This window comes from Typha angustifolia, chromosome 13, assembly GCF_048772165.1.
Source record: "Typha angustifolia cultivar Huaian chromosome 13, ASM4877216v1, whole genome shotgun sequence".
NCBI lineage: Eukaryota > Viridiplantae > Streptophyta > Magnoliopsida > Poales > Typhaceae > Typha > Typha angustifolia.
In genome coordinates this window covers 11,594,847-11,664,227 of record NC_133251.1, presented here as the reverse complement: position 1 = coordinate 11,664,227, position 69,381 = coordinate 11,594,847, and the positions used below count along the sequence as shown (strand labels likewise).

General features: G+C 35.1%; 4 protein-coding genes across 4 annotated transcripts; 2 read left to right on the top strand and 2 right to left on the bottom strand.

Annotated features, from left to right (window-relative positions):
• Positions 1–12,294: 12,294 nt before the first annotated feature.
• On the bottom strand, positions 12,295–14,704 carry LOC140775039 (uncharacterized). Its single transcript, XM_073118267.1, has 3 exons — positions 14,377–14,704; positions 13,128–13,304; positions 12,295–13,033 (listed from the first exon to the last, which is right to left on the bottom strand). Exons 2-3 carry the CDS (start codon positions 13,206–13,208, stop codon positions 12,536–12,538), a joined length of 579 nt encoding a protein of 192 aa, XP_072974368.1. The 5' UTR covers positions 13,209–13,304; positions 14,377–14,704; the 3' UTR covers positions 12,295–12,535.
• Positions 14,705–33,250: 18,546 nt separating this feature from the next.
• On the top strand, positions 33,251–36,400 carry LOC140773792 (small ribosomal subunit protein uS14z/uS14y/uS14x-like). The gene is made up of 3 exons (XM_073116536.1): positions 33,251–33,411; positions 33,863–33,962; positions 36,104–36,400. The coding sequence occupies exons 1-3, from the start codon at positions 33,350–33,352 to the stop codon at positions 36,110–36,112; spliced, it is 171 nt and encodes a 56-aa protein (XP_072972637.1). The 5' UTR covers positions 33,251–33,349; the 3' UTR covers positions 36,113–36,400.
• A 5,154-nt stretch (positions 36,401–41,554) lies between these two features.
• Positions 41,555–43,330, bottom strand: LOC140774556 (scarecrow-like protein 32). Its single transcript, XM_073117594.1, has one exon. It carries the CDS (start codon positions 42,917–42,919, stop codon positions 41,555–41,557), a length of 1,365 nt encoding a protein of 454 aa, XP_072973695.1. The 5' UTR covers positions 42,920–43,330.
• An 11,015-nt stretch (positions 43,331–54,345) lies between these two features.
• Positions 54,346–65,106, top strand: LOC140774657 (uncharacterized). Its single transcript, XM_073117733.1, has 3 exons — positions 54,346–54,623; positions 64,314–64,396; positions 64,749–65,106. Exons 1-3 carry the CDS (start codon positions 54,533–54,535, stop codon positions 64,941–64,943), a joined length of 369 nt encoding a protein of 122 aa, XP_072973834.1. The 5' UTR covers positions 54,346–54,532; the 3' UTR covers positions 64,944–65,106.
• The last annotated feature ends 4,275 nt before the right edge of the window (positions 65,107–69,381 follow it).

The window sequence follows — 69,381 nt, the reverse complement described above, 5'->3', positions numbered from 1 at the left end:
ATCTCGCTAACCAAGGGTAATATCATCCCAACAAGAAAACTATCGCTATGTTTAATTGGGAAGTTGATAACAGATTGGATCGTTAACGCCTCCGACTTGAAGGTGGCTCTTGCGAAGTCCTAGAACCCGAAATGTCAGCTCTCATTCATTGAAGCAGGAAAAAACACCACTAGAAGGCATGGTATGGCTCTTCATGGTCTTTCAACAAAGATTTATTCTCTCTGGCCTACTTTGTCCCCAAATAAGCCAGCGGAGGTCTGGAACTTCTCAAGTGCTGAATTCTGGCTCCAATTCCACGGCCTCCCTTTGGAATACTTTTCCATGAGCATAGCCGTCACCCTAGCAGTGAGGGTGTGCGAGCTAGTCTCGACGAATAGCCTTGATCCATCTAAGCAGTCACCTTACCCAATGGGAGCTATCATAAAGCTCTTGTGAAGTATGAGAGAATGCCAAGATATTGTATCTACTATGCAATGAAATGCAAGAGTGCATGCACCGAGGAACCCTTGAAATGCAAAATCAAAACAGACTACCCTCCTCCCCTCCATGCCAAGCTGCTTGCCCTCATGAAGCCTAGATTCATAAATCTCGAAGCTACGCATAGCTAGCCTGAACCCCAATTTCGCCGGTGGGGGGATGGTCGGCCGCAACCTCAACACCTAGTGATCGAAGCTAAGGGAAGTCGGCAAGAGCCATGCATCCTTGCAACTAAGAGAGACTAACCATAAATGCTATTTCTTACCTCAGGCTACTGAAGCTACTAGTAACCCTTTCTATGCCATGGTATATCTAAAACTAACAATTCAGCCAAAAAGCGACAAGGCCTAAAATGTCGCAAGATAAGAAATGAAAATCTTGTCCTGGAATTGTCAAGGTTGTCGAGGAGCTTCGACAGTTAGGGACTTAAAAACATCCTCCTTAGCTTTGGTGTCAACCTGGTTTTTTTGGCAAAAATAAAGTGTAGAGAGGTTAAAGCGAAAACCATCCTCCCTACTCTTCCCCTCCGCAATCACTTTATTAACCCTTCTATTCATTTTGCTGGCAAACTTTGGCTTATTTGGGATAACAGTATCAACCTGGAAATCCTTGAGGCTGACAAAAGCTTCATCTATACAAAGGTCCAAGATTCATCCTCTCTCTCCCCCGATTGGATATTTTGCGGAGTTTATGGTGATCCATACCATGTAGATACTATCGTCTGGACTTGAATCAGCGACCTGGCTTCCTTTTTCAACCTTGCATATTACTGTTTTGGAGAATTCAATCAAATCTCCTCGCCCTCAAAGAAAATAGGTGGTCTTTTCTCCCTCTCCCAACTAAATGGCCAATTTTGCTAGTTGGATTAATAGGTCCAGTCTATACAACCTAGGCTTCGCCAAGTCGGCATACACCTGGTCAGACAATTGTCGGGCCTGTGCCCTAATCTAAGAGCTCCTGGATAGAGGTCTAGCCTCCTCCCTATGGTGCAATATGTTCCCCCATGTAAAAAAATTTCATCTTTCAGCCATTTCTAGCAATCACAACCTTCTGCTCCTATGCACAGATCTTTTGAAGAGGTTTAAAGGGAAAATGTTTAGAACTAAAAAATGGTGGCTATCTATTGAGGATTTTATCCCTCACTACAAGTTGGCTTGGAGCTAGATCCTTAACAACCATGTTCCCATCTCCACTAAACTCAAACTTCTCAGTCAAAGCATCCAATGATGGTCCAGGAGCCACGAGAGCAACCTTCACACTCAAATCAAATGCTTAGAGGCTGACCTCAACCATCTCCAATCAAAGGACGTCATGATTAATGAAGACTATCTTAGAGACAGTGCTCTTAGAAGCCAGTATGATCATCTTCTTCTCATAGAAGAGTAATATTGGCACCAGCGGGCTAGATCGCGCTGGCTCTTGTGAGGAGATCGCAATAACAAATTCTTCCACTCCTCTACCACCACCAAGCACAAACGCAAGCTTATCACTAGCATTCATTTCGGAGAACAATGGTGGACTCAAGACCAAACAGAGATTTGTAGGACTTTCGTCAACTATTTTAAAGATATATTTAGGTCTTCTAATCCACCATCCATATTCAATGGTCACGAAAGTCGCCTGGCCGACGTCTCAACCATTTCGGAGGACATGAAAGGGGCTTTAAAGACTTGCCCTATCTCGGATGAGATTGAGCTGGTTTTTAAGAGCTTTAGCCCAGACTGTGCTCTTGGTCCTGATGGCTTTAATGCTAGGTTTGTCCAAAGCATCTGGCCTATCTGGAAGGATGACATTTGTTATGGATCATGCATCCATTTCCATCCAAGCTCGGATGTAGGGAAGTAGTCTACGTAGTCAGAGAAGAATAATCTCAAAATATTCTCGCGTAGTTAAAAAATTATGAAACTAGTGGTGATTGTTATAGTATATTTACGATCTATATTTTTTATATTCATGTCCATCACATATTCTAACTGTATATGGGGCAAAAATACGCAATTTCATGGTGAAGGTGGAGATAATGGGTGATAGTAATGATGATGATGATGATAAAGGTGGTGATAATGATGATGGATTTGATGGCACATGGTATTGAAGGGATAAAGATAAGGGGGAAAAGTTGGTCGAGATACTAAGAAGGAGGGAGGACTCAAGATTCAAGGGGAATTAGAGGTAACCGGCAACAAGATGACACACGGGTAGGGCTTGAACAAGGAGAGAGAAGAGTTAGAGTAGAGAAGGAAGCGAATAAAATTTAATATTTATTCATAATCCTCCTTTAGGTTGCTATCCACATCTTAAGAGGCTAACCTGATAAGCCAAACTAACAAGTAATAACCCTAAAAATATTGTATTCTCGTCGACCACATTCAAACGGGGTCAAGCGCGTTCAAACGCACGATTCGTGTTCACTATCAATGTGAATGTATGCATGCGTTCGAACGGGGTCAAGCGTGTTTGAACGCATGATTTGCGCTCTATCGATGCGAATGTATACAGGCGTTTGTAAGGTGTGTTCAAACTCGACCTCCCCGCATTCAAACGCGACATCCAAAATCCTTATTTTTTTGAAGAAAATAACTAAAATAAAACATAAAATAGATTCCATAGGTTGTATCCATACACGAGATGACTCATGTGGTCTGAATCACATCAACATTTTGGCTACTATCAATTCCTTCTTTTAGACTAGTGTCATGGACCTGATGATAAATCGCTCTAACATTGTGCTTATCTCGAAAACGGCCTGTCCCTCCTTAGTTGCAGATTATTGACCCATCAACCTATGCAACATTAATCTACAAAGCTATCACCAAACTGCTCGCAAACAAACTCAAACACTGCCTCTCCAGCATCATCTCGCACAACCAAAGCGTGTTCATTCCTTGCAAACATATTCAAGATAAAAAGATCCTAGCTCAAGAGGCAATAAGGTTCCTTAAGCTCTCATAGAACAAGGTGGGTAATTTCCTTCTCAAAGCTGACCTTTCAAAAGCGTTTGATCTCACGGAGTGAGGGTTTTTGTGTGATTACCTCAACATTCATAGATTTCCAGAAAAGGCCATTCGTTAGATTCGCAGTTGTATTTCCACCTCTAGTCTTTCAGTAGAGATAAATGCAGAGGTTGATGGTTTATTCAAGCCATCGAGAGGGCTTCGGTGAGACTGCTCACTATCCCCATATCTCTTCATTATGAGTCTAATATTTTGTCTCACCTTCTCAAACAAAACGTTGACTCTAAAAGTATTTCAGACCTCAAGATTGCTCGCTCAGCTCCTGCTCTCACACATTTGCTATTTGTAGATGATCTGTTGCTATTTGGCAAAGCCTCAATTTGGGAAGTCGTCTCTCTGCGTCAAACTTTGGATTTCTATTATTCCCTATCTGGCCAATAGTTGAACTATGAGAAGTCTGTTATCATATTCAGCAAAAGGGTGGACTATGAGGCTAGATCCAACCTCATTTCCATCCTCAAGGTTAAAGTCTTAGATAATTGGGCTCCTTACCTGGGTAGTCCTAATCATGGAGCGCTCTAAGATTCAAAACTCTATGTTCATAATTCAAAAGGTTCAGAAGCAGCTCACAAGATAGAAAGCTAAACTACTATCTCATGTAGGTTTCCTAGTCTTGATTAAATCAATACTCAGCTCCATTATCATCTTTTTTATGTCCACCTCCTTGCTCCCTAAAGACACCCATAAAACTTTGGACAATCTACTACGGGACTTCTGGTGGGGTTTTCCAAGTGATGCTAGGCACCTCTATCTGAAAAGTTTGCAATCTATTTGCTGACTGTTAGAGGGCGGAGGCTTGGGGGATCGTAGCTCAGAACTGACCAACAATTCCTTAATACTAAAACTAGGCTGGAGACTTCTCTCAGACCTGAGTAGCTTGTGGGCTTCTACTATAAAGGCTAAGTACTTTCCTTGAGCTATGTTCTAGGAAGCCAATAGTAGCAGTAGCTCATCTTGGACTTGGCTTTTGGTACTAAATATCGGGGAGGTGCTAAGAAGGTGTGTTCATTGGGAAGTTAGTAATGTTCTTCCATTTCTATAACCAAGGAGCCTTGGCTGCCTTCTCTCAACCTATCCAATCTGAGCTTGCCGAGAAACCTAGCCTTGGTAAAAGATTTGCTCGCTGCGGATGTTGGAACAGAAATTTGATAGAGTCAACTTTTCCTCCTAAAGTAGCTAGTGCTATCTATAAGGTTTTCATTAGTCCTAAATCCCTTAACAGACAAGATAAACTCATCTGGACAGCCTCCAAGCTGGCATTTTCTTGGCCTCATCAGCCTCAAGAGCTCTTGCTAAGCTGGGAGTTAGAGGGCTTCAACCTCAAACGCGAAAGTCTCTATGGCCTGGAAGACTATCTAGTGTTACAAGCTTGTTCTTCCTCCGATCAAGACCTTTCTTTGGTGCTGCATGGTGCGTGCTTTGCTTGTTAGAGTTGCCCTCCATAGTAGATTCCCTCTCTTGGACCCCTTATGCCCAGTTTGCAATGAGCACCAAGAGATAGTGGAGCATATTCTATTCTACTGTCACGTGGCTAGGGCTATTTGGTTTGCGAGTTCGCTGAGACTTAGGGTGGCCCACTCTTGCCTCCCCCTAGAAATGTGGCTTCTCAAATGGAGCAAGAAGCTAATCTCAGATCAGCTCGCTTATGCATTCTCTACCGCTGGGACTATCTAGAAAGCCAGGTGTGAGCTCATCTTCAAAAATTCCCGCCCCAATCCTATTGCAATCGTCAAGCATGCAGAAGGCCTTTTGCATGGTTCTCCTTCTTCTCAACGCCCTGATGGCACTCTTAGCAACCCGGAGGAGTGCTCTCCTGCCTGCTTGGCTAGCACTTCAGATGGGTTTATTTGCTGGGTGGATGCCTCATGGAAGGGAGGCCTCCTAGGCGGCGCAGGCATTGTTATTAGACAAGCTGCCAACGATCTTCATGTTAAGAAGATAATATTTCTCAACAGTTGTGAGTCTGTTCTGAAAGCAGAAGCTCTCGCCGTGCTCGAGGGGCTCAAGGAACTCTTGTAGTGGGGTGGTAAAGAGAGATGCTTCCTCTTTAGTGACTGCCAAATTGTGGTAAAGACCATCAATAACCCTAGTAGCAATATCGAATGGGTTATTGCTCCAATTATCAAAGAATGCACTAGGTGGATGAGAATGTTCTACTCAGTCCAAATCTTGTTTACGAGCAAAACCAACAATGGTGAAGCTCATGATGTAGCTAGTCTAGCTCTCAAAAACATCTCTTAAGCTCAAACTGATCCAGCAATGTAAGTCAGTATTTTAAAAAGCAATGGATGGGTCTACAAACTTTTATCCAAAAAAAACAACAACATGACATAGATCCCATTGGGTCGCACTAAAGGAAATTGATTAAAAAAATACTTTTTCAAATATATCATATATTGATACGAGCAGGATAATTAAATTAATTATAGTACTTGTAATTTATTTAATCTATCATATGATGCTAAAGTAAATGTCAAGATAACAACCTTGATACTAAATAAATTTATTTAATATGTATGTCATATCATATAAATTTGCATTTTAAAGAAAGCATGAGACATATAATTATATATTATAATTATATAGCTATTGTGATGACATTAAAAAATACTTAAATTAATTAATTAGAGCATAAATTAAAGCCTCATGGCAAAATGTTAACTAGGAGAAGCTCGTGTTGATTTTGACCTCAATAAAAAGAATCTAACTTCAATTTTCGGCCTCAAAAGAATATTCCAATTGTTAGGGAATATCCAATAAGATCAAGAAAAAATAAATAACTAATTAGGTCTTTGTAATTCATTCAAGTAATTAATTACATGAGGACAAACTAGATATTTTAAACAATCAACTCAACCCTAATCCCTGCTTTATACAAAGGTGAATTTCGGAAACTCTTCTTCTCTTTTAGCCAAAATTTAATCTAGTATGGCTGCCACCAATTTGGGTGGTTTTGAGCCAAAATAGCATAAAACTATTTTTTCTATGTTGAGATCAAAATTCTACAAAAAAATTGAAATTGTTCAAGTGTGTGGAAGCCTAGGACTCAAGATTAATTAATCAAGTATTCTCTAATAAGAAGAGAGATTAATTTTTAATTAATTTATAGGTGGAAAAGTGTGTATCTAATTTGGTGCAAGGGATAGTGTTTGGCCGATCATCATCACCACCATTAGCGAAGGAGGTGAAGGAACTTCAACCCTATGTCTCAAAAACCTTCTTTTTTGTTTAGAGACAAGAACGTAGGTATAAAATCTTATTTATTTATTTTTGGTTTGTAATTAATTGTATGTGTTAATCATTTGGTTCTTTTGTATAAAAGATTAAAAAGATTTTTACAAATCACACCCTACATTTTACCTATTTTATGATTCGCACCCCGTCTTTGGGGATTTTATAACGCGATCCCTCATTTTTCCTATAATATTCATTTAACACCCTAACGTTACTTTAGCTAACTGACATTAACCATGTTATATGGTTTATGTGACTCTAGTTTAAAAATTACTAAAATACCCTTAAGGAATCATCTTTAAACCCTAAAATCTCAAAATGGGGTTGAGTTGTCTTTAAACCCTAAAACCCCAAACTGGCATTCAACCAAAAATGATTACAGAAACTAACCCCAAAATCCCAACTTAGGAGGAGTGATGTAGGCTTGGAGAAGCTCTTGTCGTTTGGGCAACTTCGGAAGGCAACCTCCTTCAAGCTTCGACTGCTTGATGTTTTGGTGATGTAGGCTTTGGGAAGCTCTAATTCCAAGCTGCAACCTTCCGACTACAAGCTCCTTCAACTCCAATGGCTTGGTGTTTGGAGAGCTACTGCTTGGGGTTTGGAAGCTTTGAGGTCAGCTTAGCATTTAGGGATGTTCTTCATAGTTTGGGGAGCTATGAGATAATAAATTATAAAGGTTTAAGTTATGAATAAAATTAGAGATGAGTACAAGGGTAATTTAGGAATATTATAAATTATATAATAGATTATAACAGAATATTCTCTTTCTGATATCGTTCTGTTTGATTATAGTTAGGTTAAGTTAACTCAGGGTGTTAAATGAACATTACTATAAAAATGAAGAGTCGCGTTATAAAATCCCCAAAGACGGGGTGCGAATCACAAAATAGGTAAAATGTAGGGTGTGATTTATAAAAATCCCAAGATTAAATTTTGCCTAATTAAGAAACCATAAAAAAATCTTCAAAAAATGATATGCTCAAGATCCATCAATGGGAAACCACTTGAGAAAATATAAATGAAAAAGTTATGATTTTAGAATTAACGGGCCAAGCTTCTCTCTAATTATCATTATATCAGCATCATCATGCACTACATACATAAACATTTTACATGCAATAATCCTAAATACTCATCAAAGGATTCATCTTAAGTTTTATCCTATTAATATGAGCTGTGATAGATTAAAAGTTTTAATTTCTTTTAAGAAATATTCATTTCCAACTCCAAATCTACTTTTTTACACAGAAGAGCAGACAAACTTTATAACCAAATTAAAAATCAAAACACCAAAACTTCCTCCTTTAGTAAATAAGAAAACTTGATTTTTGAACAAATGAAGATTATCCTGATGAAAACGAAGAAAAAAGATGGAGATCACTAGACACCAAAATCTTACCCTAGTAATTGTTGTGACTATAAGGGGCAAAATTGAGCTTGGAGGCTTAATTTGGGAAAACCATAATGTATCCTTTGATTTAGGGCTCTTCAACTTCAAGAAGAAAAGGGAGTGATGAGATGTTTGAGTTTAGGCTTTTATTTAGGTTTATAGTGATTGGATTGGGTTGGGCTTGCAGCCGAAGTAAAATTGGGCTTCGGCTTGCAAAAGGTCTAGCCAACTCCACTATCAAGCTATACTTGACTATGCCCGAGTTCGAGCCGAATTCAAACTTTGTGATCTAGTCGAGTCCATGCTCATATGTTGGGTAGACTAAGCACGAACGAATGGACGGCCAAGTCCAATGAAAAAATACTTTTATATAAGGTACTATTTTGTTTTAAATATGTCGTAAAAATCCTCCTTTATTTATCCTATTTGTTGTGAATTAACAAAAGATGTTCTTTCTACATATGCACATGAAAAGGGGGAGCCACTTTGTACATAGGCTTAAAACGATATATGGAGTTGGTAAATCACCACAGAAAATAAAGTCGACTTAAATAAACTATTATTAAATTGCTGAGAAATATAACAGTAAAAAAATTAGACAGTCTTCAGTTATATTATAACCGATTATATCTTAACCAATTGGAGAGTGTATATCACAATACAGTAGGGATATTACAACCAGGTTAGCACTTATCACATATCTATCATTTATAAAATTTTATCCTAATACACAAAACAAAATAAAACAAAATCCTCTAAAAATAATCTAATAATTAATTCTTTGTCTATTTCAAATATAGATATTTGCGGAACTAGCTATTGAGTTTCATTCCTTTTAGTGGCACTAATCTTGTAAACATATAGAGGACTTTGACAATAGAAGAATATAAGCAATTTCTACACTCATCAATATCTCTACACGTGTTAATTAGTAACTAATAAATTATAATAGACATAGTAAAATATCACAAGCCATAGTAGAAAGAATTGGAAATTTGTAGCATTATACTATCATTCTAAAGATTTAGATTTTCTTCGTATTCATCAAAATTGTTGTAATATACTTGCAACTTAAATATTGGAGAAGTAGAATATGATGATGGTTACGAAGAGCTTTTGCGCGTAAGTTTTCATATAAATAACTTAGTATCAATATTTGAGGAGAAAACTAGCATCCTTTAATTTGAGAACTTCATTTTATCATAGTGTAGAAACTCAATTTTCTACAACCTCAAAATCTCACAATATAACTAGAATTAAGAATATAGAAGACAACCTCATAATAAATAACCCAAATAATCTTAATATATATAATTATAATCTTCACCACAAAAATAACAACTAAGGTGTGAATCCAAAATACCAAGTCCTTATAAATGAATATACCAAACTTACTGAACAAACTCAAAAGAGAAAAAAGGAATAGAATAAAAAATTACCCATCTTCTATCTAACGAAACTCTAAATTGAATCATCTTTTTTTATCTTACGCTCTAAGAATATAATAAAAAATATATATAACATAGAGGTCTCACATACTTGAGCCCTCTTGACATACAATAACTTGTTTACTTATATATAATTAAATAAGACTCATAAAGAATATAATAAAAGCTATTTTTAAAATGCCCCATAGTTAAGTATGAGAACTATAAAAAAACTAATTAGCAAGATAAAATAGCATAACAAAATGATAAACAAATTTAGCAATAATTTTTAATAATACTTTCATTATTATTATTAGTAACAGTTAAAGAATTTTGAGTAGAAAAGGAGCTTAATGCATATGAATATTCCTTAAAAAGCTTTTTCAAAACTATGTTTAGTATTTGTATAATTTTGCAAAATAAGATCGGCATCTTCTTTATATATAGGATTAAAAAATTCCATAACACTATTTTCTTTAAAATGAGGATATAGTATAGTTCTAAAAGAAATAATTAGTGAAATTGGTTAAAAATATTTTAAAATTTTTGCTTCCATCTTATTAAAATCTTACAAAAACATAGTTCATCTTGAAAAATCATAACAAGTTGGATAATATTTAAAATATGAGTAGGAGCTAGTGTCAAATTAGTAGAGTAAATAGTGGAAAAACTAATCATTATATCAACAAAAGTATTTAGAAAATATTTTATTTATTTTAGCATTTTCCTATTTTATAGGAGATCGACGTTGTAATTGTTTAACAAAATTAAAATAGTCAATACCTGTAAATAACATCTTACGACATATTTGATCGTTAGAAAGTGAAAAAAATGTAGTAGTCTTAAGAAATAGAGATTGCTAGGAAACTTAATTTTCAATAAAAAATTTAATATTTTCTATTATTTGATAAGAACAAAATATATTTAATTGGAACTAAAAGTCCCTTACTTTTACTTATTACTTATTGGATTTAGGAAAGTGAAAAACTAGAAAGTAAGACTCAATTTTTGGTGTTTACTTTGAAAACTAGAAATATTAAAAGTAGAGATCTTAATATTAATGAGAAAGTAATTTAAAACTAAAATAGAGGGTTTGTGTAATACCAAAAAAAAAGTGTGTTTCTCAACCAAGTTAAAATAAATGATATGCAAAAATAATAATAATTATTATTCTATAAGTTAATATAACATTTTACCTGTTAAACATAAATGATAATTAAATCAACGATTAAGCAATCATTGCTCATATGTGAGTCACATAGGGGTGAAAACGGGTTGGATTAACTCCGACCCGACCCGCTATCCGACCCGACTCGGATCGGATTCGGATAAAAAATTTCTATCCGATTCAGATACGAATAGAATTTTTAAAAAAAATTCGGATACGGATTCAGATACGGGTCAAATATATTTTTCGAATTCGGATACGGATATCGGATATCCGTTTACCCGCATATTTTTTTAAATGATTTACAGTTTTTAGTTTGCTTATTTAAATAGTAAATATTAATATTGTTACTAATAATACTTTATATATTATTTATAGAGATTAATTTCTCTAATTTTATATATTTGACATACAAAAAAATTATTTGTTTTAAAACTCTTAATAATTTTGTGTTAATTATATCTAAACAATATATTATAATTATTTTAAATTTAATTAATATCCGTTTAAGATTCGATCCTTTATCCGAAAATTATCCTTATCCATTTAGTTAGGATATGGTTTTAAATTTTACTATCCATCCAATATCCGTATCCGAATCCGTATCCGGACTAAAAATACGAATGGGTTGAACACTATCCGATCCGTATCCGATCCGTTTTCACCCATGGAGTCACAACAACTTATGAATGAAACACATAATGAGAAACTAATAAAATGATGATCTAAAAGGTTTTTCTTAATAAGGCAATAGTTTATTGGCCTAAGTAAACTTATTCCAGAAATAAATAAGATGGTATATATAAAAATTGGTAAAAATTCCGCCGAAAATTTAGGTATAATTACTCCTAACAAATAATTCATTTATTACATAGGAATTTTTTTACTTGCTAAAACACATGCAACCTAATTTACACCACCTGAGCTCTCACAAATTTTTTTTTTCATTAGCTTATGATTTAAAACTTCTCCAATCCGTTTTCTGTTTATTCTCTATTATGTTTTTCATTCATAAATTGTCAATTGACTCGCAGATGAGTAAATTTGTAACCTTTATATCTTTATGTTTAGAGGGAAAAAAGAAAGAGATATTTTTGAGACGTTATTTATGTCTTTTTCACTTTTTATGTTAATAAAGTTAAGTGAGAATTTTAATAGTTTATAAGGTTTATATAGACCCAACAAAAGTTTTAAAGAGTATGTAAACATGAATGACAGTGCAACTGGTCTAAATAAAATTACTCTTTTTAACTAATAAAATTAGGCACTTTTTAACTTAATACAGTTAGACACTATTAGATGCTCATCAGCGCATTGATTGCAAACAGTTAATTTAATCTAAAAAATTACCACCCATGTAATCGAGCCAATAGAATTATGTAAGTGGCAATGGGCCAGCCCGGCCGTTCTTTATTGGGTCCCAGTCAGGCATCAAGTAGAGTTGACCCAGGCCCAGAACCATTGTCGATCCATCTATTTCAAAGTCAATGAGTCGTCGCCCCAATTTTGGGGGTAAGAAAACAAAAAACACCATCGAGTTTGAAATAATCTGTACTACAAATTTGCCAATGGCATTTTGATGGATTATGTCTAATTTTGGCTTCATTGAATTTATTGATCTCTCAACTAAGCTCAAGAACAAAAATGATATTTATGATGAATAAACGTATGCAATGCATAATATTTATATTTCAAGAGGCCTATTTTTCAATTGAAGTTTCTTCTCTAGTTGAGATTAAAGATTAGTTAGTGAGATACATAGTAAGACTTGATGATATGTTGTTTCAAGCTACAGATTACAAATAACTCCTACCTGGGAAATTTATCATGTTAAATTCAGACTGAGACATTGGTAGAGCCAACCATTCCTGCTCTCACTCTGACATCTCGAGGCCACATCTGATGCTTGAGAGAGTCGCCATCCATTGCTGTTTAGTTTTGGATCAGAAGACTCAATTGATGATGATGAAAAGCTTGTTCCAGAATCTGAAGTAATCGATGTCTCCTGCTTTCTCCTTTGGCTCTGACTGCTTCCAATTGCCAGTGTTAGCTCTAAGTCACTCTCTTCGTCGACGACTAGCATGACATCTCCATTGTTTTCTTCAGTATGCTCTTCAGCAGGCAATTCCAGATCAAGCATTCGACTAGGCTTTCGCTGGTCGAAGTAACTATAGCTTGATTTATCTGAACCTGCCTCATTTTCTGCACTCTTCTCAGGATTGTTTTGGGTGTTCGCAGATGCGCTTTGCCTCTTCGTTTCGGCATTCTTCATGTCTCTCATTAGTAGCTTCTGAATTTGGTAGAGCCTATGGAGTTCATGAACCTGAATTAAGGATGTAATAGAAGTAAGAATAGGTATAAAGTTGTAGGTGGACATTAGATGGAGAAAGAAAAGAAGACACTATGTTACTGCATGCCTGTTGTCTGAAGGTCTCCTCATGCTGCAACATGGCCATCTTCATGTATTTTTTGTCGTAGTGTTGTCGATATGTCTCCATGCCTTCTGATGCTCTATTGATTACTCCAATGGAGAAAAGATTCACAATATTTCTTGTTCTACCTCTGCTTGTTTGAGTTAAATGTCCTCTTTTTGCCTGCACATATTAGAATTGGATCAGTGACACAGTGCATGAAATTTGATTTTGTAGTGAAATGACAGTGATGAAAATATGCATCGCTCTGCTTCATTGGAGCACCCTTGCAGTATGGATAACATGATGAACAACAACATTACAATCATTCATCGTACTTAACTGGAAGTTTTTCATCTAGATATGCAAACATCTCTTAAGGGAATACATATGCTTTGCAAAATTACATGCATCAAAGGGCTCACATCGATATTTAGCTAATTGTTGAAATTGATTTGTCTGTTTGTGTAAATAGAAGCCTCAAAGGCACTGTTGTCTTTGCTTTCATTGATTGCAATTGCCACATCCTGTAGCTTTTCCACATTTAGGATGCAAGGAGGAAGCAAGAACTTACTATGGTGAGTCAAGAGACGACCACAACAACAACAAAGAAGAACTTCTGCCAATCTTTTGTTGAGAATTCGTTTACCGCAACCAATGAATGGCACAAGCAAAAACTAGAAAAAGAAATTGATGCAAGGGGATTTGGTTAGATCTAGAAGGAGGTTTGTCTTCCAGTCAGCTAGCCTTCTGGGTCTACCAATAATTTTTCTCTTAGTATATTCTACTAAATGGTGAGATTCTCCTACTCTCACAGATGACATCTGACTCTGTAAATTTCATATCACAAAAGATAGAGAAAAAGAAAAGACTTCCCTCACATACAAATTATGTAGATTGTTCATGAGTGTCAACATATCTTCAAAAGAATTTTCAAGGTACTAACTCTATTGTCCACAGAAAGGAACTAGTTTTGGTTAAACATGCCACTAAACAAGCTACATGGCACAATTTGACAATGGAAAGACAGCAAAGTTCCCCACTATAATGTAATTTTGCTGTCAAGAAAGAATCACAAGGAAGCTGAAACCTATTTCAAGCAAACTAAACTCTGTCTACCATGAAAAGTTCTTGATGCACTAACTTCATCTTCTCATCAGCTCAGTGTTGAAAAGCACAGTAGATCTTCCAGAGTAGAAGGACATGAGAGGGAACAAAAAGAAAACAAAACAAAATATCATAAGCAAATCGTCACCTGAGAGATTTTATCAGCTGATCACTTGCTATGGGAGAAAAGAAGAAGAAGATGAAGAAGAAGTTGCAACAGTTGCTTAGGCTTTATGATTCTTTGGGCAACGCAGCATCAACATCCATATACCCAATCTTCTAAAGAAGGAGATGTATTTGAGGTTCTCTTTCACAGACTCTCACAGGTATAGTTTAATGGGCTTCTCAGAGGCATGCCCAAATAGATCCCAGTTCCTCTGGCCAATGCAGTTCCAAGTATATGAGGAGGAAAGATGCCTCAGACTGTGCCAAGAAAGGACAGTGATAAAAATAAGATGACCCACTTCTCATATAAACTGTTTGACAAATTATGGAGCACTAACTAAGCCAAAAGAATTAACTAAAACTGACAGCTAAACCCTGCAATGGTAGATCACATGTGCTCTCTGTTTTATTAATCATTCCCAGATGTTTCCATAGGCTACATTATCTCTATGTCTTCGAATCATGAATTAAAAAAAAGAATCCAAAGTGGAAATAAAAAAGAGATTCATGTCTTAAGTTTTGGGTTGAGTTTAATTCTAATCTGTGTGCATTAAGCCTAGTTTCACATGCTCAAGTTGATTCTTAATTTAAGTTTTTTTTTTTTTTTAATGCCAATTGGTAATCTAATATGATTGAAATGTTGTGTTTGTACAAGAGGATGATTTGACAAAAATGGGGACAAAAACAACGAGCGAGAATCAGAAGAAGCTCCAAGGCTGAGAGCCAACTAATTCCTTGTAGATAGCTCTGTGCAGTCTCTTATTAAACTTTGGACTATTCCGTAGATTTTCGACAACTCATGCAATAAAATCCAATGTTAGGAGACATGGTATGATTTATTCCATTGCAGAAAGTGTGACATGCAAGTTATCGTGTCTATCACTCATTAGCTGGAATTGTCGACTTTGTTTGCTGGAATAGTAGGTGGGTGTGCGTATGATCGATAAAAAGGATGATAGAGGCAAAGATTTGGCTAATTTATAATCATAGATGCATCCAAATGGCCCAATAAGAATAATTTGCACTCCCATGATAACCTCCAAAAATGCGAATAACTCCACTTATTTGGGAAACCAAAGGGGGGTAGTAGTCATCGTAGAATTTATCTCGTGCTAATTGTGGTGGCAACTATCATGCCAACGTTATACACGGTGACGTGTTATAGTGGTCCCAAACCTAGAGGAAAGTTGTTGGATAGTCGATATCATGGTGTACAATCATCTATCATGCGGAAATAAAAGAGCTTTTTTTTTTTTATAAATCAAACTAACTCTCTTTTATTTATTATTATTATTTTGCTAAAATAAGCCGGTCTATATTATTGTAGTAATCGTCATCTTTTTATGTATGACATGCTCATCTAATCAATATTTTATATGTGACAACAAAAATAATTAAAGTACTAACATTTTATTTAAAAGAATATAAACAACCACATTGAAAGTTATCTCTGATATTAAGTTTAGAGCGTGATTTATTTCAGTAAAAGAAATTGAGATAAATCTAGTTTTGCTAAATAATAATAATAATAATAATAATAATAAACTCAAAACAACAAGGTCTTCATATTACACCGTACTGGGTGTATTTTTAATATATATTTCCATTCTCCACTAAAAACGAAAATACTATTAAAAGAGACAATGTTTGGGTTAAGCATCTTATTAAATTTGGAACTACCTGATATGATCAAACACGGTGGGACCGACCACCCAAAAGATAACGTGTAGAAGTTTTTCATTGCAACCACTTGAGTGGCATGATTGTGATTTATTGGGGATCCACCGGGTGCCGGATTGATGTACTTAGTCAAATTTTGAATGTAGCCAAGGTTAGGTGCATTCTCCCATAGCCCATAGGGCTACGTACCTCTATAGATGTGCATTTTGATCCTTCAATCACGCCTTGAGGGGGGTAGGGGGGAGGTACAAACTTAACTACCTAGTAAGCATCCAATAAATTAGATCTGCCTGAGTGAGACATGCCTTTTTTTTAATTATTATTTAAAAAAAAGGACTTTTATAAATTTCATCATATATTTTATATATTTTTTGATTCACCCTCCGTGGATTTTATAATCGGACTCATCTTTTTTTCTTATAATTCTCATTTAACACCCTAACGTTATTTTGACTAACTAACGTCGACCAAATTACTAAAATACTCTCACCATTATCTTTTATTTTTAATATCTTTCCACCATCTTTTCTACCTACCTCCTCCACCGTCGACTTCGTTGTCACCGTTGTCTTTCCTCGTCTTCCCCTCTCTCTCTATTCTCCTCCTTTTCTTCTTCTTCTTTTGAAAGAAAAAAAGGAGAATGAAAAGACATGGATAATTTAGGTATTAATAAATCATTTTATATATTATAATAGAATATTTATTTTCTAATACCGTCTAAATTAACTTAGAATATTAAATAAGAATTATAGGGAAAAAGGAGGTGTTGGATTACAAAATTCTCAAGACAGAGTGTGAATCATAAAATACATAAAATATAGGGTGTGATTTATAAAAAGCCAAAAAAAAGAAAAATGTTATATATTAATCAACTACTAGTATGCCACGAATATAAAAGGAACCAGCCAAAATTTGTACAAGAATATCACAAAATGTTGGCAAGCCAATCCACAGGCCCATTAGCTTCAAGTAGGGCTGCATAAAAGTGATCACAGGACCCGATCCGCCCATGCCCAGTCCGACTCGAGCTCGAATTGCTAATGGGTAGCACAGACCAGCCCTTTGCTTACTCAGCCTGGCTCGAAAGCCCCACCTTAAGCCCAACCTAAAAGCTTGCCCATTGCCCCGACCATCTTTTCATTTACATCATCACAAGGGTCAATACAAAATAAAATGAAAAAAATATAGAAGAGAAGAAAGAGAGTTTCCACTGTTCGCTTCCTCTTCTTCTTCATTCCTAAGAGCAACCTCGGCTCCTCTGCTACTCATCTCCAATTTCCAGAGATCTCTCACCTCTAATCTTCATTCCATATTTCCATTGCTCACCCTCGACTCGCCTTCGCCGCTCACCTCCACCGTTCACCTCCAATCTCCAGAGATTGCTCACATTTGGTTTGTTGCGCATCGTTGCCGGCATTGAGGGAAGAAGGGACCAAATTGTTTTGCTATAGGAGGTGAAGAGGAGATTGGAGGTGTAGGGCGATGGGGTTATTAGCGGTGGCAAAGAGGAGACCGGAGGTAGAGGTAAGGACTGAGTGCGGATTTGGCAGACCATGTGGTAGCGTTGGCTGTGAAGGAGATATCATCAATGACCTCTATAACCACCTCAAGTTGGAGCTGATGATATCGTCGAAGTCGAAGTTAGCATGAGGAAAGAAGGGAGCGGTAGGGGTTGGGATTTGGTAGAAGAGGTGGGTGGGCCACTATATTTAAGCTCGATAACCACTCTATGTTTAAGCTCGCTTTTTTATGGGCTGATGGGCGGTAACAAGCTAGATTATTCTAGCCTAGTGGTATGCAACTATAAAGCATTTATGTTATGTAGTCCATGCTAGCTGTAAGATCAATTCACATAGCAATTGTAATTTACTAGGCTCGGGCTTGGGCAAAACTTAACATAATATAATCTCAGACTAATTTTTGAGAGAAGTTTAGGATTCTTGACTTGGTAAAATCAGTTGTTTGTGGCATGCTAGCGGGTTGGATTGCCCCTTTTGTAGAAATCCCTTATGGTGACGCAACCAAACCTCAGAGAGAGCAACTATCATCGAGACACGGCTCAAAAGGTCAAATAGTTTGTGGAAAAGTATGGAAAGGAAAAAAGGAATAATATCTATAGACTAGGGAAGTGGAAGGAGGAGAGAGTTGAGAGGAGGAACAAGATAAGAGTGATAATTTTTGATTCAACACGAACCAAAAAGCTTTAAATAAGTTTAGGTTTAGTATAATTAAATTCGAGGCATAAATGGGTTGACCAATCTAGCTTGATTATTATGTTCATATTTATTATCTCAACTCATTTAACTCATCATTTATAAAACTATAACCTATTTTTAACCCAAATAATCCACCTAAACTCAAATAATTCATGTAACCAATTTAAATCTAACATATTTGATCTTTTTATTAAATTGGTGCCATAAGTGACCCATGTAGTCCGTTTAATAAACGAGTCATATTGACTTAAACTTGACCCGATCTGATTCAATATATATGCACCCAATACATTTCGACTGCCACCTCTAGGAGGAGAGGAGGAAGGAGTATACAAGTCTAGCTAGCTATATAGACTCAGGTCTAGACCCTCTAGCTATACAGACTTAGCTACACACACACACACACACACACACACACACACACACACACACATATATATATATATATATATATATATTCTAATTTCTAACCCTAACACCCTAAACTCAACTACTCAGGTGAGAAAAGAGGCGCCATTGCCCCTTCCCTTATTCCTTTTCCTTACCTATGCTCGCAGCCCAATCACACTTTACTGTCACCCTTCCCTCCTCACTCCTCACACCGACTAACATTGTCAGATTCTCCTCACTCCTCACTCCTCACGCCATCGAAGTTTCTCACGTCGTCGGAGCTTGTCATGTCACCCGAGCTTGTCATGTCTCCCGAGCTTGTCACGCCATCGATAGCTTGTTGGATCTCCCCCCTCACTCACGCCTCCAGGTCTCCTCACACTGCCAATAGCCCGTCGGATCTCTCCCCTCACTCACGATGTCGGGTCCTCACGTCGCTCGAGCTTGTCACACCGCCGATCACCCGTCGGATCTCCCCCCTCACTCATGCTGTCGGGTCTCCTCACGCCACCAGATCTCCTCATGTCAATCGCCCATTGGATCTCCCCCTCATTCAAGCCGTCGGGTCTCCTCATGCCGCCAGGCACCTGTGCTCCTCACGCCGTCAGATCTTGTTAAGTATGAATGAGATCATAAATTTAATTTGTGTAGCTGAGCATCGGTTTTACTTTGAGTAAAATGAGATCATAAATTTTCAAATCTTATCAATTAGGTTGATCTTTTTAATTGATGATAATGTATAGATACCAAAGAGTATTTGAGTAAAATTGGCTTCATTAGACCCTCCAAAATTTAATATCTAAATCACAAAATAGTCCTTAAACGGGTTAGACAGGTGTTGACGTGTTGGATTACATGACCCGTTTAAGTATATGGGTTAGATATATTGTGTTAGTGTGTCGTGTTAAGCCGACTTGTTTATTAAACGAGTTATACGGGTCGGGACGTGGTACCCATTTATTAATTGGGTCGTGTTCGTATTTATCAAATTCAATCCGTTTATTAATCGGATCATGGTATTCATATTAAGATAATATTAACCCAACTTAAATCTAATTCAACCTGAACTCGCTCAACTCAACCCGATTCCACCCCAATCTTCAAAGCTCAATGATTATCCCATGAATAATGTGAACAATAACAAAAGTCATATTTTGTATTAAGAAGGCATAAGGCAACAATTGCATAGGCCATCTGGATAAACTTTCTTATTCCCTTCTCCTATTTGTACTCTCTCTCTCTAGATAAACTCTGTTATTTCCCTTCTCCTCCGAGGACAGATAGGATAGGAAGGACCGACAAAGTGGAGCACGCTTTGCCGGGCAAGGGAGACACAGCCGTATGGGGTTGTGGGCCCCACACTTTTAGGCCTGCTAGAAAGGCAACTGACCTATTGGCTAATGGACCTTTACAAATGGGGCCCACTAAGAGAGAGATAGAAAAGAATAGGGTTGCATGCATGGCTTGATGAGCTCACACATGTCACTTATTTGCATTACTTCTTTTTTTTTCCCCTTAATCTCATGAAAAGTGTAATTAATAATATGAATAATTCAAATTTTCTCATAATCTATCACCGTTTTTTATAGTGATACCTCGCCTCATCATTAAGTTTTTGTTAACTATTTTTATCCATAAATTATCGTGTAATAGTTATGTGATAAAAATATGATATATTTACTTCTCATATGTATGTGCAAATCACGTGTAACTCAAAGTGAGAATTTTATGTTGGCTAAAATGAAAAAGCAATTATGTCATTTTCCTAATTCTATTTACGATGTTAAAAGACTGAAGTATTTTTGATAATTTAGGAGATCATTGTGTACTAAAAAATAGTTTAGAAGTTATTATAAAAAATAGTAATAGTTTATGAGGTGAAAAGAGAATTATCCTTCTACAAAAAAAAAATGATATTATCCTCATTTCTAAGGAATGGCCCTTCGAATTATGTTGACAATGGGACACTGATTGGGCTCTTATGGCTAAGTATTGTTTTATTTACTTTTAATTATAGCATGTCACATAATGATATCTCTTAACTGGTCCTCTTTAGTTTTTTCTTTGTGATACCGATCGAAGAAAATATCTCGCTAGGTGTGTTAGTTTTTTTGTGATTCAAACCCTAATTTGTAGCCTCTTTCAAAAAAAATTATATTTTACAAAATGTATCAATTTAATATTTAATAGAAAATATTATTCATAGTTATATTTCTAAAATTTTGCTCACATGTAATGATTTTACTCTTATTATATTTCTAAATTTTTCTTACAAACCATAAAAATACAATAATTAAAAAAGTAGATTTCTAAATTATTCTAAAATTTAAAGGAGAGAGAGGGGGGGGGGGGGGAAGAAAGTAAGATTTGGGTGTCACTATCATCTTTACTTCTTCTTTTCTTGTTCCCCTCTCCTTTACTTCCTCTCCTTTACTTCCTCGTTGATGTTGATTTACTCAACTTCCGTCCAGAATTACCCAAACTTGTCGATTTCACGAGAACTAAATCCTTTTCTCATATCGACGTCCAACCAAACGATGCATTAAATTTCATCTCCTTCCTGTTTCTTAGGTCAACAAATAATTTTGCCCTAGAAAGCTACAAAGATATAATCGCCACTTGACTCGGGAGGGGCCCCACCCACAATCGACCTGATCCACGTAATGCAGCACTTGTACTTGTTCCCCTCTAACCGAGCTGGACAAAGGGAGTGGATGGATTTGAGGGATGATGTTCATGGAGATATTTCCACTTTCTTTCTTTTTTAATGCTAATTATCATTGTTAAGGGATAATTACTTGTGTTGGGTGGATCTTTAATCAGAAAATTAGTGTTGATTAGAATATAAAGTGGGCTAGAATATGAAATACAACAAAAATTAATGTTAAACTTCTTTATTAGACTGGTTGGTGAGTTATTAATTAACACCCTGGACTATACTGCTACCACTACTATAACAGTTATTATAGGGGCCATAGATACCTATGGATAACATTTTTGATGTGTGACTTTTAAACAATAAATTGTTACTCAATAATGGACATAACCTGTCATGAGTCAATTGTGGGGCCATATATATATATATGTTTATAAATTTACTTATCTTTTATTATTTAGTTGTAAGACATAAATAAATATTTTCAATAATTTATATAAGAATTTATATTTGATTACTAAAATATGAATAAGTATGGTAATTGTAATAGAAATTTTACATAGAAACTGTGTATAATTTTATTACACCCCTATATTTATAATAAAATTTTGTGCATAACTTATTACATGACATACCTTATCTAAATGAATCAGATCTAGATTGATCCGAACATAAGAAAATTATGAAAATTTAAGTGGTGGTAGTCTTATTATGAGTTAAAATTCTAATAGTTCTAGTTTTACCTAAATTGAAGGTCTGGATGAAAAGGTATAAATAAAATAGTAGACCAATGTCAGAATGAGGCAGAATGATAAATAAACGATATTGTAGTAATCGTCAGAGAGTGGCGGACGGCCAAGGGTGGTGATAAACTGCCGTATGATAAGGAAGCTGCTGAAGGTGATGGTGGCTATAGATTGCAGGTAGAATTAATATTTTTAAATTAGATTTACTCCTAAGAAAATAAACAGCTATGATTAATTTACTTCTGCTTTTAGATTATCTTATTCTTACTCCTAAGATAAACTCAAAACTAAAATAATTTCTCAATACTTAGATGCTTGAATTCATTAAACTAAGAAGGTCAATCTCTCTATATATATCGAGTATAATGAGTCATACTCGGACTTAGCTCTAAAAGCTTATAAGACTCAAACTATGACTTGCCTTAGAGGTTTACATAACTTAATTAAACTTGTCTTAGTGACTTACACGACTTAATTAAACTTGTCTTAGTGGCTTATATGACTTAACTAGACTTAGCCCTAAAAGCTTATACGACTCAAACTAGAACTTGTCTTAAAGACAACTTAATTAAACTTACCTTAGTAACTTATATAACTTAATTAAACTTGTCTCAGTGGCTTACATAACTTAACTAAACTTATCTTAAAGGCTTATATAAATATAAATTAGTTAAAAGATAAATAGACTCGATCCATTAAGCCTAATGTCCTCATGATGTGATTCGATCTCTGACCTGGTTCACATCAATCCACCACGCTTCTAGCACCTTTTCTATAAGATAACTAATCCCTGACAATCTTGTACTTGTACAGCTTATCATGCCAATTAGTGGATTGAGGTTCATCCTTTTTGAGTCCGTTTAGAAATATAACATGGGCTACCTAACGCTTGCATTTATGGCCGGGGATAAATCGATCATCATAGTAAAACATGAACATTTCCTTTTGCGCTCCTATAAGTCATTGGCTACAAAGTAGCGCAAGATCATCTAGCGATTGGATTGAGTTGTCTGCGTAGGCTGAGTTGAGGTAGATGTAGTCTCTAGTGGGTCATGGGCTTGTACCGTCTTTTTTCTCTCCTCTTTGCGGATCTGATTCACCTGATCCAACTTGGACTCTATCAGAATAGCTAAGGAGAAAGCCTCGTTAGAAGTAGTGGGTCTCAAACCATTGACCTTAGCCTGAATGTCAAGACTGAGCCCACTAACGTAGGTACTCTTCAAGGTCAAGTTAGATCAGTTAGTGACCCAGTCGTAGATCTACTCAAACACCTCCCGGTAAGCTTGAACTATTGTTGACTAAATTAGCTTAGTCAACATGGCCTGAAAGTCCTCATATTGGGTCAGGCCAAATGACCACAAATCGCATCCCTGAAGTCCTACCAAAACTCGAGTCCACTTAGCCTCGGTGGCGGTTGGGCAAGGTAGGTGGTTAGTGGCGGTCGCCATTTAGTAGGTCTACGCAGTGGCAGAACGGCAGCGAATGCTGGTGGAAAGCCAAACTCGAGCTCAAGTTGGTGCAACGGTGGCCATGACGCATTGCCGGTGGGTCCCTCGGCTCTCGGTAGCTACGGAAGGGACCAATTGCCCCACTGCAAGAGAGCAGCTACAGCAAGAAGCCACGACAGAGCCACCTTGACGTACGGGTAGCTTCTCGTGGTGGTGGTTGTCAAGTTTGGCCACCTAACAATCGCTAGGGGTTGCAATAGCCATTACAGGCTAGCAGTCGGCCCAAGGAAGCCAGTCGTGGAAGCATTGAACCTATAGCCACCAGGCACGCGTTTGCTGCAACATAAACCTTTGTGCATATGGAACTAGAGAGAGGTGAGAATAAGATATAGTCTTAGAGAGGCGACAACAACGAGGAAGTATGGAGAGATTGTTTCATTGAGACACATAATAGGACAAGGAAAAAATAAAAATTGAGAAGGGGAAGATGAAGTGGATCTCTAGCTTACAAAAAAAAAAGGAGGTAATTTTATAATCTATGAGCATTCTTATCATAATGTAGTGTTGAAAAGTGGCGATGAATTAGACTTGTCTCAATTGCGCACTCAAATAGAACATAATAATCATGTGTTTCATATGAATTTACTGTTCCAATGACATTTTTACTGAGCAGTCGTTCATTAGTTATTCAAACTGATTTGGAACATAATGTCTAAAGAACAACCATTCTACATGTGTTTGAACGAAAATAGAACGTTTTATAGAAATTTGAATGGGACTACGATAGCACATTCAAATGGTTCGGTAAAATTTGATAGGTTATTTCTTGAAAAAGAATATCTATATTTGACTTGTATCTATATTGTAAAACATCTTGAGAGCTCTGTAGGGAGAATAAAAACAAGAGAATCTTTAGTCTTCCATTGGGAGGGCTTTCTCTCTATGTAATCTCTTCTAGTTTCTACATGGTGGAACCAGTAGTAGCTAACTGGACGTAACTATGATTTGGATGTACCACCTAAAATCTAGGTCTCTTTTAATTTGTGATTATTTTTGCTTATCAACTAACCGGACATGATATTTTTCAGTCAATAAGAAGGAAACATCATAAAAACGGATGAAGTTATCATCATCATCATCATCATTATTATTTTCTTTAGAGAGTGTGAATAATATTAGGCATAGCTATGGACTGTTAGTGTAATTAAATCATAGGATTACTGAATGCTTGTAGTGTGTTGATCTTATAGTAAAGTAAATTAGGACATTAAAAGAGGAGACATTCCATCATTTGTTAAAAATCTACCACTCGTTAATGGCCTTTATTTTAGAAGATCTAATTTGAAGTAATTTTAGTCCACCAAACTTGGAATATTTAAAGAAGTTGCCAATTAAAGTGGGGCACCAATAATTGATGGCAAACACTAGATCATCACATATTAAATAGCTGTCGAGATAAACCACTATAATAAATAAGTGGACAAAAGTCAAGATGTGTTGATTTTTATAAGAAGTAATGATTAAGTATAACTTTAATCCTTGGATACATACCTAAAGTCTATACCAAATTCGTTGACAACCAATGTTTTTTTCAAACATTTGATCAAATATAATGATTAAAAAAAAAGATATTAAAATTTATTTTCCTAAGCAGGCTTCAATTTCTCCATACACTTATCCTATTAGTTCGAATTTTATTTTATTTTTATTATTATTGAAAGACCGAGAGAAATAAAATAATATACTTCTAATTAGAAGTTATAGTTTTGAGATTAGTATCGAATCATCTTCCTAAAAGTATAGATATATTTAGAAGTTTAGATGAGTTGTCCATCTCGAATCATCGGACAACTTAGATCCAGTTGAGATATCGTCATTTTATTCCCACACGAAGAGGATAACTCCCAATTAATTTAGATATACAAACTATTCCACAGATAAAGTTATCCACCGCCATATAAGTACAATCAATGCAAGAGAGGGGTCGCATCACATGCATGCCAACAATAAAAACTCATAGCAAGATTCTTATTCCACATATTAATTAATCTAATCTAGCCGCCATGGAGTAAATGCACCACTTATTCGATATATTATTCTCAAGAGCATCTGCCATAAATACATCATATTATTCGACATATTATATCAAATCAAGTGAATTCGATATATATAATGTAGTATACGGAGCTGAGCTTAGTTTAAAATTAATTTCGAACCTAAAATTTGTATCAAACTTAGACTCGATTAATTAAATTTGCAACTACTTGTATAATTTATTAGCTATATTAGTTGGGTGGCCTTTATTTTCTCACGTGATTTGTGGTTTTATTAAGTTGGAATTAATGTGATTAATAATTCAATGAGATGCATGTTTCACATACATGAATTTGGGTAAAGAATATAAATTTCGTACATCTCGTGTCATGTTCTAATTCGCATCAAGGTGCTAGATCCCAATAAAAATATTCTATAAGATAATTAAAGATTCATTTAGCAAAGCTGGATAGATGCTTGATTAAGTCTTGTTTTCTTTTCTTTTTAGTTGGATGCCAACTTAGATATTCATGCAAATCTTCGGATTGATTCTAGTTGGCAATCCGAGCGTAACTTGCCAAGCTATCAATAAAATAAGTGGGAATTTTGATTGAGGATAAGGAATCTAATTAGGAATAGCATTAATGCAGATGATTTGAGACTTTAATCTAAATGTTAGGTCATTATCACCAAGTACTTGGCCCCACTATGATTCCTTGCTTATAACTATGGCACTTTAGATGGATAAGCGAGCAATTTAGTAGATCTAAAACATGCATTTAAGTAAGTGAATAAACATGTGTCAGTTTATATGTCCTTATGGAATTGGCACAATTTTATTCATAAAACGTGTTAAGATTCCATATATATATATATATATATATAAATTTTAATTTAAGTTATAAAGTATTTAATAAAAATTTAATTTTGAAGTCAAAGAATTTTCTTTCTTTTTTATCAATCTGGGAATCCGAAGGTGAATCGGTCCATTTTATACAAATTTTATTAAGAACAGCTAGATCTAGATCGGGCAAGTTATGAACAGTGATATTGTTGGAAACTTTAAGATAAGAGAACAACTTGATCCAATCTATATATCCTACAAAAAGACAAAGATTTCAATTCTAAATTTGGTGTAGCTGTCCAAGCCACCCAAAAGGAAGTCATAGACTTTTCATATGCTCTGTGTTACAAGAATGGTTCTAATCATAAGAGTTCAAACACCCTTTAAGTGAGTTTGAACTAAGGGTGAAGTTGGATATTTTTTTCAGAGATCCTCTGACATAAGAGATTCACATGAATATTTTTTTAATTATAATTAGTTTAAAACATGTATATTAATAAAGAGTTAAGTGTAATTACCTGATCATGGAATCACTTCTACCCTAGATGTATTCACCTACTCTTTTAACAATAAGCTCCCAAAACTAATGCATGGGCGAATGGCTGATCCAAAAGGACATGGAAGGAAACGTCCAAGTTAGTATTTTGTCGTTATCGTCTTCAGTAGGGCTAGGAATAATGGTGATGACGAGGTGGAGAATCTAAAGGGGGGAGGGAAAGGAGGAAAGAGAGGATGGTATATGCATTTGGTTACAGGCATGAGCATGAGAAGAATAAAAAAGGTCGATCGATGTGGTGTTGATGTCATCCGGACATCGCGCATGGCCATAGATCGTGTCTGTCCACATCTAATCATAAACAAGGACAAGGACCTCCTTTGGATTCTATCTCTGGGTTCGAATAACTGGGGCCCCTTATTCTTTATTGTTTTGTTGGTCTTTCTATCGAACTGGATGGAGGATACTTAGTGGGGAAGGTGGGATAAAGTTGGAGTTATTCTTTTCTTTTTCTTTTCTTTTTTAAAGAAGGGAGGGGGATAGATATATCTACTTCTTGTCGTCACTCTCTCTTATGTGCATGGTTGTTCATTTTCATATGGGCCCCCCTTCTTCTTCTTCATTCTCCAATAAAATTGTTATCCACTTGGAATTTTGAGATTTTCTTTTTGGGTTTATTCCCATTTCGTGCCTAAATCCTAGTTGGGCCACTGGGTTGGAATGGGCCCAAGGCCTAGTGACACAGGACTGAAAGACCTCCACTCTGGTGGATTTTGTTGTAGAAAAAATCTAGTACCAAGTTAAAAGAATCTCTTCTTGTTTAGACATCATCAAATAGCTTGCATTGCCACCTAGTGCAGTTTCGATGTGAGTTAATCTATGTGGACTTACACTCGTTAGCAATCAAACACATTCAACAACTCTGATTATATTGAGATATAAGAAGTATAGAATTTAATTTAACATAGTCGAAGCTGTGGTGCACATTTGACAACCCACCTACGCTAACTTACACAATATCAAGCCACACCAAACCTCCAACTGAGCCAGGTTCCTTTGAGACAACTCCAACTGAGCCTCAGAAAGCAGTGGATGCATGAGCTAGGTTCAGAGTCCCTTTTCTAGATGGGAGCATAACTTCATTGATTTTTAAGTAAGTACATCTTTTTTTCATCTACTGTTGAGAAAATAACGAAATATTCTAGCCATCCAGTAGAAGCTTTTTTTTTGTTTGGCATCCAATTGTGATCCTTATGCTAATCAAAGATAAATAGAGTCATAAAGATAGAAAACAAATCCATATTCATTTATATTTTGGGCCGTTCATCCAGCCCAAGATGAAGGTCTTATTCCAACCATGTTGGATAATTTTTTAGGGACAATAAAGCCTTTATTCAATGTGGGCCTTAACCTCATGGGCCTATGGGGGTGGGCCCCCGTTTGCCCCAGAGATCCATCCTTTGCTAAATAAGAAATCCCAGTTTGATCCTAAATGGATTTGCTCCTCGCCAATAGGAACCAACTATTTTCTTCTTTTTTCTTAACCTACTCATCTTCATCACCACCACGGATCCAATTGCAACATCGTTAATCCTCCACCAATCTAGAAATTTGAATAGAAATCACTATCGATCTGACAATTTGAACGTATGCTTGTAATCTTTTACGTTCCTGATAATGATTCCTTGATTCACATAGTCATGCGTTCTATGAACGATCATAGATTGTTCAACAAATTTTATTCGGACTTTTATTTATATATCATTCATGGTGATATATTGTGTTTGAAATTTATATTCAGGTTGAATAGTAATGTGACTATAATATACTTGGTAATATTAGAATATGTTTATCATCTTGATTAAATTTCCATTTGTAATGCTATTTATGATGGTATCTATAAAATTATGATGAATTAAATCACTTTACTTTTCTGCAAAGATTTTTAAAAATGATCATGAGAATATAATATAATATTAATAAACTAAAATAATTATTATATTCAATTTTAGGGATATCTTCATAAATTATTACTCATTTTTACATACACCTCTTCAAGTTTTGCAATCCGTGCTTTCTCAAGACTTTGCTAATGATAGAACAAGGGTTTGAATGTAGGTATTATTCTTACTTTATTTGAGGGATTCAAAGTATCTATCCCCTTTGAATAAGCTTCTCATATCTTCGTCTACTCTTTCAAAGATTTCTTCCAATCTAATCATCCAATTAGCGTGAAATTAGATTTGTTAAAAAATTGTGCTAGAGGAAGGGAGCGAATAAAGAACAATAACAAAACCCAAAAATGTCATCAAAATAGGCTTTAACTTTATAATCAATCCATCCATCACTATTAAAGAACCAGGAAACCTAACTAAAATGCTTTCATGGGAGGCATTACACTTGGCCCATTGTGATATATAATATATTTTATAATCCGGCCTATTATGCTTAGTTCGAGCCTAATATCTCATGAGTTAATAGATAGTAATAGTTTATAATATTCTAGCCCGTATGAACCGGACCTGGCTAGAGTAATTGGTGGGCTAGGTTGCTAATAAATTCTTAAGCCTGATTAATTCGAAAAGTTTGGTCCAACCTGACTGATGGTCAACTCTGCTTCATATTATGATGATAGAGGGGTATTGAATAGAATATGTTAAATGATCAAAATACCCCCATAGTTTTATTAGATTGTAATCTATGTAGGGAGAAGGGTGTTTGTTTATACAGCAACACCATGTCTTTCTTGTTTGACACTTGATTATGTAGATTTCAATTCATTTCTTAATTTATATATGATGGTAGAGAGATATTTTAGTACATAAAAGTTAAGAGAGAGTGAGAATATAGCTAGCCCAATTATATTTGGAAGTCAAAAAAACATTGACACCACTCATTCAAAACTCTTAACAGCATTGAAAGTTAAAATGATATAAAAATAAGTATAGGTAAGTATGATGAAACATATTTAACTCCGTTTTCTTGCTCTTTGTCAATTTCTAACTTCATGCATAATATTATTGAAATTTTAAAGCTAAAATAAAAGGTAGGTATTTTATCACCTCTCTAACTTAGTTACGTGTATACATCTAAGGTAGGATTCAAGTATAAAAGAATATTTCAGAGATAACAAAGCCATTTTAGTGTGTTGTTAGTTGATCTATCCATCCCTTACTTTCAAACTAGCGAACTACTTATCCATTGAATCTTATCCGCACCTTCCAATCTTAACTAATATATCAACTAGCACTCTATAGTCAGTTCCAAATTGATATGAATCGGGTCAGATCAGATTGCATTATAAAGACATTAGGCTCAATAGACTGAGTTGATTTATCTTTTAATTGATTCATATTTATCTCTTATGTAAGCCCTTAAAGCAAGTCCAATTAAATCATATAAGTCATTAAAATAAGTTTAATTAAGTTATATAAGCTACTAAAACAAATTCAATTAAATCATGTAAGCCTCTATGGTAAGTCATAGTTTGAGTTGTATAAACTTTTATGGCTAAGTTTGAGTAAGACTTATTGTACCTGACTCTATATATAGAGGGCCTGAGCATGCCCTCCTTAAGACTGTATAAAAAGTCATAAAAGTGCTTATAAACTACTGACTTTTTTAACTTTGCCCTAAGCTTTCACTAGGGGCAGCAATGCTCATATATATAGAGAGCATCATCTCACAATTTATTAGTTCCTATAAGCAAGCAAATCGATCGCTCTCATCCCCAAAGGCCCATAATACAGTTACACAAGTTTTGGATCCCAAGACCACCAAAGTCACTACGTTTGCAACACTTGTCTTAACTAATCAAATGCAAATCCCTATTGAAAACACTCTTGCCCCTACAAGAACGAACGAGCAAACTTGTCAACATTATCCAAAATTAGATAGTATGACTAGGAAAGAGATCAAGAAATATCTTCCCAATAATAGACTAGATCATGGTGACACATTCGACTTGAGACATCATGGTGACCCTCTTCCACCCATTGAGTTTTTCCTTGACCCTACTCACCAAGTTAGCAAACTGACTAATTTAAAGAGAGGAGGGCTAAGTAGCAAAACAAAGATATATAAAAAGGTAAGACCTTTGAACCCTAGACTAATAGCTAGGTCCTTGTCGAGGATGGATTGGCCCAATTGGTATAAAATCAATTTTACCCTACTAATATGCTGATTGGTTAGTGGTTTTAATTATAATCAGAATGTCACAAGGATCATAATATGATAAATTTTAACATTTCAGAAATGCCACGATAATTTGGATAGTATTGCATGGTTTTCAATTTGAATCTTTTGCATTCTAGCCTTATATAAAATATTATTGTGTTTTCCAAAATGATAATAATTATACAAAATGTTGATTTTTATATTGAAATCTAAAACCATGCGTTAGATATCAGAGTACCACAATTTAAGGTGTATTCAGACAAAACTAAAACGAAGGAAATACATGTAAATATAAGATCTTATAACTATCTAAATATAAAATATTCACAAGTCTCGTCTCCAACTAAAATTGAGACCAACCCTCTTTAATTTCCCCTATCGTTCCCTCACATTCTTCTCGGCTTCCCAACGATCTTCCTCATGGCTGACGTGGAAGCATTCGAAATGTACTTTTCATGTGAGAGAGAATACCACTACGTGTATGGTATAAAACTATCTACTATAACGTGGGGCGACTGCTATTGACCGTTGAGATAAGAAAATAAATATAAATTTTTAAATAACTAGACATCCCTTTGTTGTTAGGAAAGCGTAGAGCCATTAATTTAAGAACGAAATACAAAAGAAGAGGCGGAGTGAGGATTTACTTTTGAAGAGAAAAGAATATATAACATATTTAATACATAATTTTAAATAATAAGGCCTTAAATATATTTTAATAAATATTATATTTAAAAATCAAGGTTCGTAGTTAAAGGGGCGTACTTTCTTGGCCATACGTGGATCGTCAAATCAATTGAAGAAAAATTATTATTGAAAGATTGAGATCAGCACGTACTTTATTAAAAAGTGATTTAAAGTAAAACCGCATGATAAATTATTATCGAACTGCTATATATCAACATCGGTTTAAAGTAGCTAACAATTGATTCAATCATCCACTCACAAGAACAAAGAAGGAAACAAGAAAAAGATTAATATTCTAAAAAAGATGCTTCCAATAACTACTATGCCATTCATCGTTACATAGAGTAGATATCAATATCATAACACATAATTTGTTTTCATCCTCATTTCCATAGGTAACTACAATAGTAATCAAATGACCAAAATAACTACCAAGAGATTTTCTATATAGAAGCGTAGAAGCTTCGATAAAGGTTGAAGGGAGCGATCAGCACCGCCCACACGTGCCACTTCTTGGCTATTCGATGCGACCTCCTGATCCACGTGTCCATTCGACTTAGCATCTCCCACATCATATGCACATCCTCGTACTCGCATATGCTCACCTCTTATTGTAGCTTCCACAATCCTACCCTCCTTTGATTACCCAAAATTAAAAATAAGCCAAAGGAAAAAAAAAGGAAGATCATAGAACGAATTAATCTAGATCGTCAAAGTTACATGCTTTCCAAATCTTTAGGCAAGTGGTGAAACCAATCCATACCCTCCATATCAGGAAACCCACACAACTCAACCACCCTATAGCTAACGTGTGGAAATAAATCGCAAGAAACGCCAAGAGAAGGGGAGAGAGGAAAACCTCTCCAACGGATTCTTCCTCAAGGAACTCAATCGACACTTAAAAGGCTCCCAAGTGGTAATCGGCCCTGTTTGTGACCCTAACTAACGGATATCTATGCCAGATATCGATAGAGTAGAGTAGATAGAGATTAACTTTTTTTTTATTACAATAAGCACTTCTTATAAGTTTTCTGGTTAGGAATGAATTAGTTCTAGTTGATCAATATATCCGAACAAAAGATGCACCTTAGCACCTACCACATTCTTTGTGCAGCGCTGTTGGAGAAGTATATAGTCGATCATTAGTATTATAAAAAGATGAAGGCTAAACTATATATTAAAAAATTACTTTTTTTTTTTAAGAATAGAGTTTTTATATACTGAAATTTATTATAAATAAGTAATTCCGGTGACAAAAAAATTATTCAGTAAAATAATTTATCAGATCATAAAACAAGTATACATTGGTCTTAAACGGATCGAACTTAAATCGAATTATATTAAAATCTAAATCTATTTAAATCCCTCGGGTCCATGTTGGATAAAATGTCCCTCTCTCTGGGCCGAGCCCGTAGGTCGGCCCATTAGGCTATATACCGGTCGATCGACCCAGTTGGGGTTTTGGGTGTAATCTTTTGCGTCTTTGTCAGAACTAGGGTTTTGGAGCACGCTATATAAACCACTATATATTCCGAAATGCACGGCTAGGGTTTCATCGCGATTCATAGGCAGCGGCTAGAGAGATGGGGCACTCCAACGTATGGAACTCGCACCCCAAGAACTATGGCCCCGGATCTCGGACTTGGTAAGAGATTTCAATCTTGTTCGTCTCCAATTCTTTACTCATGGAAGGTCCTGACGCTTTTAAGTCATAATTTTGATCAAGATTCGTCTCCAGATTGTTGATCTAGTTTTTATTTTCTGGGCCTGCCTAATTGATAGAGTGGGATTGTTCCAAAGCTCAGACCTTTGATATTTCGTGCTTACATAGCATTGTAGATGAATTTCGTATGCAGTAGTTCTAGGCGGGTAATATTTCTTGTGTCATATTATTTTGTCAAATTATGTTTGAGCAGTATAAACATTTCAGGAAGAATTGTTAGAACACTGTATGTATGAGAGGCAGCAGATCATTTAGACCAACTTGACATTTTCTTACCAATCTGCTAGAGGAGCGGAAATAAATTTGCAGGAACAATTCTTTGTTTTGTTCTTTTGTAGTATTCCTATTGATCTAAATTTTCTATTTTTGGCAGCCGAGTTTGTGGGAACCCCCACGCACTGATCCGAAAGTACGGACTCATGTGTTGCAGGCAGTGCTTTCGCAGCAACGCAAAGGAGATTGGTTTTATCAAGGTGAACAATTATTACTTTCATCTGTCTGTGAGCTTAGTTATGTTTCTTATTAGATTGGTAAAGAGAATTATGTTTAGTTCTTGTTACTAAATCCTATTTTATTATGCTGTTTTAGTGGTTCAAATGTTATGCATTGCATCTTGAATAATTGCCAGATCCTTATAGTTTGTTAAGTAAATTTATATAGTTAATTGAAAAACTCTTAGCGCAGATGTGCTTCTTGTAAACTACTAATATAGCTTCTTGTTTTCTTTCTTTTATAAACTAGATAGTCCAGAGTAAGATTGCCAATTGACTCCTTGGAGTAATAAATCCTCTTTCTGTTCTTTATCATTCTATTGTAATTTCCAACAAAAAAAAAAAGGTTGGATGCGTGACTAGGTTGGCTCAGCAAGTCTCATTGGTCAAGTTTCCTAAAAGAAGAGCTTCCTAAAAAGTAGCCAAATACCATTGGAACAATGCTATGTTAGGTCAAATGTGAAACCAACAAAGTCTTGTGCTATGTGGCGACTTACTAGGGATGTAACAACTTCAGCTTGGGTGAGTTAGGTTGGGCTCAGCTCAGTTTGAGTTGAATGCAAGCCTAGCTCAAGCTCCATTTGAGCTGGAATGAGCCTATTAATTTCCGATTTGAGTCAGCTTGCTTTTACTAAGCTGAGTCAAGCTAGCTTGTCTGCAAAGACGATTCCAATGCCTATTAGAAGTAGAAAGGTTAAAAATGAGAAGCTGAGCAATATATGAAAAATAAAAAGAAAAGTAGAAGTGCCCAAGAAAATGAATATGTAAAAGACTTCAAGGATGATGAGGATATTAGGCTAAGTGAGTGGCTGATGGTGGCTTTATGGTGCCAAAGGGAAAATCTGGCTGCCTATGGTACTGAGTGTACGATCCTTTGGTTGCCAATGTGATTGATGATGCTATGTGTAAGGTTCATTTAGGTAGGAAAATGTGTACAAAATAGTCTACTTATGTTTAAATTTCTCGATGATGTAAAATGAGCATATATACAAGTGATTTGAAGATCTAGTTGGAGGATTCCACGTTTCAAGAGATTTTTCAAGTTACTATGTTCAAACACTCTTGAGGATGTTCGAAATTGTAGACATGATTTCTTGGTTCTTCAAAAGTTCTCATCCAAGTTCTAATGCATTTGCAATAGGAAAAGAAGAGAAGGGATTTTAAGTTAGGTCTATCAAACACCAATCTATTGCGTTTGAACAACTTCGGGAATTTTTGACAGGTTGGGTTATTTTGGAATCTATTTATAGAATCTTCTCCCTCATCGTAAAGAGGTATTTAAAGGGTAAGGAGACAACCTTAGGAGCTGTCTATCACCATCTTGGAGAGAGTTTTAAAAGAACATCATCGGCTTTAGATGGAGCATTTCAAGGTCTTCATCCTTCACATCGCTTGTTTTCTACATTGTGGAGAACTTTGTCTTGAGGGTTACGGAGATGGTGAATCAATTTCGAGGGTCCCTGATATTAGAAATTTATCATGGAACGCAGAGAATCATGAGATCTAAAGAGTAAGTACGGATGGCTGCAAGTTCATATTGTAAACTACAATGTTTTTATAAGTGATTGCTTTTGTTCTGCATTTGGATCTGTAGATTTTACCTAGTTTGAGTTTTTTCCACGTGAAATCGTTTGTGTCTACAATTGCTTACTTATTCTTTCTTATTCTGCATTTTTAACATAATAAGTAAATGTTAGTAAAGTCATGCCTAGGGTATTTATTTTTTCAGTATGCAATGATTGGGAGTAAATGTCTACTATAATGTGTACCAGCCATTGAGAGTACTTGGAAGTTAATTTGAAAAGGAGAGTCATGATATCTTTCTTCCTTTTTCCCCATGTCTTGTAAGAAGGGATGAAGAAGTTAGATAGTCTTTTTCATTATTAAAAAGAATATTGACTGGAGGCATAGGTATGCTGTAGCCACCATGAGCATCCCAAATCCGTAAATGCTGAAAATTGCATACTTGATTTTGACAAGAGGCACTAATTTAGATCATATTTTGTTCTTTGGAGTATTTATTTTGTTATTTCCCTCTATTTTATGAAAGATGAGCTAATTTGAGTAGGAAGATAATTTTCAAATACGAGCATTTATGTACTAACTTATCTTCTTTTTTGCAGTACCGCTGAGGACATTACTTCTGTTGGAGTATTGGCTCCATTCATGAAGGAATTGAAGCTCATCATCTGTCATGAAAACCTATTTGCCATTTAGTTTTGTCGTAGGGTTAACATTCCCCAAGTATTCTTGTAGTTGGTTCATTTATACTGGTGCGATGTGCTTGTCAAAAATCATGAATTCCTCTTTGAACAATTTTAATGATGCTTTAATTTTGTAACTTGACGTATGTCAGGTTAAATTTAACTGTAATCTAGAACTGTGGGTTCAAATGGAGCAAATGTGGTGGTTTTCCTTTACCAATTGATCTATGTTACATCCAAGCAAGCTACCGAGGATGTGGTACATATTTTGATTGCTCATACTTATCGTTTGTTCTCTTTTTGGTCTCTGGGCATGCATCCAATTGTCAAAGACCTCTGCATGGTCATGGTCATGGAACCATCTTCTTATGGTGCATGTAGGTCTTAAAACTACATAGCTATAGTCTATTGGCTTCACGTTGCACAATTCTTATATATATATATCAGAACTTTTTAGGCTGATATGATCTATGTCTGATCAGATTGAATCATGAAGATAATGGGCTTGATCAAGCTTATTTATCTTTTAATTAATTTATATTTATTTCTTATGTAAGTCTTGTTATCATAGTTTAAGTCACGTAAATTTTTAAGACTAAGTCTGAGTAAATTTGGGCTTATAGAGGGGATAGGCTACTTTGTTTAATCATCAAAGCATTAAGAAATTATTTGAATTTTGAGGTTATCTTAGGAGTAAGAATAAGATAATCTAGAAGTAAGAGTAAGTTAATTGTAACCATTTATTTTTCTAGGAATAGATCTAAGTTAGAAGCTTTAATTCTATCTTTAACTCATAGCCACCATCACGTCTACGAGCCACTCTATCTTATAGCCATCTATCACTACCCTTGGTTCTAATGATGGTCGCAATATTAAATATTTATCGTTTTGATTTTGTTCTACTATTTTAATTATATCTTTTCATCTAAATATTCGATTGATATGAAATCAAAGCCATTAAAATCCTATCTTGTGAGGCTACCGCCACTTAAATTTTTATAATTTTCTTACGTCTATCTCGGTCTAAATCTAGTTCGTAATATAGGTTATAGTGAGCGCAATTTGCATAAAAATTTATTTAATTATGGTATTGACCATTTTATGCTTCCTAATTTTTTAATTACACTTTCTGATCTTTTTTACCTATTTAGTTCTAATAAAGTAAAAAAAAACTACCGTGTTTTAAAATTATACATAAAAAATATGCAAAAAATATATTTTCAATTTTATTAAGATATGCATCTACATTTAGTTAAAAATAATTCACATTATATATAAATTCTATGTTTTTATTTTGCCAAGATATGCATCTAAATGTACAACTTCACAGAGAGTTAAATAAGTGAAAGAGTATAAATTTGTTATTCGAAAATTAAGAAGCCTAAAACTATCAATACTATAACTACGGGGTCTTTTTAGGTAAACCCGCTATAGAGCTCATTAAGATTGGAAACTATGCCAATCCTCAATGAGCAACCATGGGCTATCTAACTCATTTAGCACAATTCTTTCTTGCAACTACTTATAAGATTGGACTTTAAATAGCATATCTTTAGAGGCAAAATAAGCAAAATGTTATCATAATTTATGTATAATAAATATAAAAAAAGTCTGCAACATAAAATATAGACAATATTAGATGCATTATGTTTGGAAGTTGGAATTATCATAACTAAAGTTGCGGATATATAATTGACGAGAGAGCTCTCCAATTCAACTCAGCATGTATAGGGGTTTAGTAACATAAGAGCAACTTGAGCTCAAGCTAGAAATAATATTGAGGGCTTAATATAATTTTGTCGATTGTTTAATTTGCTCTTATTTTGTATATTTGCTATTTGGTATGTAAGTTATCTATGCTTTACTAAACATACTATTCACCTTGGATAACTTGTCAAGCTAAAGAAAAATAAGTTCTCTATTTTAAAAAAAATAGAGAGAAAAAGTCAATTCCACGCAACTTGAATTAGCAATTTTTTTGAAGAAAAATAATTTATAAATTAGCCACCATGGGTATAAAAAGCTTCACTAGAAGACCAAGAGCTGCAATAAATCAAAGGGAAAGCCCCCATCCCATGTGCACCTATATCCTACGTTTCTATCCCAATTAGCCAACCAATCTGTTGCTCGATTAGCTTCTCTAAAGATACAAGTAAATTTATAATTTTGTATGCTATAAAGTAAAGTAAATATGTCACAGTAATAATGTAAATTGCCCATGTAGCATGTTTATTTTTGGTTCATCATTCTTGTAATAATGTGTATTCTTCTGCTCTTGTACTATAATAAAAGTAATAATCATCAATTTTATAAAAAATAGAATAATATGTATATATATCTCATCTCTTAGAACCACAAATCATATTAAGACAACACGACTTTGATAAGAACAAAAAGAACCCAACATCCAAGTGACAACAATGAAGATGTAGCACGGACAATGGAGAGTGGAGATCCTCAAGAGCTATGGAGACATTAAACCAAGACACAAATACAATACTAATTTTTTACTTTTCAATTTTCTTCTTACTTATAAATACATGATGATATGCCTTTCTATTGACATATTTGTGCCCATTCATATGAACACTAATAACCTTTAAACTATTATAATGGATAAAGTAATGAAATTCTTGACTCATAGACTTCATGACTCTTAGGTTCCTACAAATTATATCTCTTATACTTCTATTTGATTTAGACTTTATATTAATGTTGACTCTTGATACTAATTAAAATAGTGAATTACATTTTATAATGTTCATTTTATAGTGAGAGTTGCACTTCTTAGTCAGGCATTTAAAGGGTTTAATAGAAGACCATACTAAATCTCTATGTCTTCTCATCCAAAAATCATTCAAGCGACCCTAAATGAGCTATACTTATGTCACGATATAAGAATGCTTTGGCAAATTTATGTCAACATGAAATTTTTTTTTCTAAAAAAAAAAGTAATTATACTTTCCAACCCTTTTTATGATTAAGAATATTAAATCATCACAAAAGAGAAGATATGGAGGTAAAAAGGATGCCACACTATTTTTATTGTGATTTTTTATTCTTTTTTTGTGTTTGGCAAAATCAAATCACACACGAAGTGTAATAACACTTTTGATCCTAGCTATATACAATAAGTGGTATTAAAGGTGTGGTGAGTCTTAACAAGTGGTATAAGAGTAAGGTTGCACTAATTACAATAAATGGTATTAAAGTCGATGATTTGACAATCATAAAATGCTTTAGGAGGTGGCTTGGTGTAGCCAATTTAATAGCTCTTATGGAGATGCATATTCTTTTATAGGAGTCATAGTAATGAGGTTGAGCTCGAATACACAAGATTGGTGTTCAAACTTGGTTCTCATGCTTATATAAAAAATCCAACTATTATATAGTTTTTCCTTACCTTTTTTTTCTCTATAAAAAGGCAACAAGTGTATTGGTTTATAACAAGGGCGTATAAATTTGGTGGAATAGGTTGATGAGTAGGTTCGTAATGATTTATGAAAAATAATTAAAGCATAGATGAGATTTGTGAAGTAATCAAAAGAAAAATTGGATCACAATGCTCGGTGAGAATAGTAAATTAGAGTCGAAACCGAAATCAAATGATGATTGCAAAGAGACCAAATAGAAAGAGATGATGCTATCAAGTAAAAGATAATTCATTAAGTGTGGTAAAGATAATTCATTAAGTGATGTACAATGAAAGTTAGAGTAGGCAGAGTGACATGACAGTGAAGTTGATTAAGTAAGAGATCATCGAGCAAATGAGAGTAATCATGAGTCAAAAGGGAGAATTATTAGATTAGATCTTCTAACGAGGAGTCTTAACTAGTAATACTAGTTCAATAATATCTTTAGTTTTCTTAATAAAGTAGGAGATGATAAGAGATTTTTTGGTTAAATTAGGAGATTGCGAGAGGTCTCCTAATGAAATTAAGAGTATATTCTAATTTAACTAGGGGAATGATAGGCTTTAAATGCTTATATAATGGCATAGAAGGCTACTATTTCTGATGTCGAACAATGGCTTGTTGTGGGTGCACTAGAAGTTTGATGGATGTTTAATAATACATAAAGAGTTACACAAAAGTGTGGAGTGTGTGGGATATAGGGGCTATGCAAAATGAGCGCACTAGTGTGTTGTCCTATAAAGGACCTAATCGCTTGCGATGATTGCACTTGGAGTCTACGATGAATATGTAATAATGCAAAGCCACGCAGCTGTACAGAATGTGTAGGACATGTGGGCAATGCAAAATTAGCACGAGAGTGCTAGTGAATTACTCTATCAAAGGCTTATAGAGAGCTAATAAATCTCGAATAAATTTTGTACGTACTAGCTGGTTATATATATGTATATATATTTCTTAGATTAAGTTATCTAAGATATTTCAGATTTTATGTATTATGTATATTGCATAGTTAATTTATTATGTCGTCATAATTTTTTTCCATTGAGAAGTTTTTTTTACATATATCATTGTATCTGAGTTTACAATTATTATTTTATTCTCTTTTAATGTTTGACAAATCAAATTGCGCACATTGAGTGCGGGGCCAGTTTCGATGATTAGTGTTAGACTATACATAACATGTAGTATTAAAACTAAGGTGTAATAAATCACAACAAGTGGAATTAGAACAAGAGTGTAGTAAATCACAACAAAATGTAAATGAAAATACTTTAACGTTAATTAAGAGTATTTCTTCGGTTCCCCTCTAGCTAATTTCTCATGGATCGAGCTTGTACAACTCCTAAAGTAATACGTCTCTATATGGTCTTTTTTAATATAGTCCAAAAAATTTTGGATACCCTTATCCCTCGTTGTGCTTCTATTTCCTCCCAATACTTCTAATGGATTTATAATCCTTCATTTTAGTATGTTCTATATATATTCATTTATATAATATGTGTATAATGTATTAGTACTGTTATGCGGCGAGAAAGAAATACTTGTGGTGATAACCATATCCATGGGGATGTCAGCTGAGCCGAATATGAACTAACTGATTATTCCTTATAGTATGTCTTTTAACTATTTCATCCTAAACTGACAACATGCATGAATGCTCACCACTTATTAAGCTCTCCAGACATTAGATTAGAGCAATGACATGCAAGTAATAAAACAAGAAATACTGTAATTATATAGATAGATAGATAGATAGATAGATAGATAGATAGATAGATAGATAGAGAGTTAAGTTTGCTACTAAGGTAAGCTAAGCTAAGGAAAGGATATAACTAATGATCATTTGCACCAAACTAATTGAAACATAACAAATAAATGAAGAGATGGAAAATTAATGATTACTACTTACATTAGCATATATAAGTGCCATGCAATGCTGATAAAGCTAGCTAGCTCATGAAGGCACCCAAGCCGTAGCAAAGACCACATTGTGCCCCTTCCACGTGAGCACCAAATCCTCCTCCTCCCTCTTCATCCCCCACCCCGCCGCATGCTCGTCGAGCATCCCCTTCACCTCCCCGATGGCCTCCTCCCCAAATCTGACACCTCGAAAGCCCGCTCCTCTCATCCTCTGAAGCCACCTCCCCTTCCTCTCCAGCCTTTCCACTCTCTGCAACCCTTCGTAAGCAATCACATTCTCAATCTTCCAACAAATCCCGGCCTCGTACCATCTCCTCTGCTCGCTCCCCTTCGCCAGGAACGTGTCCACCGCGTCGAACGGAATCCACAGGTAGTTGAACGCCGACCGCAGCCTTTCGACCACGTCGTACGCGGTGAAGTCAGCGTCCTCGTCCACGACGGTCACCAAAGTCGGCTCGAGGCTTCGCAGTGCTTTGATGAACAAGGAGCGTAGAGATAGCACTTCTTGCGAAATGCCGATGTTCGACGCGGCGGCAGCGGTCTCGTCCGGGATGTAATGCAGCATCATGTGGCAGTTCACCACTAGGGCTTCGCCTTCGCTGATTAGTCGCTGGATTCGTAGCTGCTCGATTAGAGAATCGAATGCGTCGGAGGGATTGGAAGGGATTGGTCTAAATTCCATCGCTACGTTTCTTGAACGTGCGAAGTTGACCAGCCTCGAGCCCAGTTCCTCGTATGACATATCGAGCATAGGCGGCGGTGCGCTCGTGGTGTTAAGATGTGGGATGGTGAGTCTTACGATCGGTGGGCCTTCGGGGCGATTGGCTAGTGCGTCGATAAGTGTAGGGATTTGCATGCAGTGAGTAGTGCTAATGTCGACGATATGGACGATAGGGTATCCTTCCACGGCTTCCAAGATGGCGGCGTTGGCCGCTGAGTACCCGAACCGATGCCACGGCGTGAGGTCGATGAAGCCGGCTAATTCGACGGCGGAGAAGGCGTGGAGGGAGGTTGTCGAAGCCTCGGCGTGGGCGATGTTTATGGCGGCGGCGAGGATCGTGCAGGAGCCGGTCTTCGAGGCGCGGGCGATGAGGGCGCGGAGGAAGGCGGAGGCGAGGCGTTGGTTGGAGTCCCCATCCGGCGGCGCGATGTTGTTGAGGACCCACAGGATCTGCTGCGCCAGCGTGGCGTCGTTGGCCTCGACGGCGTTGGCGCAGTGCACGAGGAGCTGCTCCATGCAGCCGGCGGTGGTGAAGCTACCGAGGGATTTGGCGGAGAGCGAGAACCCGCCGCCCGGCCACGGCCTCGGTACGCCTAGGTGGTCTAGTGCAAGGTTGTTGGAAAGGAGAGGAGGCGGGGGTGGATTTGGTGCAAGACTGTGGGTGTTGTATTGCATCATGTGGGAGAAGAGAGAGAGAGAGAGAGAGAGAGAGAGAGAGAGAGAGAGTAGAGAGAGAGAGAGAGAGAGAGAGAGAACGGTGAGACTAGTACAAGGTTAACTGTTGAGATGTGGATTTGGTGCTTGTATAAAGCATATATAGAGGGACGTGCATTTCAGAACACTTGTTCTTGCTTCCAACTGCGTACAAGAACGTTTCAGTAGAATTAACTAAATAACAATAGGGGTATCGATACTCCATTTTCCAAGAGATACAAAAAAAAAGAAGAACAAAAAAGGTGAATTAAAATAGATCTACAAGGTTATATATTTGATAGAAGAAAGGGAATTAATTAGCAAATCATGGGATGGAGGAGTAGAGATCGAGAGTGGTGGGAGAGGAAGAGAAGTTGCAGAGAAGCTTTCGTTGAGTTGGGTTTTGGGGGCACGTGAGATGACCGGCAATAGGGTTGTCAGTACATGGGAGTTGGCCCTTCGTCATAATCTAATATGAGAGAGAGAGAGAGAGAGAGAGAGAGAGAGAGAGAGACTCACGGGCTATATATATATATATATATATAATCATATCATGGCGAAATCATTTGGTCAGTTTCAGTTGAGTCCATTAAATGCTATATATGCTTACAAACACTTCTATATACAAATACGACTATATAAGATGATGCTACATCTATAATGTTTGTAGAGTTCTTTTGGACAATTAATGCTTTCTCCTACTCTTAACATTGTCCACAACATTGAAAATTTCTATATACGCACCAATCGTGGTTTTCATATTAGATAATATATTTGAAAGGATGCTTTATCTATCTATAGTGTTATCCAAAGAAAAAGAAAAAGAAAAAAAATATTATTATTATTTGTCCCTCTCATAGATCTAAAAGGAAAGAGAAGACAAGGCTTGGTAATTGGACGACGACATTAATTCTATTTTTTTGCTAGAGTCGATGGCAACACTTTGGATCGTTCCCACACATTCTCCGAATTGTCTAAGTTCTAATGATAGTCTTATATTTACGGCCTAAAAATATCCAGAGTGCTCAATTAAGGTGTTGTAATGATGGATTATAATATATGACAAGTGGTCAAGCTCTCCATTATTAAGCTTCATTGTAGCTAAACCCTATTTTTTATATAGAGAGCGAGCAATTCATCCTCTTAGGAATTTAAACCTCAACCATTTGTTATTTGTGCCAGTGATTGGACTTCGTTGTAACTAAATTCTACTAAAGCATGTCTTTGATGTACAACTCACAGTTGACAATTTGGAAGCTCTCTCCTACACATAAGTATTTGATCGATCAAGTTAGTTAGTTATATAATATCACATATTGATTACCTTTTATAAAGTATAGTGCAGATCATGAAAAAATAAACCAGGGAACTCAATTCCACTAAATTAATAACCAAATAAATTAACAGATGAGCTCTTAATTACTAAACAAAGACTAGGAACCAGATCATAAAGCCAGTCCTATTTAAAAAGTATGTCAAAGAATATAATAATTTTGGGACAACAAACTCTCTCTCCCTCTCTCTCCCTCTCTCTCCTTGAGGGAAAAATTAACAAGCTTGTATATGTGGCAAGAGATTAAATAGCTATCTTGATATCGTAGTACAAATGAACACAGGACTGGCAATTTGATTGTGCGATGACGTAGCGTTGTTGGGTATCATCACATGAGAAGGGCATGCATGCAGAGCGTATATAATGTTTAATTTGCAGCACGTGAGATGATTCAGTGGATCTTTCTGTTGGTGTCGAAAAGGACTCCTTTCTTAAAGCAAGTTATGATCTTGGTGTACTCCCACGCTATCTCTAATAATTCTCACACTATTGTATTTGTTCTCTTCCTCGTGTGGTCCACTTGATCAGTTTGAGTATTTGCAACCACGTATATATATATATATATATGTATGAAAATTCATGAAGTATGAATGCCTTCAATAACTAGTTGGGAAAAATTGATCTATTTTAGGGACCTAATATCTATTTCATCTCTCTCGGATCGATGGTACCCTAATGGTATATAAGCCAAGTTTTATTTATTAATTTAGACTGGAAACTAATTTTAAATCAGGCTTGATAGACTCGGTCAGGATCAACTTGACAAGACTCAAAATATAAATATGTGAAGTTTAGAGCTGTTGAAGCAAAAGATGAAAAGATCTATGTCTATTCTTGTAATCAAGCTAATTTAATTCATTATTGATTTAATCAAGCTTGCATCAAACTAAAATTAAGCTTCACTTAATATGTTTGACTTTTGCATATCAAATGGCTTATTCTTGCTCTAGCTCGACTCAAAATAGACTTAGAATTAAGACTCTAATTAAAAGAAAATAAATGAAACTTGATTATATAACTTGGTTCAAATTAATTTTAAGTTAATTTGAACGGGCATGGCTCCATCAAGCTCAGCTTAGTTAACACTGCTAGATAGCACACCACATAGCTTCAGATTTCATACATGAACCACTACTTCTCATACAATCTGCATTTCAAAAGCCACAAATTCGCTGACACGTGCCCTAGTTAAACGATGGACCCAGAGTAATCTTCTTGACTAATATCTCGTAATTAAGGAGGGAAGAAGGATTTATGAGATGATGCAATATTTCTCCCACTTGCATCACATGAGAACAACAACAACAGCTTGTTAACATTCTTATCTCTTGGGTTTATCTTTCCAAAGAAAAGTTGATACCCTCTGTCTTCTACTTGGTTTTAAGTGATCTTATTATAAAATTTAAGCTGGAACCACAACAACTTAGCAGCCCTTTGCATGGAAAGCTGACCAACTTCGTTATTTAACGCAAAAATATATACATGACTCAGTGGAGAACATAGAGACCGAAGAATATAGCATTGGAAGAATCTGGTGAAAAGCATATAGGGAGAACAAGATAAGCCAAGCATGATAGCTATATTAATTCCATAATAAGAGTACTGAATTGGATTCGTAAGCTTAAGGTACAAAGGCTAGAGGACAAGTAGCTGCTCCTTTTTTTTTTCCTTTTCGTTTCTTATTTTATTGAGGAAAAAGAGGACAAGTAGCTAGCTTAAAAGATTTCAACTTTCTCAAGGGGAATGCTCTTTTCTCCACTGCAATCCCTGCTATATTTTAAGAAGACATAACAAGAGACAAGCTGTTAGGCTTGAAAGCAAGGAATGTGAGCATGTGCTCGAGGTGCCATGTCCTAAACTTAGAGACAAGGTTAAGCTCCACTTTAGAGTGAGTGCATATACCCAAATGCCCAACAGATGAGGAAGACAAAGGGATGAGGACACTAACTTTGGATGTCGAGCTGTTCAAAAAGGGCAGGAACTTTTGTTAAAGATTCTTCTATCTTTAGGGGTTCTTGCTAGTTCAGAATGGCTGCCCAATCATTGTTTAGGCGTATGAGTCTCCAGTCCAATGTGGGAGAGGACTGTGATAGTTGGAGTTTTGGAGAGAAGGAAGAGTGGAATTTTTCCTTGATTGAAGTTTGAATAGTGTATTTGGTAAGCAGGAGGAACTGCGTTTGTGAAAATGCCAAGAATAAACCAACAAGAAACAAAGATATGTTCTTTTTCTTCTTTTATTTCTTTTAATTTCGGTTTTAATGTTAGTCTTATTTGTATAATAATCAGCATACAATATGACATTCTATGCGCAGCATCAATTGCGTATACTCCCTCTAAGGTACCATTCAGAATTTTATTCCATGCATCACCGGTCTGCATAGTCCCTTCAACGATTGCTAAGTGAGAATATATAGACTATTTCAATTCGATCAGAGGAAAATAGGAAATGATAATTGCAATAGTTGCTTTTTCGCTGATAGGGGGAATTTATATGTGATTTATAGGTGATTAGTCTCATCTCAATTCACCATTAACCTCCTCGCTAATCAAGCATGTTTTAATTTCATTAATAGTAATATAGCTCTGCAATGTGATAGTTGTGATTTTCTAACAGATGATTTTAAATTCTTTCATTATCATATTTGGAGTTTTGAGTTAACAATAATTAAATTTGTCACTATATGTATTTATCCCACTTAATGTGTCTAGTATTCTATATTTTCTTAGGGAAATATATTTTATGCCATGTGATTTTATTCGTGTCATTTTACCTCCTTATAATTATATTTAAATTAAAAAAGTACTATTTTTTAATTATTAATTTATAAGTCAAATTTGAAGATACTCATTAGACAGAGTTGCGGATAATTTAATAAGTTTTCAACACATCTAAATTATTATTTAGATTACAAATATATATATATATATATATAATATTTTTTATATCTTTATTATATAAAATTCAATTGGTATCATGTTAGATGCATAGAAAATTTATCCAGTTATTTATAACTTTGACAAATAATGATTTCAGTTTGAATATAACCATAACACAAATAAAGCTATAAAGAGTGAGTTAAATTTAAACCTAATAATAGGAGGTAAAATATAATTTTCCTTATTCTCTTCTTAGCCGTCCTTCTAAGCACTTTTCTGTAAATTATCAATTTAAATGTAACAGTTGAAAAGAAAAAAGAAAATCTGGAGCACGAGCCTAGCATGTGCCCTACTGTTCCTTTCCCCTCCCTTGTAACCATTACGAGGCGCGTTGAGATTTTTCCAGCATAATGTGGAAAAGGTATATGAACCCAAAACACTAGATCCCTTAAATTCATTTTAACTCTCTCTCTCTCTCTCTCTCTCTCTCTCTCTCTCTCTCTCTCTCTCTCTCTCTCGTCCACCTGCTCCAATTTTTCTCTTTTCTTCTGCAAGGAGAAGGAGTTTGTTGAGCTGACCTCGTAGCCAGAGAACCACCGGACCCCAGACCCCGTCGAACCTCCCGTCCGCAATCTTTTCGTTACCGTACGAGGAGAATCTCGAGAAAAAAGAGAAGCTAAATATTTGAGTAGCTTACTGGATATACTTTAGATATATTATGATAATAATAATAATAGCATTTTGATATTATAAATATACTAAGACATGCATATACTCATGCATCTTTTATTATTTGAGTTATATTAGGTCATTCGGATTGAAGATGAAGTTTATACATTGTATGCAATTTAAATATGTTGGGCATGTCATATGTGATATTAGACACTGCACCACTTGTATATATTGCTAAGTAGATAAATCCTTTCTTAATAGTATTTTTTTACTTAAATAAGATTAGAGTCGGAGTGTATGTATAGTACATATATTGATTTGAAACGGCTTTCATGTGTGGATATTTGATATCGGATGATAGTAAAAAATAATAATTATGAGGTGGAATAGTGCCAAACAATATATAGTGAAAACGGATTGGATTTAATTTGACCCACTATTCAACCTGAGTCGAATTGGATACATGTTAAATAATATATCTAGCTTGAATTCGGATACGGGTCGTAGTTTATTAATTCGTTAAAGTATTCGGATTTAGATTTGAATATGAGTATAGAACTCTCTAATCACCACCATTGTCAGCGGATATCACTCCGCCTCAATCTCTGCTACCTAGGCTATTATGTGTATAGTATAGTGATTCTGATCCGATCCTTTCGACACGAGTACCTTCCAAACCGTGTTTATTATCTCTATCAATACAAGTGGTGCTTCTAAAACCATCCGTCCCTTAGACTCTTGAACATGATTATTTCCTTTGGCTTTTTTTTTTTTCTTTGAAGTACTTAGATTTCTACCTAACACTTTGGTAGAACAGTATGTTATACTGTTATATATATATATGCGTGCGTACATAGTTATATACATATATGCTCCTCTGAAATTAAAGTCATTTCTTAGCCTAATTTGGAGAGAGTAGATCATTGGAGTCGTATATAAATCAGCTTTTAGACTAATCTTCCAACCTTCGGGATGACCGACTCAAAACGAACTAAGAGTAGTAATATTTGAAATGAAAAGAGGACCACTTAATATGTATATTCGCCTTCTTACAATCAGCTCGAATTGCGATTTTTAGTTCCTTATTCCTTATCGATAATTCTGTGCAGGATAATCTTTCTGCCATTGATGTCCTTTCGGCATGCAATCTTGTTAATTACTTTGGGAAGATGGTCCACGGTGGGTTCTGGTGTTGCTCAAATAACACTATATCCTATACTTGTAAAAAGGTGAGTGCATTTATTTGCATCAAAGCATTAGTGTGACATGAAAACCTATGTACGCTGAGATTGCTTGACTTTTGGGATCCCTGAACTAATTCAGAGATCCTAAATTAGTTTGATAGCTAAATTTTTATTTATTTTTTATATTTAATTATATTTACTTTCTAAAATATTAAAATTAAAAAATAAGATTAACAAATCGAATTTGAGGTTTAGTGTCAAATTAAACAAGGCTAAATTTATAAGGTACAATATCAATAGCCTTGTATGGCCATGGAAACATTAGAGACGAGCGACTAAATAGAATGTTTCAGGCACTTTTGGGCTTCCTGTATGTAATTCATTTCTTGCTTATGTTTTGTTTCTTAGATAATGACAATATATTTTTCAGTGCAGTGGATGCGACCTGAATCCCAAGAGCTAGGGCGTTCCATTGTCTGCCTGGTTCAACATTTGCTTCTTCATCAGAACAGGTTGTATATTATGTGTGGGAAGTTTCTTTGATGTTTTTCATATTTTATATAATATCATTGAAATTGCAACTTATACTTGTGTTCATCACAGATTCAAGACAGAACCCCAAGTATGCATCTCCTAGAAGTATGCAATAGATGTGCAGATTTTATGAGTTTATTAGCCGATTTGGTGAATTTTCCTATTTATGCATAGATTCTAATAGTAACTTTATTTTGTATTTGTATTTGATTAAGATTTAATTTTTTTTATCTAGTTTGTGTATTCGATTAAGATTCAATTCTTATTCATATCCATTTAATATCTTATCTATATTCGATAAATATCTCTATCAGCTTAAGTAGAATATTATTTTAAATTTTGCTACCTATCTAATATTTGTATTCGGAGCAAAATTAGAAATCCAAATGTGAGTTTAGCACTATCCAATTCATATACAAGCCTTCTTCACCCTAGTTAGCAATGACGAGTAAGATGAGTAGAACCTTACAATCTAGGGTCATCAATTTGATAATCATAGACTACAGATCGTGTAGTATTGCCAAGTATACACAAATAGATATCTATCCCTCCTTGACATGTGAAGTTAAGTAATTATTTTTGAGATTCTAGGAGAGTATGTGATGTGACTCATGATTTTGCTTTTTGTTACTAAATTGTCAACCATTGTTATTGTATCTCCAAGCTGAATATATTACTATTATTTGAGCATAACATATATTGTTACATTTTTATGATAGTATCTTTAGAGTATATTTATTGAGTTTTATGCTTGTCGTTTTTATATCATATATTTTTTAAATTAGTATACAACATCGAGATTATTGAGGAGCAAGTAAGGTTTAGTTATATTTCAGTTTAATTTTTTTATTATAAATAGGATTAGTTTTATTGTCCATGTATGAGTGTAGCTATATTGAAGACTTGTTGCACTATTTGGTACATTTGGAGTTACTTTGCTTATATTAATTTGGTGATGCTTCTTCGTTTTTTATGCTGGAGTGGTGGAGAAGAGATGAGAATGGCTAGGGTTTGAGTAAATATAGCTTCCAAAGTTTGAGGTTAATATTATGTGAGTAGTTTCGATCTTGAATTTTATTAATAACAATATAGAGAGCGCGTTTAAGCCTATATGGCCATATTTTCTAAAATAGAACTAGTTTAGGGACTCCTAAAATGGTTCAATAATTAAATATCTTTTTTTATATTTTGAAAAAATTTAGACACACGTATGTATCTAAATTCTACACAACGATATCACCCCTTTGCTTAAATAAATGCGGAATAAATATTAAAAATAAAAACAAAGACGAACATCAAGATTTTAACGTGGAAAAACCTAAATGGAAAAAAAAAAAACCACGGATCCAAACTCGGATCAAAACCAATTAGTAAAATTATAAAGTTACAAGACTGACTTATAAAACAACTCGTCAATTTCTATGATTTTGTTTCTCTCAATCTTGCTTAACCCACGATTCATTGCTTCCTGTGATTGATCTCCAATCTCAGTAGCGCTTAAGATTAATCATTCATTTAGATGATCTGTAAGACGAAAGTTTGATGCGATGTAGAAGAGACGGACCTTATTGGTAAAAGAACGATGTAATCTCAAGAATTCTCTTTTAAAAGCATTTACCAACAACCTTAGAGTTAGGGCATCACAATGCTTATATATATTATTAAGATAAGACCAAATCCAAGTCATATTAAAACTCATATAAATCCAGAATTTGCATATTCCGCAAGTGCGTTCGAATGCAGCTCGGGTGTGTTTGAATGGGCTAACTTGTTCTCAGATGCATTGGAACAAGCCCAAGTGCGTTCAAACGCGATGACTTGATTTTCACTAGTTGAGTTCGAATGTGCAGATACACTCCTCTATATGTGTAAACGTGCTGTAAATGTATGCACGTTGCATTCAAACGGCCCTTGACTGCGTTAGAACGACAAAAAGACGTTCTCTGTATTTGCGAATGCCTATGCACTTGTTCGAATGGCCTGAACGTGTTCTCTATATATGTGAACACCTGTGCACGTGTTCTTTGTGTCTGTGAACTCCTATGCATACGTTCGAATGATCTTAATGCATTCTCTGTATTTGTGAGCTCCTGATTGCACATTCGAACACCGCGTTCGAAAGCGATAAGAACATAGTGCGAACATAGAAACTATTCTCCTTTGATCTTAAAATTCTTCAATTTAAATACTTTCAAAACTTATATAAATGCTCATGTGTATATATAAAAATACTTAGAATATTTTGTACACAGTTGTCAACACTAAACATCTAACATATCTAATCAAATTTATTTTTAAAAAACTTAAGACTAAAAAATAAAACTAACTAATCAAATTTAAGAATTAGCCTCTAATCAAACAAAAGGCTATATATCCTGGAGTTATTTTGTTATTACATAAATTAAAAAAAAAGAATGAACAGTTGGTTGCATTGGAAAGCAACGAAATCAGACAACAAGAAGATGTTGATGTCATCCCAGAGCAGAAGTCCTAACTTCCAAGCAAGCATGAGGAAGAGATGACGACATGGACATATGGATACTCTTTAAATTAAGGGGAAGGAGGGGGGGGGGGGGGGGGGGGGGGGGGGGGGATGAAGGAAACGAACAGAAAACTCCAGGTCGGCGGTCTATTCCTTACAGCCGGAAATTATATACATATATATGCATGTGGCGAATAGCTGGTCAACGAATATATATGCATGGTGGTTTCATGGGTTAATTAATATTTCCGAAGGCCATTCCACCTCCATCTGCCTCTTCTCATCTCGAACTTTAACTGACTGCGTTGACACAAAAATCGTCTTGCTCATAACTCGATCCGTCGTTAGTAACTTGGAAGGTCCTGTTACGTGGTGTTGCGGCTTCGCTCATGCATAATAAATAACTATATACTATAGAAAACCAAGCATCTCTAAATTAACCCCTATTTTTCTTTATATTTACTATCTACTAAATCTCATGCGATTAGAACCTGTTATTGAGATTAAAATTACTATTGTACGTCAGAATGATATGTATAAAAATGCATTACTCTACAGCACCATAATACGAGAACTCTTTCTTTTATTAAATTTAGTCATGGGATGCTATTCTTTAAATTTAAAAAAAGAATGTACTTCAATTTTTTTTTAATCTTTTTCTATCTAAAATCACAAGCTTTAAGTCTTAGTTATTACTAACTATCATTATTATATCTCCTTTTAATATACGATCATGCAATAAAAAATTTCAATCTTCCAATATAGGTAGAATGTTCATATTTACTGAAGTTATTTATATCATATATAGTAGTATTATAAATATTTATATTTTTTTAATTAAGTTTGGATAAAAAAGTTAATAGTTTTATATTAGTCTAAACTATAGGCGAAAAGGTAATTTGAATACCCTAAAAATAACGGAAAAAAGGAGTTAAATATAAAATTTTAGAAATAATATTTGATTATAATTTCTGAATAAGGAAGAATTAATAGGTTTTTTTACACTAAATATGCATTATTTATTTATTTTATGGTCAAGCCCACTTTTATGTTTTTTTTTTTGGGGGGGGGGGGGGGTTTGCAGTATATATCAATATAATTTATAATATTATATTTTTAACCATAAACTAAATCAATCACTAATTATGAATTAAAAAAAGTAATTATATATTTCATAGTTACTAATTGTGGAATCCGGATTCTTCTAACATAGTTGTGAAATGTTGTAAAAAGGTGCACATATCCTGCAGTATAAAAAGTAAATAAACATTGATTCAAGAATCGTAAGTATGGATTCTAAGTTACATGTATAAGAAATCTATAAATATATCTACTGAATTCGAAAATAAATATGTAGAATCTAAATTATAGTTACAAAAGTTTACCTTAGCGCATCTTTGTGCATATATTTTCCCGTATATATAATTATGAATCCTAAACAGTATACATTAAGAATCTAAAATATAATTACGAAGCATGAAGTTCTACTTCCGAATTTTATAAATATATCTAAAACTTTATAAATATATTTATAAAATTCAAAGTTGAAATTTTACATAATTTGAAGATGAATATACATGATATATATAAGAAATTTATGAATATTATCTTAATTCATTCTAGAGATGAGATCTTTATTCTCCACAAAGTAGTCAAAATTTTGACTTCATTATACCAAACAAAAATTACTTAATAGTAATATTGTATCATTTATAAAATTTTGCCTTTAACATCTTAGGGTAGTGAAATTATTTAAAATGAGTAAAGAAGGGTATTTTCAATGCTGATCTACTGTTACAGTACCATTTATGTGAAAAATAACTATAGATTAAGTTGTTTATCTAAGTTTTAGATAGGTGAAATAGAAAGAGAAAATTTAATTTGTTAAAAGATTCTTTATTTATACTGAAAAGAAGTATTGTGACGTTGTTACAGTAAAAGAATAGAGAAGTAATTAATATTTTACATCTCCTCTTCACACAGTACATATCTCTTATTTTCTCATGAATATAAAATAAGAAGAGAGATATATAAGTAAAACAGGTGATAGTGATATAAGAGCATTACGATCAATTTATAAATGAAATAGATAAACTTTAAAATTAAAATTAAAATAAATAAGAGTATACAAATTTATAATTTAGATAAATTTACGTGCTCCTTTCCTACAGTGTACTCGAGTCCCGCTCCGTCCCGTCGCGTCCCGTCCCGTCTCAGTTGTGTCAGCTTAGTGGGCTCGATTTCCACCGCCAACTCTCGCATTCAATTCCCCTTCACTTCCTCTCACGCCACCTTCTCACTCTCTCGCTCTCTCCCATGACGAAAAATACTTAAAAAAGAGAGAGCGCGAGGAATGGAAACCATCTCCCGCGTAATCTGTTGCGGCGGTGACGGAAGTAAACTCTCCCTCCGCTCTCTTCTATCCCATTTCTTCGTGGGCTCCTCTATTACTTCAAGATAAGATCGGTTCCCTCTTCTTGGTGTTGTCCTTTGGGTTTCAAGGATCGGAGGAGGAGATGAGGTGTTTGGGGATTTGGGTCTTGCTCGTAGTGGCCAGTGTGGCTCTGGTGCTCCTTTCCTTGAGTGAGAGCAGCGGTGGTGACCCAGGTACTGTGATCCTCCCATCAGGGGTTTTCCTTTTTCTTGGATTGAAAAGAGATAGACTAAGCAGTTGTGGTGTGAAATTTGTGTTGCCATTTTTGTGATTTGACAGGGAAAAAGATTCAGTTTTTCGTATTCTACTTAATTATACAAGCATCTTCTTTCTTTAGGATGTTAGTCCCACATTGAGTACAAAGTGAGATGCAAATGGAATCGTGGGTAATACGGGATTAAGCTAGTAAATGGAATTTGCTAACACCAGACATGTCAAGTTAAAATTTTGGTGTGATTAGACTCCCTATTGTTTAGTCTATCAATTTGTGTCAGAGTGGTTTACTGTAGTAAGAAAATATATTTACTAATTGATTCATTGACTAGATTACTTGGACTATGTAATAGAGGGTTCCCCAAATTTTAGTCTAGCACTTCTATTTGAAATTTAAGAATATCTTTATTTTCCTTATGTCTGACTAGTTTGAATCAAAATATAAATTGTTTCTTTGAATAAAATATTCACTGTGTTTTAATTATACTTCCTTCAGTAGTGTGAATGATAGACTGCCTATAGACATGATCATCACGTGAGCCGGGCCGGGTTTGGGCGGGCTTAAGTATTTGTCCACGGCCCGACCCACCAATCACTTGGGTCGTGTTCGGGCCGGGCTAGAATAGTTTAGCCCGTTACCGCCAGTCGGCTCGTGAGATATCAAGTTGGCCGGGCCAGGCTCTACCGATTAAGATTTTCAGCGGCGAGTTCTCATCGCAAAGAGAAAATTTTCCGGCTTGAAGTCGCTGGTGGCTCGGCCAGCGTGAACACTCGCCAACTCCCTTTGACGAGAAGCACCATCAGAAAGGCCTCGAAGGGTGCCTTCATGACCTCTCGGACGGCAAGAGGCTGGGCGCGGTTGGTAGGCGACGAGCTTGGAGACGTGGATGATGGAGGAGTGCAAGGTGGCGCACGCGTGATTAAAGTGCGTGGGCACCACGGTGCGTCGACGCGCCAAGTCACCGTGGGGGGACGGTGAGGGCCCATGGTCACGGCCTCCCCGGGAGAAGAAGGAGAGTTTATGGTCTACCTCGGTCCCCGCGCTAGTGCTATACAGCGCACTACTTGTGGTCTTGAAGAGTTGTGCCATTGTGGGTGGTGGCCAGCTGTTGCCAATTGGCCACTGCCCACTTGGCCATTTTTTTTATTTTACTCGGGCTGTCGGCCACTTGGCCTTAAAGTGGGATTTTTTAAGAGTTTTATAAAAAACACCCCATATTTCACAATTATTATTATTCACCCAAATTTACACAGCCAGTTGGCCGACTGCGTTCACACCGCGTTCGCATTGCGTTCGAACGTGCTCTCAGGAGTTCACACATACAGAGAATGCATTCAGGCCGTTCGAACGCGAAAACAGGCGTTCGCACAAACAGAAAACGCATTGTAAATAAAAAATTAGAATAAAAATAAATAAAAATAAATGAGCAGATGTAAAAAAATAAATAGTTAAACAAATGAGTAAATAGAAATATTTTTATAATTAAATAAATAGTTACACCAAAATTAGAAGGATTTTTTGTTTGCATCATTATAGAATGAGCACATTCCAACTAGGTTGGCACCTACCCACCTATCTATCATTTATATAATCCATCCATTAATTGTAAAAAATAAAATAAAATTATATTAGTCATTGAGATTTAAAAACTCAAATTCTATATTTTCTATTGCAAAATGGTCGTCTATTTGCGATCTAGATTCGGCAGCATACCAATCTTATAGGCACATCAGCGCTTCAATTATTTTTTTTTCAAAGATGATCTATGTTAATCAATCAATCGCCCACTTGTATTGAAAGTAGGTTCTGAAGGTACAATAGGTATAGGAATGGTCAATATATCACGGGCCATGGCAGCAACAATTAAAAATCTTGTCTCATTTGCCTTACATCGTACTAAAGTATTTATCTCATCCTTACTTACAAAATGATTATAATATGCTTGAAGCTCAGTGATTTCTTTCGACATTCATGAAGTTTTCTTAATTTTAAGTCAGGCGTGCAATGACTTCTTAATACTACCACTTTCAGGAGGAATAACAGAAGAAGGCGTAGAGAAAAAAGAACCATATATAATAGACTAATTATTAAAAAGTCTTTCAAAAAAACTTTTAATAGTTACTGTGCAACAAATATAGTCATCTTGTTTATCTTCATATAAATTATTAAAAATATCAAAAAAGCTAGTCTCTTTTAAGTTGAGGTTTTAGTAAAATGCCAAAACCAATAAGTAAAGGAAAATATTTAAAATATTTAGCATATTTAGTTTTTATTTTTTGTAAAACATTATGTAAAATCCGATCATTTTTAAAAGCAATAAAAAGTTGAATAATATTAATAAGTTGTATACCAACATTCTGTATTTTCCATTCTAAATCAGTAGGATATTCTAGTTTATTATTAATATCTATAGAAACATAAGAAATTATAGCTTTTTGATATTCAAGTACTAATTCTAACATTTCATAAGTATAGTTTAATCCACACCTTTTACATATATTTGTAAATGTTCTCTCTTTTATCATTAAAAATGATATGATGTATAATTTCTCTAATGTTATGAATTAATTTAGCAATTTTTTTAGACCACTTTGTATAATTAAATTCATAATATGACACATCTATTATGTAATAATTCACCATTACAAAGTAAAGAAAAAATTTTCAAAAATTAGAAATTTTGGAATCATTATTAGATGCATTATCAAGAGTGAGAGAAAAAACATTATTTTGGATATTATAACTTGTTGACTTTTGAACAATAGTACGAGAAAGATATTCACCAGTATGACTCTCATCAAGCTTTTGGAAAAGATTATTCGGTTTTGTATTTTTCAATTATCATCAATAAAATGTGTGGTGATATACATAAAAGACCAACGTTGGCATGACGCCTAAATATCACTAGTAAAATAAATTCTAGATTTTAATTTTTCAAAATCTAAAATTAATTTTTATTTTTATTTAGCAAAATATTTTAAAACATCTCTTCTAATTGTATGACGAGAAATTCTTTTGAAAGCCAGATTAAAATCTCTTTGTAAACAACCTTCAAGTTTCGGATCATCACCCATAGCAAAAGGTTTATTTCTACGAATAATATATTTAACTATTTCTTTACGAGCATTTTTATAATTTCATTGAAAATTAGAAATATTTTTGAAAGCACCTTGATTAAGCAACATTTGATCAATATCAAGTTGACCTTTTTTATGCTTGTCTTTAATATGCCTCATTAGGTGAGTAATGCTATTCTTAGTTAATGCAGAAAAATTATGATTACATTGAAGACATTTAGCTCTATAATCTATAACATTATCTTAGTTATCTTTCGTTTCAATTATTTTGAAATACTTCTAAACTTCGGACTTTAATTTCTTAAAACTACTTGATGATGAAACTGAAGTTAGAGTTTTCAGATTAGGTTGAGGTTGAAATGTGGGTGTAGGATTAATTGAATTTTCGCTCTCCAATTGCAATTCTATATGATCATCAAAAGAATCCATATTGGAGAGAATTTGCTAATTTGAAGATAAAATCTTAAAACCTTTAATTTGGAAAGATCTTGAGAGATTAGAAAATTTGAGAATGTGTAATGAATTTAGAAAATTTATCATCTATTTATAAGCATGAGAAAGGTAAAACTTACCAAACTATTCCTATAAACTAGTTTATTTCTGTTAAAAGGGTAAAATAGTAAAAAAAAAAGTGGAGGTCCTATTTTGCTAATTTTCAAAAAAATTTTAGCTATTTTTAGAATATTTTTTACCGTTACATATTTTTTTTAAATATTTCTGGTTTTCTCTGTTTAAAAAAAAAGTATATTAAAAAAAATTAAATTGTACATGGGCTGATATTTGATGGGAGGTGGGCTAAAATATTTAAACAGTACCTGTACTTGGGCTGAATTGTGATGGGAGAGATTGGCTAAAAATATTATAAAACGGTACAATGTACAAAATTTCTTGTTATTTTTCATTGTAGCAGGCGGGCCGAACGGGCGGGCTTTCGAGTCAGGCCAAATGGGCGGGCTTTTGGGTCAGGCTAGGCGGGCAAAGGGTTGGCCCGTTGGTAGTTCGGGCCCGGGCTCGTGTCGGGCCCAAACTGGGTCTGGGCCGGGCACGGGCGGGCTGGGTCCGATGCTCAGGTCTAATTGCTTATGATGCTCTTTGTTTTTTAATCGTTTAATTATAACATCTTGCTGATGCAGGAGTTGCTTCTCACTTGCTTTAAATTTATTATCACTAGGTCAGATAGGTAGCTCATATCTAATAGTCTGATGTGATTTTATAGTCTCAAGAATTCAGAATTTGACATAGAGTATGCCTATTAGAGCTTTGACTGACTGGAAGATTATTAAATGGGAAAATTTGATAACTAATTATAGACCTGATCATCAGGCCCAGCTCGAACTACCAACGGGTGGCACGGGCCAAATCTTTGCCCGCCCGGCCCGGCCTGGAAGCCCGCCCGTTCGACTCGGCTCATCAACCCGCCCGCTCGTTTGGCCCGCCTACTAGAGTGAAAAGTAATGGGAAATTTTGTATACTGTATCGTTTTATAATCTTTTTTGCCCATCTCTCCCATTACAATTCAGCCCAAGTATAAGTACTGTTTAAATTTTTTATCCCACCTCCTCCCATCACATATCAGCCCAACATGTACTATTTAATTTTTTTTTAATGTACTTTTTTTAAAACAGAGAAGAATAAAAATATTTTAAAAAAATATGTAACGGTAAAAAATATTCTAAAAATAGCTTTTTTTTTTAAAATTAGTAAAATAGGACCTTCACTTTTTTTTACCATTTTACCCTTTTAACAGGAATAAACAACTAGTTTATAGGGGTATTTTGGTAATTTTTATCTTTCTCATGCTTATAAATAGATGATAAATTTTCTAAATTCATTATATATTCTCAAATTCTCTAATCTCTCAAGTTCTTTCTAAATTAAAAGTTTCAAGATTTTGTCTTCAAATTAGTAAATTCTCTCCAATATGAATTTGTTTGAGATGATCATATAGAATCGCAATTGGAGGACGGAGATTCAATTAATCCTACACCCACATCTCAACCTCAACCTGATCTGGAAATTCTGGCTTTGACTTCATCATCAGGCAGTTCTAAGAGATTAAAGTCCGAAGTTTAGAAGTATTTTAAAATAATTGAAACGAAAGATAGCTAAGATAATGTTATAGATTGTAGAGCTAAATGTCTTCAATATAATTATGATATTTTTGCATTAGCTAAGAATGACACTACTCACCTAATGAAACATATTAAAGACAAACAAAAAATATGTCAACTTGATATTGGTCAAATGTTGCTTAATCAAGATACTTTCAAAAATATTTCTAATTTTCAATGGAATTATGAAAATGCTCGTAAAGAAATAGTTAAATATATTATTTGTAGAAATAAACATTTTGTTATGGGTGATGATCTGAAACTTGAAGGTTATTTACAAAGAGGTTTTAATCCGGCTTTTAAAAAAGTTTCTCGTCATACAATTAGAAGAGATGTTTTAAAATATTTTGCTGAAGAAAAAGAAAAATTAATTTTAGATTTTGAAAAATTAAAATCTAGAAATTTTTTTACTAGTGATATTTGGACTTCATGCCAACGTTGGTTTTTTATGTGTATAACTGCACATTATATTGATGATAATTGAAAAATATAAAAATAAATAATTTCTTTTCGAAAGCTTGATGAGAGTCATACTGGTGAATATCTTTCTCGTACTATTATTCAAGAGTTAACAAGTTATAATATTCAAAATAAGTTTTTTTCTCTCACTCTTGATAATGCATCTTATAATGATTCCACAATTTCTAATTTTTGATGTTTTCTTTCTTTACTTTGTAATGGTGAATTATTACATAACAGATGTATCTGTCATATTGTGAATTTAATTGTATAAAGGTGTCTAACAAATTATTGAGCTAATTCATAAAAGTAGAGAAATTATATATTATATCATTTTTAATGATAAAAGAGCTAGAACATTTGTAAATATATGTAAAAGGTGGATTAAAAGCTAAAAAACTTCAATTGGATGTACAACATAGATGAAACTCTACTTATGAAATGTTAGAATTAATACTTGAATATCAAAAAGCTATAATTTTTTATGTTTTTTAGATATTAATAATAAACTAGAATGTTCTATTGATTTAGAACGGGAAAATGCAGAAAAAATATGAGATTTTTTAAAAACATTTTTTGATGCTACTGATATGTTATCAAGTTCTTATTCTCCTACAATTACAATCGCTGGTATGCAATTTGTTAATATTATTCAACTTTTTATTGCTTTTAAAAATGATCGGATTTTACATAATGTTTTACAAAAAATGAAAACTAAATATGCTATATATTTTGAATATTTTTATTTATTTATTGATTTTGGCATTTTATTAGAACCTCAACTTAAAGAGATCGGCCTTTTTTGATATTTTTAATAGTTTATATGAAGATAAACAAGATAACTATGTTTCTTGCGCGGTAACTATTAAAAGTTATTTTGAAAGGCCTTTTAATGATTATTTTATTATATATGGTTCTTATTCCTCTGCGTCTTCATCTTTTATTATTTCTCCTGAAAGTAGTAGTACTAAGAAGTCATTACTTGTCCGATTTAAAATGAGAATTTCATCAATGTCGGGGGGTATCACTGAGCTTTAAGCATATTACAATCATTTTGTAAGTGAGGATGAAATAGATACTTTAGTATGGTGAAAGACAAATGAGACGAGATTTTCAATTGTTGTTGCCATGGCCCGTGATATATTGACCATTCCTATGTCTACTATACCTTCAGAATCTGCTTTTAGTATAAGTAGGGGATTGATTGATCAACGTAGATCATGTTTGGGAAAAGAAACAATTAAAGCGCTGATGTGCCTACAAGATTGGTATGCTGCCGAATCTAGATCGTAAATGGACGATCATTTCGTCCATATAGAATTTGAGTTTTTAAATCTCAATGACTAATGTAATTTTGTTTTTTACAATTAATGGATGGATTATGCAAATGATAGATAGGTGGGTAGGTGCCAACCTAGTTGGGATGTGCTCATTCTATAGTGATGCAAAAAAGCAAAAAAAAAAAAAAAGAAATCCTCCTAATTTTGGTGTAACTATTTGTTTAATTATAAAAATATTTCTATTTACTCGTTTGTTTAACTATTTATTTTTTTACATCTGCTCATTTATTTTATTTTATTTTTTTATTTTTTATTTACTTTATTTACAACGCGTTCTCTATATGTGCGAACGCTTGTTTTCGCATTCGAACGATCTGAATGTATTCTCTGTATGTGTAAACTTCTGAGAGCGCGTTCAAACGCGGTGTGAACGTAGTCGGTCAACTGGCTCTATAAATTCGGGTGAACAATAATAATGGTGAAATATGGGGTGATTTTTATAAAACTCTTAAAAAATTTCACTTTGAGGCCAAGTGGTCGACAGCCCAAGTAAAATAAAAAAAAAATGGTCATATGGGCAGTGGCCAACTAGCAACAGTTGGCCACCACCCACAATGGCACAACTTCTCAAGACCACAAGTAGTGCGCTGTATAGCACTAGCGCGGGGACCGGGGTAAACCATACTCTCCTTTTCCCGGGGAGGCCGCGACCATGGGCCCTTGCCGTCCCCCCATGGCGGCTTAGCGCGCCGCCACACCGTGGCGCCCACGCACTTAAATCACGCGTGCGCCATCTTACACTACTCCATCGTCCATGTCTCCGAGCTTGCCGCCTACCGATCACGCCCAGCCTTTCTGATGGTGCTTCTCGCTGGAGGGAGTTGGCGAGTATTTACATGAGCCGAGCCACCGACATGACGTAATCCACTGCGACTTCAAGCCGAAATTTTTTCTCTTTGCGATGAGAACTCGTCGTTGAAAATCTTAATCGGCAAAGCCTGGGCCGGTCCGGCCAACTCGATATCTCACGGGCTGACAGGTGGTAACGGGATAGACTATTCTAGCCTGGTCCGAATCCGGCCCAGCTGGACTTGAGTGATTGATGGGTCGGGCTGTGGACAAATACTTAAGCCCGGTTAGTCCGAAAATCCCGACCCGCCCAATGATCACGTTTAACTAATTATCTTTGAGAGATACGATGATCCTTTGGTTTTCAGGAGGAGAGTCCTCTTTGACGGATATGATGTTGCCTGAGATAGTAGTGATGGTATACCAGTAGCATTTTTATTTCCTTTTTCTTTTTCTTTTTGCAATAAGCATGTTTCAAATTTTTAATACGAGGAGGCTTTAGGAAAACAGAATTTATTGCTATACCTAGGTCAAAATACAGAAAACTTTGATAAAAGCTTCATATATTATCATAAGAGTGTTGGGCTAATTTAGAATTCCATAAGTTTATTTCTCATGTAACGACAAACCATGTTAATTCTACTTTCAGAAATCTTGCTGTCTCGAATCTTTGCATGCGGTAGTGAACATTGAGTAATTTTGCTACGGGAACTTTAAGATGGTAGAACCCACTTACTGTGTATATAACTATATATCATGCAAGATCGCTGTTGACAGTATTCCAGTGGGACTTTTGTGTATGTGAGCTTTACTTTAGTAAGTTATTGAGTCAGTAATTGTTCTAGTATAAAGTCCACTGCTACTGTTATACTTGACCCTAAATGTACCAATTTAACACTGCTACTGGAACTTTGAATTGTTGTAATTTGCTATAGTTTGTTAAATCCACTTTGTCTTACTATGGATACTGTGATTCTCTCCTATTGTCCTATGTTACCGCATAATCTGTAAGGGTGTGTCCTGTTATATATTATTTGTGTTTCAAACTATCTCTCTTTCTCTTTACCTTCCATTTTAGATTTGTCTGCGAGATATTTTCAACTTGATCATTGAAGCAAAAGTTTAAGCAGTCACCTTTTGTTTAGTTTGTTAGTTCACTAATTCTCTCCTTTTAATTGTTACACTAAGAATAGTTGTGCTAGTTGGATCGCTTGTCTTGGCTGGTGCCAGGGTGGTAAGTGTGGCAACATATGTTGTGCCTAGTGTTGGCATGACATGTTGTACTTATGCATGGTCCAAGAGGAAAACTCCTTCACAGAGGATGTAGGGTAGCAAAAGAGAGGGCCCAAGGGAGGTAGAGATGCAGCACAACAGAGGGCTATTATAATTGTATGAGAGTGGGACATATCACTAAAGGAGTGAGGGAGAGGGCAGGGGAATGGAAGAGGTAGGGGGGCATTGTAGGACCGAAGGGTCTTTTGCAATAAGAGATGCTTTCTTTCGCATGTGCCATTCCAACTGGCACATAAATTCATATTCTTGGTATCTAATTGATTGTGTATCTAATAGCAATCTTGACAGGGCAGATTTAATGCTTATGCAAATGTGTGCATACTTGGATGCCAAGAACACGGTCCTTTTCTTTCAACCTAGATTTTAAGTTCTTCGTTTCCTTGAAGTGAAATTATCTTCGAAGCTATTTCATTGTTCAGACTTGGTGGTTGACACTCATTCAGAAATTGGATGTTGCCATCGCAAATTTCTTATTCTGCTATTGCAGTTTTCTTTCATATTTACAATTGGGTATCTATTCGATCTATCAAACGTTTTCACCTGGGGATCTAATGTACACATGTAGTTACCTTTAATGCAGACTTAGTCTATGTAAACCATGGAGCTCTTATGCCTGTACCTGTTGAAGGTGTTCCGACAATAATAACCAATAGAAAATTGAAGGTATGTGTTGGTTACTTGGTTATACATTCACAAAAACTAAGATTGTTATGTGACTGATTTGTTAAATGAACAAATGTATTATTCAATTCCAAATTGTTATTGCCTTTACCCTAGTAAGTTCTTCGCTAAGTAGTGACCTTTTTATCAAAATTTGCTATCATTTGATAAACAAATCATATTCGTCTTTAAACTTCCAAGTACTGCAATATATCTTGGTAGATTAAAGCAAGTTTACCAAATTGGCGGAGATTTTCAAAACATGTTCTTTCCCGAGAATTGATTAGGATTGGTTGGGGCTTTCCTTGATTGCACTTCTAAAGATATGCATAAACTATGGACATGCATATTGCAGGAAATGAATTATGACATGAGAACCAGGACCACAAGCAACTTGGCCAAAGTAAACATGGAAGACTATCCACCTTTCGATCCAAGTCCAAATTCAAAGGCAAGTATAAAAGCTGGACCAATTGAGCATGGAACTCCTCTCATGCCTTACGTCCCACGGCCAACACCTCCAGGCCCCCCCAAGCATGGGTCTCCTTGATCAGACTGGTCTGTTTCGTGTTTAAACTTGTATTATGTAATCCTAGGATACGTAGGGATTGTATGGTTTATATGACTTTTTCTACTTTATATTATGTATCAGTTAATATCTATCTGTTCTTGAATACTTTGAATCAGCAGTGGAGATATCTTCTATCGATGAAGTTGTGGTAATTTGACCTAATTAAGTTCTTAGATGAGTAAAAGTAATGGAAGATGCTTTCTTCACCTCTTAATTATAATGATTATGAGCAGGGTATGTGTCTTACTATTTCTTTTGTATCAAAGAAAAAAATGATGTTAAGGCTGACTTAGTTCAGTCAGGAAGAGAATGTACTTTAATGTGAGGGAAAAGTGGAGCTATGAAACACTTCATATTATAACAAGGTTCTTTCTTCATATTGCTATGCTAGGTTAAAAGACAATCTTAAACAACACTAATATTGTCATGAATTAAAGCAAATGGCTTGTTAGACTATTGTAGATATCTGGACAGATGATTTTGCCTAACTGGCATTAGCATACCTCATTCTATATTTCTCTGCTCTGTATCATATTCACTTAGTTGGCAAGAAATTTGTGATGTAAGAAGGAATTAGACAACTCTTCCATCTCTCTCTAGAAAATGTTAAGGTTTTATTTTTTGGGAAAATTATAATTAACTCGATGTGGTTTAGCCTAATTTTAACTCATCTCTTGTATTTCAAAATTTAAGCATCTGTGGTCCATGTCAAATTGCAGCTGTTAGTCAACTGATAATTGGGATAGAAAAAGGTTTAATTACCCTCACAAAAGATAGATTGATTTGAAGATGATAGGTATGGTTTGGTATTTTGTAATCTATTTATGGCGAGAAATATTAGCGCTAATGATATACCAATGCTATTGGATGGTTTTTAATAATTGCAGTTTGGTATAGATTGCAGTAGAGTTAAGTGCTTAATTTAAGTTAAAATCAAAGTAAACCACATTGAGGTCAATTATGATTTATTTTGAATATTATTTTTAATACTCTGAGAGATAAGATAGATGATAGATTTGAATCCTATGTCTCAGAAGGAAAATAAAAAGTTTGAATGCGGGTTTTAAGTATGTCATGAGATAGAAGAAATTTATACTGATTGGAGAGGGATTTGAATTAGTCTCTTATTATTTTGAAATAGATTTAAATCTAATTTAAATTTAATCTCTTATTAAATAGTTATCTTTCACATTCAATCAGAGAAATGAGATGTTTTTGGGAAAATAGGACATGCATACATAACTACTACTTAAATAATTTTCTAGTCCTTAAATATGTAATTAAAGGGGTACTAAGAAATTGATATTGGATATAAAAGAGAGAAACCGGCTATATTTATAGCATTATATATGAATTAGAAGTGGAGAGTAGCCCCCAAACTCCAGCCAAAACCTTTCCTCCTGCCACAATGGAGCCCAATTGCCACTACAGACCTTCCCCATTGTAGCAGCGTTGCTAGAGCAGGCCCTAAGATGTTGTCTGAACATCTTGCACGAACTAATTGGGACCCAAGACTAGTTGAATAACCTGTTGGGCTTACATCAGTTGATTGAGTCAAATCTACATGTAGCCCGAGTATGATGTGTGCAAGACACGTGGGCCCACGAGCGTGACATGAGTCAAAAGGTCTAGCTCGTATATTAGTCATCTTTAAGCTGTCAAAATAAACGAGTGGCTTGGGCTCGGCTTGACTAAAGCTCGAGCCTAGCTCGACTAGAGATGAGCTGAGCTTGAGCAGAATTAGAAAGCTCTAAATCAATTTTGAGTTGAGCTTGAACCGGAGCCGGGTCACTCATACTCGATTCGATAGACTTAGTATACGAGGGATTCTTAAATTATAAATCATAGCCTCAACTCCCAAGTTTCAATTCCCAAACATAGCTGCTCAACTCTCCCTAGCTCTCCATCAGTCCTCACTCACTCGATTGCTTCGATTGTCGGCCCGTCACCTCGTCCTTCTCCAACGCCGACTCGTCTCGTCCTCATTCGACAAGCCGGCTCCTCCTCTCCTCCTCAGGTCTCTGCCCCATGCTTATCTTCCTCCTCAACCGCTGCCCCGTGCTCGTCCTTTTCCTTAAGCTGCTGCCTCATCCTTCTCCATCGTTGACCTGTCACCTCGTCCTTCTCCATCATCGGCTCGCCTCCTCCTCTTTCAATAAGTTGGCTCCTCCTCCGTATCCTCCTCCTCAAGCCACCGCCTCGTGCTCATCTTCCTCCTCAAGTGGCTGCCCCATGCTTGTCTTCCTCCTTTAGCCACTGCCTCGTCGTCGTCATCCTCCTCGTATAGCTTAAACAGGTTGTGGCTCGGCTCGGACTCGATCTGGCTCAACTTAAATAAGGTTTGATAATATGCTCAATTCAGGCAAGGTCTGGCCCAGCTTGAGTTAGAGCCAGCTTGCTCAAGCTTAGCCCGTTTACACCCCTAGTCATCTTGAGAATAAGGTGTCGAAAACATAGTGGATTATTATGATCCATCCACATGGGTCAAGTCAATTGAGTCTAGTCTGGTTAATTAATTTTACTTATTGCCTTTAATTTTGAGTTACTTAAAATGGATAATCCACTATGTAAGTTTAGTAGGACGAACAAGATCCGACCCGCTATGATTGTACTCCGATAAAAAAAATTGAGTTTAGCTAATTATTTATCTCACATTTATCATTTATCCATAGTTATTAGATTGTCTTTACTTTATTAGAAGTAGATTTTAATCTTAGATTTCTTCCAAGTTACCAAACTTTAATCCACACCTCCACCCATGATCCATCCTACCCTATGACCGACCTCCACCATTCCACGGTCGTCTGCCACCCTTGAACAACCTTAACAATGTCATATTCTCGATTCTGTCCGGTTTGACCTTTCCTCCATTGTTTAATTAATATTTTCTCACTCCGGCTTAGGAATTACTTCATTCCAAAGCCATTAAATCCGTGACTTCTGAGGTTATCACCTCTAAAAATTTTATAATTTTTCTAAGAATAGATCATTCTAGATCTAGTTCATAATATGCTTATTCAACGTACAGCTAGAAAATTATGCTTGATATATGGAGAAATTCATGGATAAAAACAGAGAATTGATATAAGCAAGAATTAGACATATCAAGAAGTTATTATTGCATAAGTAATGCCATTGCAAAGAGAGACAAGATAATCATAGTATCACCGAAAGAGAGTCTTAGAACCTAATCAAGAACCGACAACCCTCCATTTCTTCATCACCATCAGAAGATTATATCTTTTCTCCTTAGGTGATCTCGTCATCAATGTTGATTCCCTACATCATTGTCCAATATAAGGATCGACAAACAAGTAAAGATGCTTTGGCAATGATTCGTATCACAATGATGTCTTTCAGCATACTTCACTTCTCTATCAATTGAGACTTAAGAACTAAATCCTTTCATCCTTCTTTGTCCATTGCTTCCTCCCTTGACCTTTGAGAGCCTAACAAAATCATATTGGCTAGTCTGACATTCACTTTTAGTCCCTGAATTGATAGCTACTTAGCTAACAAACTTTCTTAGTGGACCATGAGATAATAAAAGAGTTAGTGCTATGCCACAAACCTCAACATTCTCCGCCATAGACATCTCAAAGTTGGTGATGCATCGTTTAAACTTCAAAAAAACTTTTTTCTGGAGTACAAATTCTTTAACCTGGTCATCTTAAGCTACTGTTGTACTGTTTTTATGAACAGGACTAGCTAACAGACTGAAATTGTGACATAATTTCTCATGAGGGTGCGACAAGTGAAAGGTATTTGATTGACTGAAACATGTAGGATGGGAGAAAACAAAGGTGCTTGGAGTTTATTAAAATGACCAAAGAGTATTGAATCTCTCATCTGCCAAAAGAACCAGTGAGATTTATTGCCCTTGTGCCAGTGAACTGTAAAGGTTGTGTTTTCCATGAACACCTCAAATTATTTGCTAATCTTGTCGGCCTTTTGCTAAATTTTTGACGACATATACGAAAAAGATGAGAAAGAAAGAACTGTGGAAGGGTGTCCCATATTTTATGCAACAGTGATGTTGAGTTGCAATTTTAAGCAGCATTACCTTGGCAGATAAACAATTGAGTTGTTAAGTACATAACGGACTAATAGTATATATTATCGTATATGGATAAATGATATAATAAAATATCTGGTCTTCCAAATTACACCTGGATACATCCAAACTGATGACCTCTAGAAAAACAATCTTGGAGACCAGACCACATTAATGCACCAGTTGTTTTACAAGCATAAGCTTTTAGATCAGGCATGACATTCATTGTATATTTGTCACCTAATATCTTAAGATTTCAGGGCAACTGATAAGGTTACAGCCCTAATAGTTATACATGGCCTGAACCATGATCAGGTACAAGAGATAAAGACTTACTTCCATACTAACTCCCTTTTTAGCAGT

What these genes read in the sequence shown, in the direction of transcription:
- LOC140774556 (XM_073117594.1), bottom strand. Translation starts at nt 42,919, where the DNA reads ATGATGCAATACAACACCCACAGTCTTGCACCAAATCCACCCCCGCCT.
- LOC140774657 (XM_073117733.1), top strand. Translation starts at nt 54,533, where the DNA reads ATGAGGTGTTTGGGGATTTGGGTCTTGCTCGTAGTGGCCAGTGTGGCT. An exon ending in GAGCAGCGGTGGTGACCCAG is followed by an intron (nt 54,624 to 64,313) that starts GTACTGTGATCC and finishes CCTTTAATGCAG; the next exon opens with ACTTAGTCTATGTAAACCAT. An exon ending in TAACCAATAGAAAATTGAAG is followed by an intron (nt 64,397 to 64,748) that starts GTATGTGTTGGT and finishes TGCATATTGCAG; the next exon opens with GAAATGAATTATGACATGAG.
- LOC140775039 (XM_073118267.1), bottom strand. Translation starts at nt 13,208, where the DNA reads ATGGAGACATATCGACAACACTACGACAAAAAATACATGAAGATGGCC. An exon ending in AGGAGACCTTCAGACAACAG is followed by an intron (nt 13,034 to 13,127) that starts GCATGCAGTAAC and finishes TCCTTAATTCAG; the next exon opens with GTTCATGAACTCCATAGGCT.
- LOC140773792 (XM_073116536.1), top strand. Translation starts at nt 33,350, where the DNA reads ATGGGGCACTCCAACGTATGGAACTCGCACCCCAAGAACTATGGCCCC. An exon ending in GGCCCCGGATCTCGGACTTG is followed by an intron (nt 33,412 to 33,862) that starts GTAAGAGATTTC and finishes TATTTTTGGCAG; the next exon opens with CCGAGTTTGTGGGAACCCCC.